Source organism: Salvelinus alpinus, chromosome 30 (assembly GCF_045679555.1).
Source record: "Salvelinus alpinus chromosome 30, SLU_Salpinus.1, whole genome shotgun sequence".
NCBI lineage: Eukaryota > Metazoa > Chordata > Actinopteri > Salmoniformes > Salmonidae > Salvelinus > Salvelinus alpinus.
This window is the reverse complement of record NC_092115.1, coordinates 39,734,491-39,805,910: the sequence shown is the minus strand read 5'-3', so window position 1 is coordinate 39,805,910 and position 71,420 is coordinate 39,734,491. Positions and strand designations below refer to the sequence as shown.

The 71,420-nt window shown below is 42.9% G+C and overlaps 2 protein-coding genes and 1 long non-coding RNA gene across 4 annotated transcripts; 1 reads left to right on the top strand and 2 right to left on the bottom strand.

Moving 5' to 3' along the window:
• Positions 1-14,503: 14,503 nt before the first annotated feature.
• LOC139559835 (BTB/POZ domain-containing protein 2-like) lies at positions 14,504-19,374 on the top strand. The gene is made up of 9 exons (XM_071376206.1): positions 14,504-15,057; positions 15,212-15,331; positions 15,556-15,712; positions 15,952-16,057; positions 16,281-16,478; positions 16,631-16,823; positions 16,935-17,022; positions 17,345-17,491; positions 17,705-19,374. The coding sequence occupies exons 1-9, from the start codon at positions 14,534-14,536 to the stop codon at positions 17,864-17,866; spliced, it is 1,695 nt and encodes a 564-aa protein (XP_071232307.1). The 5' UTR covers positions 14,504-14,533; the 3' UTR covers positions 17,867-19,374.
• Positions 19,375-22,127: 2,753 nt separating this feature from the next.
• LOC139559832 (elongation factor 2b-like) lies at positions 22,128-55,988 on the bottom strand. Of its 2 annotated transcripts, none has more exons than XM_071376204.1 (14): positions 55,857-55,988; positions 38,714-38,928; positions 36,439-36,620; positions 34,328-34,539; positions 33,923-34,101; positions 31,323-31,428; positions 30,930-31,182; positions 30,602-30,797; positions 30,375-30,498; positions 29,925-30,167; positions 25,648-26,001; positions 25,245-25,427; positions 24,966-25,098; positions 22,128-22,704 (listed from the first exon to the last, which is right to left on the bottom strand). In XM_071376204.1, exons 1-14 carry the CDS (start codon positions 55,857-55,859, stop codon positions 22,511-22,513), a joined length of 2,577 nt encoding a protein of 858 aa, XP_071232305.1. In that variant the 5' UTR covers positions 55,860-55,988; the 3' UTR covers positions 22,128-22,510. The 2 variants fall into 2 exon arrangements, with proteins under 2 accessions (XP_071232305.1, XP_071232306.1); XM_071376205.1 differs by lacking the exon at positions 55,857-55,988 and adding an exon at positions 53,984-54,154.
• LOC139559834 (uncharacterized) lies at positions 44,207-44,564 on the bottom strand. Its single transcript, XR_011671832.1, has 2 exons — positions 44,425-44,564; positions 44,207-44,297 (listed from the first exon to the last, which is right to left on the bottom strand). It is a non-coding gene; the product is annotated as an uncharacterized lncRNA (long non-coding RNA).
• Positions 55,989-71,420: the final 15,432 nt, after the last annotated feature.

Sequence of the window (71,420 nt, the reverse complement as noted above, 5' to 3'; positions counted from 1 at the left end):
ACTGTCTCTCAGTGTTGGTTTTCATGGCTATAAGAGATGCCTCTTGGGCTGATATTGCATTATTAGAGTGCTATCTGAAAGCCACTAATATTACCATTCACTGTGTTCCTTTCACTAGTCTCCATGTCTGTTTCCTTCAACTAGGACTCTCAAGACTTCCCAATCACTACTGCTAACACACACGGATCACTCTCAAACAATGTTCTGCTTTCACCCCTATTGCAAGGTTTTTAAACACACACAAAAAAAAAACTTTCTCCGTATTGGAAGGTATTGTTTTCCTTTTAGTCTACCCTAACAATGTTACTCTTAATACTTATTACCAATTTCTGTTGGATATTCACTTTCTACTTCAAATTGAAATGTCTGTTTTAAGATTAACATGCAATGCACTGCATTTATAAAATACATAGGCCAATTCAGAAGGGAAGAGAAACTTTGAAGGGTGCTTCCGTTTTTAAGGTGGCTCTCGAGACTAGTCTCTTTCTGGGATCAACTTTCACTATAACTTGGCTGGCACTGTCTACCAGTCCCTATAAATGGCGTGCTCTGTCCATACGAAGTCTCTACCTAGCAAGTTAAACTCTAGTAACCCATTATACATTAATTTCTCTAAATACTTTTTACACCACTTACGGTACATCTACGTGTCGGTGTGCAAGTTGTATATTATTGTTTTCCTTAATCAGATCTCTAGTAACCCATTATATTCTTCATATGTTACTTTATTTCTAGTAACCCATTATACTCTTCATATGTTACTTTATCTCTAGTAACCCATTATACTCTTCATATGTTACTTTATTTCTAGTAACCCATTATATTATGCATATGTTACTTTATCTCTAGTAACCCATTATACTCTTCATATGTTACTTTATTTCTAGTAACCCATTATACTCTTCATATGTTACTTTATCTCTAGTAACCCATTATACTCTTCATATGTTACTTTATCTCTAGTAACCCATTATACTCTTCATATGTTACTTTATCTCTAGTAACCCATTATATTCTTCATATGTTACTTTATCTCTAGTAACAGACCGTCGATATTATTATATTATATTTCACTGGATTGGCATCCCGCAGCAGGTGGCACCGGTCCCAGACGAGCGCCAAAAAATCTGTAACAGGTCCCGGTTTAGGACTAAGTCAGCAGATAATAGTATCCTGTAAAACAGGAGCAATGATGAGACTGGAAATAAGGTGTCTGATTCATGGACAGCTTCGCTAAGAATTTATTAAACATATTTTAAAAATATCTCTTTTGTATTTTCCTTTTGGTATCAAAAATAATAATTTCATCACAAAAACGTGGAAATTTATTTGAACCAAAATCCTATCTAACTCATTCACACTCACATGCACACTGGCCTATTCACAGCTTAAAACTATTAATTTAACTAGCACACATAGCTAGAAATACAGCGCAATGCATTCACTAAACCTCACTGAGCTGATCTTCCACTTCAAATGAACCACCACCAGCGCCACGAGGTTACTGAACTTACAGAAACAAACGCTAGAAAACGTTTCTAAAATCCAAACAATATCAAAAAACGTATTACATATATACACCTACTCATTCAAGAATTTTTCTTAATTTTTCCTGTTTTCTACATTGTAGAATAATAGTGAAGACTATGAAATAACACATATGGAATCATGTAGTAACCAAAAAAGTGTTCAATAAATCTAAATAGTTGTTATATGAGATTCTTCAAAGTAGCCACCCTTTGCCTTGATGACAGCTTTGCTCTTGGCATTCTCTCAACCAGCTTCAAGAGGTAGTCACCTGGAATGCATTTCAATTAACAGGTGCGCCTTGTTAAAGTTAATTTATGGAATTTCTTTCCTTCTTAATGCGTTTCAGCCATTCAGTTGTGTTGGGCTAGAATGCAGAAGATAGTCCTATTTGGACCAAGTCCATATTATGGCAAGAACAGCTCAAATAAGCAAAGAGAAACGACAGTCCATCATTACTTTAAGACATGAAGGTCAGTCAATATGGAAAATCTCAAGAACTTTGAAAGTTTCTTCAAGTGCAGTCCTAAAAACCATCATGCCCTATGATGAAACTGGCTCTCATGAGGACCACCACAGGAAAGGAAGACGCAGAGTTACCTCTGCTGCAGAGGATAAGTTCATTAGAGTTAACTGCACCTCAGTACCCGCAAAACACCAATCTCAACATCAACAGTGAAGAGGCAACTCCGGGATGCTAGCCTTCTAGGCAGAGTTGGAAAGAAGCCATCTCTCAGACTGGCCAATAAAAATAAAAGATTAAGATGGGCAAAGGAACAAAGACACTGGACAGAGGAACTCAGCCTAGAAGGCCAGTATCCCGGAGTCGCCTCTTCACTGTTGACATTGAGACTGGTGATTTGCGGGTACTATTTAATGAAGCTGCCAGTTGAGGACTTTTGAGGCGTCTGTTTCTCAAGCTAGACACTCTAATGTACTTGTCCTCTTGCTCGGTTGTGCACCGGGGCCTCCCACTCCTCTTTCTATTCTGGTTAGAGCCAGTTTGCGCTGTTCTGTGAAGAGAGTTGTACACAGCGTTGTACGAGATCTTCAGTTTCTAGGCAATTTCTCGCATGAAATAGCCTTAAATTATCAGAACAAGAATAGACTGACAAGTTTCAGAAGAAAGTTCTTTGATTCTGGCCATTTTGAGCCTGTAATCGAACCCACAAATGCTGATGCTCCAGATACTCAACTAGTCTAAAGAAGGACAGTTTAATTGGTTCTTTAATCAGCACAACAGTTTTCAGCTGTGCTAACATAATTGCAAAAGGGTTTTCTAATGATCAATTAGCCTTTTAAAATTATAAACTTGGATTAGCTAACACAATGTGCCGTTGGAAAACAGGAGTGACGGTTGCTGATAATTGGCCTCTGTTCGCTTACGTAGATATTCCATAAAACATCTGCTGTTTTCAGCTACAATAGTCATTTACAACATTAACAATGTCTACACTGTATTTCTGATCAAGGATGTTATTTTAAAGGACAAAAAATTTGCTTTTCTTTCAAAAACAAGGAAATTACTAAGTGGGGTCACTTAGAAATTTACTATATATATATAAACAGTTGAAGTAGGAAGTTTACATACACTTAGGTTAGAGTCATTAAAACTCATTTTTCAACCACTCCACAAATTTCTTGTTAACAAACTATAGTTTTGGCAAGTCGGTAAGGACATCTACTTTATGCATGACACAAGTAATTTTTAGAACAATTGTTTACAGACAGATTATTTCACTTATAAATCACTGTATCACTATTCCAGTGGGTCAGAAGTTTGCATACACTAAGTTGACTGTGCCTTTAAACAGCTTGGAAAATTCCAGAAAATTATGTCATGGCTTTAGAAGCTTCTGATAGGCTAATTGACATCATCTGAGTCAATTGGAGGTGTACCTGTGGATGTATTTCAAGGCCTACCTTCAAACGCAGTGCCTCTTTGCTTGACATCTTGGGAAAATCAAAAGAAATCAGCCAAGACTTCAGGAAAAAATGTGTAGACCTCCGCAAGTCTGGTTCATCCTTGGGAGCAATTTCCAAACACCTGAAGGCACCACGTTCATCTGTACAAACAATAGTACACAAGTATAAACACCATGGGACCAGGCAGCCGTCATACCTCTCAGGAAGGAGAGGCGTTCTGTCTCCTAGGGATGAACGTACTTTGGTGCGAAAAGTGCAAATCAATCCCAGAACAACAGCAAAGGACCTTGTGAAGATGCTGGAGGAAACAGGTATAAAAGTATCTATATCCACAGTAAAACGAGTCATATATCGACATAACCTGAAAAGCCACTCAGCAAGGACAAAGCCACTGCTCCAAAACTACCATAAAAAAGCCAGACTACGGTTTGCAACTGCACATGGGGACAAAGATCATACTTTTTTGAGAAATGTCCTCTGGTCTGATGAAACAAAAATAGAACTGTTTGGCCATAATGACCATCGTTATGTTTGGAGGAAAAAGGGAGAGGCTTGCAAGCCAAAGAACACCATCCCAACCGTGAAGCACGGGGTGGCAGCATCATGTTGTGGGGGACCTTTGCTGCAGGAGGAACTGGTGCACTTCACAAAATAGATGGCTTCATGAGAGAGGAAAATTATGTGGATATATTGAAGCAACATCTCAATACATCAGTCAGGAAGTTAAAGCTTAATTGCAAATGGGTCTTCCAAATGGACAACGACCCCAAGAATACTTCCAAAGTTGTGGCAAAATGGCTTAAGGACAACAAAGTCAAGGTATTGGAGTGGCCATCTCAAAACCCTGACCTCAATCCCATAGAATTTTTTTGGGCAGAACTGAAAAAGCGTGTGCAAGCAAGGAGGCCTACAAACCTGACTCAGTTACACCAGCTCTGTCAGGAGGAATGGGCCAAAATTCCCCCAACTTATTGTGGGAAGCTTTTGACCAAAGTTAAACAATTTAAAGGCAATGCTACCAAATACTAATTGAGTATATGTAAACTTCTGACCCACTGAGAATGTGATGAAAGAAATAAAAGCTGAAATAACTAATCCTCTCTACTATTATTCTGACATTTCACATTCTTAAAATAAAATGGTGATCTTAACTGACCTAAGAGAGTGCATTTTTACTAGGATTAAATGTCAGGAATTGTGAAAAACTGAGTTAAATGTATTTGGCTAAGGTGTATGTAAACTTCCGACTTCAACTGTATATATGGGGGATTGGAAATGATGCAGACAATTACATTGATGGAAGCAACAATCAGCAATATTAAAGCTGATCCACCATTAAATTACATTTAAAAAATGCTAGGTTAAAACTTCACTATTTTCACTTCCGGATGAAAAGCGTGCCCAAAGTAAACTGCCTGCTACTCAGGCCCAGAAGCTAGGATATGCATATAATTGGTTGGATAGAAAACACTCTAAAGTTTCCAAAACTGTTAAAATAATGTCTGTGAGTATAACAGTGTGGTTCTGGGATTTTTGCTCACCGTTCTTGTGATCATTTTGACCCCACGGGGTGAGATCTTGCGTGGAGCCCCAGATCGAGGGAGTTTATCAGTGGTCTTGTATGTCTTCCATTTCCTAATAATTGCTCCCACAGTTGATTTCTTCAAACCAAGCTGCTTACCTATTGCAGATTCAGTCTTCCCAGCCTGGTGCAGGTCTACAATTTTGTTTCTGGTGTCCTTTGACAGCTCTTTGGTCTTGGCCATAGTGGAATTTGGAGTGTGACTGTTTGAGGTTGTGGACAGGTGTCTTTTATACTGATAACAAGTTCAAACAGGTGCCATTAATACAGGTAACGAGTGGAGGACAGAGGAGCCTCTTAAAGAAGAAGTTACAGGTCTGTGAGAGCCAGAAATCTTGCTTGTTTGTAGGTGACCAAATACTTATTTTCCACCATAATTTGCAAATAAATTCATAAAAAATCTTACAATGTGATTTTCTGGATTTATTTTTCTCATTTTGTCTGTCATAGTTGAAGTGTACCTATGATGAAAATTACAGGCCTCTCTCGTCTTTGTAAGTGGGAGAACTTGCACAATTGGTGGCTGACGAAATACTTTTTTGCCCCACTGTACATCATGTCAGAGAATGTACAAGAATATATATTTTTTTAAATAGCACTTTGAAACAAAGCCCTATTGTCTAAATACTGTGTGTATTATTTCACAAGATAAGATTTCATAAAATAGGATTGATTATTAGAATTTATTTATATTATTTCATGAACCAAACAGTCCAAACATCAGACTAAAGCATCAGTTGAAATTGATGTACACACTTGGAATTGGAGAAAAAACAAAGCAGTGCATGTGACACTGTCTGTCTTAAGTGGTATTAACACAGATCTGTGTTAATAGCACTTAAGGCAGAGGTAATCGGTAGATATTCACATTCACTGACACACTTTGACTATCTTAGGTGACAGCACACACCCACACCATGCTGTTTTGCCATACAATACTGGTCTACATTTGTGTCGAATTAAAACATTGTTACACAGAACAAGTGTAAAATATTACATTTGAAGGTCACTATACTAAGGACATGGACTAATGACTCAATCACAATCCCCAAAATGTAACATTTGTATTTAAAATAAATTGTTGCAATAGAATGAAAATGTACCAGAACACACTTCAGTAGTTAAACTAAAGGCAAATGAGATACATACTGTACTGTAGGCAAAAGACAGGCACAAATGCAATTTAACAGCTATAAATAGTGCCTTAAGAGCATATTAGCAATGGAATGAGAACCTCGTGGCTCATCCATCCATTGATCTTTTAATTCACAGGAACACTTGCTTCCTCCGGTCCCTTCTCACACTACATACAAGAGCAGATACTTATCCACTATGTTCAGTGGAAAAAAGACATGCTCGCAACAGTCTTACTGCAGGAGATACTGTATCTGGCAGCTGATACACCGTGGTCTATAGGAATTCCCATGCTGGGGCAAAGTGGGAAAGTTGATATCAAACACATAATAAGACTTGAAGCACACATCCTGTGACCCAAGCAGTCTACCTTGCTCCAATGCCGGTCTTCTAATGACTGTAAACATCCATGAGCAGTCCCGAAGAACCAACACAAATGGGTAGGGTCTGGTCACCTCCACCTGGTGCAGGTACTCAACCATTTTTTCCCTTCACTTTATTTAACCAGGTAGGCCAGTTGAGAACAAGTTCTCATTTACAACTGCGACCTGGCCAAGATAAAGCAAAGCAGTGCGACAAAAACAACAACACAGAGTTACACATGGGATAAGCAAACGTACAGTCAATAACACAATAGAAAAATCTATGTACAATGTGTGCAAATGTAGTAAGATTAGGGAGGTAAGGCAATAAATAGGCCATGGTGGCAAAATAATTACAATTTAGCATTAACCCTGGAGTGATAGATGTGCAGATGATGATGTGCAAGTAGAGATACTGGGGTGCAAAAGAGCAAAAAATAAATAACAATATGGGGATGAGGTAGTTGGGTGTGCTATTTACAGATGGGCTGTGTTCAGGTACAGTGATCGGTAAGCTGCTCTGACAGCTGATGCTTAAAGTTAGTGAGGGAGATATAAGTTTCCAGCTTCAGTGATTTTTGCAATTCGCTCCAGTCATTGGCAGCAGAGAAGTGGAAGGAGAGGCGGCCAAAAGAGGTATTGGCTTTGGGGATGACCAGTGAAATATACCTGCTGGAGCGCGTGCTACGGGTGGGTGTTGCTATGCTGACCAGTGAGCTGAGATAAGGCGGGACTTTACCGAGCAAAGACTTATAGATGACCTGGAGCAAGTGGATTTGGCGACAAATATGTAACGACGGACAGCCAAGGAGAGCATACAGGTCGCAGTGGTGGGTAGTATATGGGGCTTTGGTGACAAAACGGATGACACTGTGATAGACTGCATCCAGTTTGCTGAGTAGAGTGTTAGAGGCTATTTTGTAAATGACATCGCCGAAGTCAAGGTTCGATAGGATAGTCAGTTTTACGAGTGTATGTTTGGCAGCATGAGTGAATGATGCTTTGTTGTGAAATAGGAAGCCAATTCTAGATTAAATTTTGGATTGGAGATGCTTAATGTGAGTCTGGAAGGAGAGTTTACAGTCTAACCAGACACCTAGGTATTTGTAGTTCTCCACATATTCTAAGTCAGAACCGTCAAGAGTAGTGATGCTAGTCGGGTATGTGGGTGCAGGCAGCAATCAGTTGAAGAGCATGCATTTAGTTTTACTAGTATTTAAAAGCAGTTGGAGGCCACGGAAGGAGTGTTGTATGGCATTGAAGCTCGTTTGGAGGTTTGTTAACACAGTGTCCAAAGAAGGGCCAGATGTATACAGAATGGTGTCGTCTGCGGAGAGGTGGATCAGAGAATCACCAGCAGCAAGAGCGACATCATTGATATATAAAGAGAAAAGAGTCGGCCCAAGAACTGAACCCTGTGGCATCCCCATAGAGACTGTCAGAGGTCTGGAAAACAGGCCCTCCGATTTGACACACTGAACTCTATCTGAGAAGTAGTTTGTGAACCAGGCGAGGCAGTCATTTGAGAAACCAAGGCTATTGAGTCTGCCGATAAGAATGTGGTGATTGACCGAGTCGAAAGCCTTGGCCAGGTCGATGAAGACGGCTGCACAGTACTGTCTTTTATCGATGGCGGTTATGATATCGTTTAGGACCTTGAGCGTGGATGAGGTGCACCCATGACCAGCTCGGAAACCAGATTGCATAGTGGAGAAGGTTCGGTGGGATTCGAAATGGTCGGTGGTCTGTTTGTTAACTTGGCTTTCGAAGATTTTAGAAAGGCAGGGCAGGATGGATATACAGTTGAAGTCGGAAGTTTACATAGACTTAGGTTGGAGTCATTAAAACTCGTTTTTCAACCACTCCACAAATGTCTTGTTAACAGACTATAGTTTTGGCAAGTCGGTTATGACATCTACTTTGTGCATGACACAAGTCATTTTTTCCAACAATTGTTTGCAGACAGATTATTTCACTTATAATTCACTGTATCACTATTCCAGTGGGTCAGAAGTTTACATACACTAAGTTGACTGTGCCTTTAAACAGCTTGGAAAATTCCAGAAAATTATGTCATGGCTGTTGAAGCTTCTGTTAGGATAATTGACATCATCTGAGTCAATTGGAGGTGTACCTGTCGATGCATTTCAAGGCCTACCTTCAAACTCTGTGCCTCTCTGCTTGACATCATGGGAAAATCAAAAGAAATCAGCTAAGACCTCAGAAAAACAATTGTAGACCTCCACAAGTCTAGTTAATCCTTGGGAGCAATTTCCAAATGCCTGAAGGTACCACCTTCATCTGTACAAACAATGGAATGCAAGTATAAACACCATGGGACTACGCAACCGTCATACCGCTCAGGAAGGAGACACGTTCTGTCTCCTAGAGATGAACGTACTTTGGTGCGAAAAGGGCAAATCAATCCCAGAACAACAGCAAAGGAGCTTGTGAAGATGCTGGAGGAAACAGGTACAAAAGTATCTATATCCACAGTAAAACGAGTCCTATATCGACATAACCTGAAAGGCCGCCCAGCAAGGAAGAAGCCACTGCTCCAAAACCGCCATAAAAAAAGCCAGACTACGGTTTGCAACTGCACATGGGGACAAAGATCATACTTTTTGGAGAAATGTCCTCTGAATGATGAAACAAAAATAGAACTGCCAGGTCGATGAAAACGGCTGCACAGTAGTCTTTTATCTATGGCTGTTATGATATAGTTTAGGACCTTGAGCGTGGCTGAGGTGCACCCATGCCCAGCTCGGAAACCAGATTGCATAGTGGAAAAGGTAAGGTGGGATTCGAAATGGTCGGTGATCTGTTTGTTAACTTGGCTTTCGAAGACTTTAGATAGGCAAGGCAGGATGGATATAGGTCTATAACAGTTTGGGTGTAGAGTGTCTCCCCCCTTTGAAGAGGGGGATGACCGTGGCAGCTTTCCAATCTTTAGGGATCTCAGACGATATGAAAGAGAGGTTGAACATGCTAGGGGTTGCAACAATTTCAGCAGATAATTTTAGAAAGAGAGGGTCCAGATTAACTAGCCCAGCTGATTTGTACTGATCCAGGTTTTTCAGCTCTTTCAGAACATCAGCTATCTGGATTTGGGAGTAAAGGAGAAGCGGGGGGGCTTGGGAAAGTTGCTGGGGGGGGTGCAGAGCTGTTGGCCGGGGTAGGGGTAGCCGTAGAAAAATGCTTATTGAAATTCTCGATTATCGTATATTTATTGGTGGTGACAGTGTTTCCTAGCCTCAGTGCAGTGGGCAGGTGCTCGTATTCTCCATGGACTTTATGGTGTCCCAAAACTTTTTGGAATAAGTGCTACAGGATGCACATTTCTGTCTGTTTGAAAAAGCTAGCCTTAGCTTTCCTATGACTGTGTATACTGGTTCCTGACTTCCCTGAAAAGCTGCATATCACGGGGGCTATTCGATGCTAATGCAGTACGCCACAGGATGTTTTTGTGCTGGTCAAGGGCAGTCAAGTCTGGAGTGAACCAAGGGCTATATCTGTTCTTAGTTCTCCATTTTTTGAATGGGGCATGCTTATTTAAGATGGTGAGGAAAGCACTTTTAAAGAACAACCAGGCATCCTCTACTAACGGGATGAGGTCATTATCCTTCCAGGATACCTGGGCCAGGTTGATTAGAAAGGCCTGCTCGCTGAAGTGTTTTAGGGAGCGTTTGACAGTGGTCGTTTGACCGTGGGCCCATTACGGACGCAGGCAATGAGGCAGTGATCGCTGAGATCCTGGTTGAAGACAGCAGAGGTGTATTTAGAGGGCAAGTTGGTCAGGATGATATCTATGAGGGTGCCCATATTTGCGGATTTAGGGCTGTTCCTGGTAGGTTCCTTGATAATTTGTGTGAGATTGAAGGCATCTATCTTAGATTGTAGGACGGCCGGGGTGCTAAGCATATCCCAGGTCACCTAACAGTACGAACTCTGAAGATGAATGGGGGGCAATCCATTCCCATATGGTGTCCAGGGCACAGCTGGGGGCTGAGGGGGGTCTATAACAAGTGGCAACAGTGAGAGACTTATTTCTGGAAAGGTGGATATTTAAAAGTAGAAGTTCGAACTGTTTGGGCACAGACCTGGATAGTATGACAGAACTCTGCAGGCTAACTACGCCCCCTTTGGCAGTTCTATCTTGACAGAAAATGTTGTAGTTGGGGATGGAAATTTCAGAATTTTTGGTGGCCTTCCTAAGCCAGGATTCAGACACGGCTAGGACATCAGTGTTGGTGGAGTGTGCTAAAGCAGTGAATAAACTCAAATTTAGGGAGGAGGCTTCTGATGTTAACATGCATGAAACCAAGGCTTTTACAGTTACAGAAGTTAACAAATGAGAGAGCCTGGGGAATAGCTGTCAGGCTGGGGGCTACAGGGCCTGGGTTAACCTCTACATCACCAGAGGAACAGAGGAGGAGTAGGATAAGGGTACGGCTGAAGGCTATAAGAACTGGTCGTCTAGTGCGTTGGGAACAGAGAATAGAAGGAGCAGATTTCTGGGCGTGGTAGAATAGATTCAGGGCATAATGTACAGACAAGGGTATGGTAGGATTTGAGTACAGTGGGGGTAAACCTAGGCATTGAGTGACGATGAGAGAGCTTGCATCTCTGGAGACACCAGTTAAGTCAGGTGAGGTCTCACCATGTGTGGAGTGTGTGACAAAAGAGCTATCTAAGGCATGTTGAGCTGGACTAGGGGCTCTACAGTGAAATAAAACAGTAATAACTAACCGAAACAGCAGAAGACAAGGCATATTGACAGGCATGTGTAGCCAAGTGATCATATAGCGTCCAATTAGCAGCAATAGGTGTGTCAGGGAGCCGTTCGGTAGTCGCTACTATGCTAGGCGAGCGGGAGGTACGGCGTTCGGGAAAGCTATCGGGCCGGAGCTAGCAGATGAAACCTGTTGAAACCACATCAGACGATTACGTCGGCAGACCAGTCGTGATGGATCGGCGGGGCTCCGTGTCGGTAATAAAGGGTCCAGGCCAATTGGCAAAAGAGGTATTGTAGCCCCGCGAATTAGCGGGTATACCTCTTCGGCTAGCCGCGAGATGGGCCTAGCTCGAGGCTAGCTCAATGCTAACTTGTGCTTGCTTCGGGACAGAGGCGTTAGCCAGCAGTAGCAGCTAGCTAGCTGCGATGATCCGGTGTAATGGCCCAGAGCTTGCGGCAGGAATCCGGTGACGTGGTGGAGAAAAGCAGTCCGATATGCTCTGGGTTGATATCGCACTGTGCAGACTGGCAGGTATTGACCAAGCTAAAGGTGAAGACCGCTAGCCGTGGCTAACAGTAACTACTAGCTAGTAGCTAGTTAGCTGGGTAGCTTCTGTTGGAGGTTCCAGTTATAACGTATAGAAATAGCAGATCCGTACCACATTGGGTGAGGCATTTTGCAGGAAAGTATATTTAGATCGTAGGTGAAAAGTGACATTAAAAATAAATATGAAAAAAACCCAGACGAAAACGACTATTTACTTGGGACAAGACTGGACAAGACAAACACACGTCCGACTGCTACGCCATCTTGGCGAAGTAGTTTACTTTACTATTTATATTTTTGACAACTTTTACTCCACTACATTCATAAAGAAAATAATGTACTTTCTACTCCATACATTTTCCCTGACACCCAAAAGTACTAGTTACATTTTGAATGCTTAGCAGGACAGGAAAATGGTCTAATTCACACATTTAAAGAAAAAATCCCTGGTCATCCCTACTGCATCTAATCTGGCGGACTCACTAAACACAAATGCTTTGTTTGTAAATTATGTCTGAGTGTTGGTGTGTGCCCCTGGCTATCCGTAAATGTTTTTTAAAATCGTGCTGTTTGTTAAGAAATGTGAAATTATTTATACTTTTACTTTTGATACTTAACTATACTTTAGCAATTACATTTACTTTTGATACTTAAGTAACCAAATACTTTTTTTGACTTTTACTCAAGTAGAATTTTACTAGGTGACTTTCACTTTTACTTGAGTCATTTTCCATGAAGGAATCTTTACTTTTACTTAAGTATGACAGTTGGGCACTTTTCCACCACTGGTTCATTTACACTAACCACGTTCCCATCCAACCATTTCATGCAGATGAATTACCTGACGCATGAAAAAAGTCACGATCAGGTTGATGGAAACATGAAATGGCGGTACAATTTTATAAATCCCTACAGACAATTTGTTTAAATGAATTATGCAACACAAATGTAATTAGTTACGCGAGAAATTGCGGTGGAAACTCCTTAATGCGCAAATATTGATATAGTAACTATCATGTCAAAGTAAACTTGGAGTCACGCGATGATGTGTTGTGTTGTCCTCCCTCTAGGACTCGGGAAAGCATGCAGTTTATTAGGCTACAGATTAAATAAATGATGATGAACTTCACAGGATGGTGAGTTTGATACTCTTTTCCAATAAATACTGAGGGTCTTATTCTGGTGACATGATGATCGATGCTTGGCTGCCGTTTGACAAATAGAAATATCACTCTTATCCATAATAATTGCATAATGTAGATAGCCAAACCCCACTGTATGTGCGAGCTGTTGGCTAGAGCGCATGTGCCAAAACAGTTAGTGACAAAACCATCAGTAGAGCTGAAAATGCGATGGAGTCCCATGAAATATTTTTTCAGTACATGGTAACGGCAAAAGTAGTTTTTATATGCACTACGTCATCACACACAGCCTTTTATGCGCAAAAAGTAAGTTTTCTCTAAACATCTCTGGTGCGAAAATGCGCATATTGTTTTATGCAGATTTGAGAATATTTGCATGAAAATCTGTCGCAAATTGGATGGAAACGTACCTAATGTCTTGGGTGTGTGTATATTTTGGAATGCTGTTCCTTTCATTCAAGGTTTATAAAATGCCATCATATAATTTCCCCATCAATCTCCCTATGCCTATCCACTATTTAAACTTACAGGCTGCAAGTCAATTATGAACTTTCTGGTCTCGGGTCAAGACAAACCTGTGCTGGCTCCTCGTCAGGTGCTAGTGGCTGGGGTAACGGAGGTGCTTGTTGTTATGTTACACTCGTGCTGCTGGTGCTAACCATGGCTCGTCTTGGTCTAGTTGCATTTGCTAGGCTTTTCAACCTCAGTTGTCATGCTAGCAGGCTTCTCGGTGAGCTCGGCATCAGTCTCGACATGGTGGTCCTCCGTTTTTCTGGTCTTGGCAGTTCCCAGCCATTTTCGGATGTCCATGCTGATCAAAGTTTAGCCATCTAACGTTAACTATAATTATTCAGTGTACCACTACCAAAACGAAATTAGCTGTCTGCAAATCTGAGAATTTTTGAATTTCCTAAACAAGGTAATTTAATGAAGACGGTACCGTATGACATTGGGATTTTAACTACCAAATATGACATTATTACATCCCCTCCATCCTTCCTTCCTCAGTATATAGCTCTGTCCCGGCCTTCGCTACTGGCAGGCACAGCGGGGCTACATTGGCAAAACCTGTCAATGAAGGAATGCTGTTGTGGATAATGCCAGATAATGGTTCATCTAGGGTCAGTTTTTTGTTCACCCCTTTATATATGTTCATTCCTTATATTAAGCAAACCAGATGGCACCATTTTCTTGTTTTAAAAATGTACGGAAAGCAAGGGGCACACTCCAACATTGACTTAATTTACAAACAAAGCATGTGTGTTTAGTGAGCCCGTCAGATCAGAGGCATTATGGATGGCAAGAGATGTTCTGTTGATAAGTGCGTGAATTTGACTATTTCCCTGTCCTGCTAAGCATTCAAAATGTAACGAGTACTTTTGGGTGTCAAGTAAAATGTATAGAGTAAAAAGTACATCATTACTCCCTTTAGGAATGTAACATAAGTGAAGTAAAAGTTGTCAAAAATATAAATAGTAACGTTTTTTTTTTTTACTATACTTTACACCACTGGGTAAGAGTTATGACCGTTTTGTTTATGTCTACGTCACGCAACTCCCACAATCTATCAGATTCAAGATGGCTGCTGGGGATAACAGCGGCAGGCCTCCCTGCCTAAATTTATCCGGCCCAGGGCCTTTGGGAAATGGTCAGCCCAGCAACAGTGCTTATTCAATGCCTATGTCCAACGGCGGGCCTGCTGGTGTGACCGGAGGGGCTCAGGGGGCTGCAAGGCGCCCCAACCCGCAGTCGGGGCCTGGCGGAGGTGAAAGCGCCGGTGTTGTTGCTGGAACTCCACCGACTGCACATAACGCGATTCAGCAAGCGCTAGCTCAAAGCGCCTCGGCAAGAGCGATGGAGTCCTCCGCTACGAACATGACGTCGAATGCATCGGCTGCGAGTGTACCAACGACCCATTCCTCGTTATTGTCAGCACCAGCGGCCGCTGCTGTTTTGGTTTACCGGGAACCCGTGTACAATTGGCAGGCGACGAAAAGTACTGTTAAGGAACGGTTTGCTTTCCTGTTCAATAACGAGGTTCTGAGTGACGTCCATTTTCTGGTGGGGAAAGGTATGGGAGTGCAGCGAATACCCGCACACCGGTAAGAGCGAACGTGTCTTTCCCTTTATAACTATATAGTTTGTCAGCAAAGTATGGTTAGTGGAACGTTCAGAAATTCGTCTTGTGTGTGTTAATCCAAGCGACATTGGTGTATAGTGGTGAAAGGCATTGTTTTATCTTTTCGCTTTGGTTAGATTCGTTCTTGCTGTGGGCAGCGCAGTCTTCGATGCCATGTTCAACGGGGGTATGGCGACCACCTCAACGGAAATCGAACTACCAGATGTCGAACCTGCAGCCTTTCTGGCATTACTGAAGTAAGAAATGGCTTCTAGTTTAGAAATGATCCTATCATAATAGGCAAAATACACTCGCATCCTAAGTATTTTACACAAAAAGTGGTATTGGCATTATATAGTATGCAGAATATAGCCTTACACTGGCCTGGTATTGAACCCAGGTCGTTTGTGCCGCTCAGACTGTTAGTCCATTGAGTGTATAGGTCCCCTGCTATAAGTCAACGAATCTTGTCCCCCTCCAGGTTCCTGTACTCTGATGAGGTTCAGATAGGACCTGAGACGGTGATGACCACTCTGTACACGGCTAAGAAGTATGCAGTGCCAGCCTTGGAGGCCCACTGTGTGGAGTTCCTCAAGAAGAACCTGCGGGCAGACAATGCCTTCATGCTGCTCACTCAGGTCAGCTACTACTGTAATGTCTGACTGGGATGCAGTGTCTAAACAAGTCACTCACCAGTGTCTGATTGTGTGGCTTGACCCAGCATCAAAACAGCTCCACTACAATCTGTCTATTTGTCTCAAAACAATAGCACCCGTCAGTCCCAAAGCAGCATTCGCATAGATTATTGGTCAGTTCATATAAGTAAACTACTGTTGACTGTGTGTCTCTGATCAATGTACAACCGCGTGTGTTTCAGGCTCGACTGTTCGATGAGCCCCAGCTTGCCAGCCTGTGTCTAGAGAACATCGATAAGAACACTGGAGATGCACTCGCCGCTGAGGGCTTCACGGACATAGATCTGGGTATTGTAGTTCACTCTAGATTTTGTAGTTCACTCTTCATATTGAAAGGCAATGTTTCTGTGTATCATGACGACTTCTCTTTTCCTCCATTTCACTCTCTCCCCTTCTATCTTTGTCATCCCTTCTTTGCTTCTCTTCTCCCCCTCTGTCTTCTTATCCTCTTCTCTCGTTCCCTCTTTGTCCATCTTGTTCACTCTCTCCATCTTTCTACCTCCTCTTTCAGATACATTGGTGGCTGTGCTGGAGAGGGACACTCTGGGGGTGAGGGAGGTGCGTCTTTTTGTGGCGGCGGTGCGCTGGGCAGAGGCAGAGGCCCACCGACAGCAGCTACAGCCCACTCCAGAGAACAAACGCAGGGTCCTGGGCAAGGCCCTCGCCCTGATCCGCTTCCCACTCATGACTATTGAGGAGTTCGCTGCAGGTAACACACACACTTAGTAATTTTTGCACTATTAGAATACAGAACCTTTACCATCTCCTGCAGGGGTTATGTCTCTTTCTTACTATCTCTCTCACACGAACACACACTCACGCTGACGTGTTCTCCTTTCCCCGCTGTGTGTCTCCAACCAGGGCCGGCCCAGTCTAGTATCCTGACAGACAGGGAGGTGGTGAGTCTGTTCCTTCACTTCACAGTGAACCCAAAGCCCCACGTAGAGTTCATCGACCGGCCTCGCTGTTGCCTCCGGGGGAAGGAGTGCAGCATCACACGCTTCGGACAGGTGGAGAGCCGCTGGGGCTACAGCGGAACCAGTGACCGCATACGGTGAGAACACACAGACCCAAATTAACAATGACACACACACAAAGATACTAATTTCAAATAGAAAAATATTGCTTCTGGACATCATTTATCCATCCTATCCTCCTCTCCCAGATTTTCAGTGAACAGGAGGATCTTCGTGGTGGGCTTTGGCCTCTACGGCTCCATACACGGCCCCACAGACTACCAAGTCAACATCCAGGTAATTTCCACCTCAACTAACCAAATCAGTCAATCACATTTTAATTTGTATAGACAAAATACATTGGAACGAATAGACTCCCTTCCCTCTCAGATATTTGTCTCTCCTAAATCATTGATGACAGTATATATATGTTCCTGTGTATACATGTATATCAACTGTGTGTCGGGGCAGAATGTGTGACATCTGTGTCCCAAATGGCAACCTGATCTCTTTATAATGCACTGCTTTTGACCAGGGCCCATATTAGTGCACAATAAAGAGAATTGGGTGCCATTTGGAACTCATGATGTTTCTATAATGTGTTCCTCTCTCGTCCCAGATCATTCATACAGACAGTAACACAGTGCTGGGTCAGAACGACACAGGCTTCAGCTGCGACGGCTCGTCCAACACCTTCAGAGTCATGTTCAAGGAGCCGGTGGAGATCCTGCCCAACGTCAACTACACAGCCTGCGCCACACTCAAGGTACAGGCTTTACTGTACATGTTTGTTTAGGTTTTGATTATGTTATTTCCTCACTGGATAGCTGTGGTCCTGTTCTGGCTATGTGAGTAACCATAGTGATGCTCTCGTTATCCCTCTCTTTATTCCCTCTTCCTTCAATCTCTCCTCTTCCTATCTCCATCCATCCCTCGTTCCCCTCTTTCTCATTTCCCACACCCTCCCTTTCTCTCTCAGGGTCCTGACTCTCACTACGGGACCAAGGGCATGCGTAAGGTGACCCACGAGTCGTCCTCAACCGGCACCAAGACCTGCTTCACCTTCTGCTACGCCGCGGGCAACAACAACGGCACCTCGGTAGAGGACGGACAGATCCCCGAGGTCATCTTTTACACATAGTCCCCTCTGACCTTATGACCTCAGGGGGCTCGGGGATCACAGGACTGCTGAGACTCTGGCCCTGTTTGAATATGTATCAAATGCCTATCTTCACCCTGTGGACCTTCCTTGGTGATGTACAGTATCTCTGATCGTAGGTGATTGTTAAATGTACAGGGAAACATTGCTTTCACGCACTCAGACCTGTCGGAGGGAGGGGGCGAGAAGGCATTTGTCAACTATTCAAACATGGTATTTTTCTTTCTCTCAACTCCCCCCTTCCATTACCTACCGAACGTGGAGAGGAGTCTGTTTGATGTTGAGGGGGAGTTAATTCTGAGTCGGCTTGTTTTTACTGTTACTATGACATACGTCTTGTCTGCTGAGGGAGAGAAAGGGAGGACTGTGCTTCCAGAGTCCTGGGGTTAAGCCCCAGAATGGACTGGTGGAAGAGTCTTAAACTTGTCAGAAGTATTTACATGGGAAAAGGAGGAAAGCTTGACATGCATTTAAGTACCAACCTCTGTCTGCCTGTATCCTAAAGCATGCGAAAGATTGAGATGTATCCAGGGGCTCTAATGTATGTACAGACTGTTACACTACCACTCAGAAGGGTTTGTTCAAATAGGCTCCAGCTCTGATCAGTGACCCACCATACTTCAGACTACTCCAGTCGCTATTCCTTTGCTCTAGCTCTTCAGGGAGTACAAATATGAATGGACTGGATAAATGTGTGGAAGTTTACTCAGCCTATTGAAGGGCTGGTGGGGGCAATCACAAGCTTATACTTTTCCTATCTCTTCAGATCTGTACCACGGAAGGAAATAAGAGACTGGAATGGGATTGGGCCTTTTTGTCCATTCCACACTGGAGTTGTGATGGAAAGAACCCAGTCTCTCCCTGCTTCAATTGGGAGTCACAGCACAGGGCCATGTGACAGTCTGGAGTTACACCATAGACTAGTGGCCAAAAAGCTGTATTAACATGGGCAGTGCCATTGAGGGCTTCCACAATTTTAATGTAGTCAACTGGGTTGGACTTCCAACTTCATTGGCTGATCCCTCCTGGTGACTATGTTGGAGTCATGTCCAACTGGATCATCAGGAGGGATCAGCCAATTGTGAAGAGTAATATTGACTACTTCAAAAGGGAGATAGCATGGGCAGCGCCATTGAGGCTATAATGGCACAGATAAAGATGAGTACTCTCTCTGAGTTACACTTAACGAAACTTGGGGAAATATCTGCCCTCCACTACCTAATATTTTATTAAGACAGCATTTCAACCATCAGATCGAAATGTCTTCTCCCAGGATATTCAGCACTAAATCAGAGCTTTTGGATTTGTTTGTTCTGCCTGTTTAAACATGAATAAGAGCTAGTGTAAATCCATTTTAACAGCCTTGTCTTGAAATGTCCAGCTGGAAAAATTATTTCCTTTCACAAAATAAGTTTGTGGGTTGTATATTATACTGGCATTTAACATTAATGTAGTTTGAATTCACAATGGATTAAAATGTTAGTTTGTGGGATTGTCCCTTTAATTATTCCTATGTTAATTCAGTTTGTATCAGGTGGAAGACAAGGCTACAGGATGTTCAGCGCTTGGTAAGGCTTTGTAACAACTCTAGCCATTAAATTATTTTTGCGTTAACCTAGGGCTAGATTCGATCAGATCCGCACTAGCCGACATCCGCGAGCATTGGAAAATAAATGTACTTACTGACTACACCACTCGTGTCGCAAAATACATTTAGACATGTTATTCAATTATTCACTCTGTGTTGCCAAGTGATAAAATAGAAGTCAGTTCTATTTGTGAGCTGATTGCGTCCTGCCTCTCCCATCTCATTGGTTTATAGAAGCAGATACCCACGTGGTTGTAACACTTATGCAAGTTAGTTGCCAATCGCAATATAAAGTCCAAAGAAGAAAAAGCCTGGAAGGAGAAGAGATGACTAGAAACGATTCGGTTGACCGTTTTATGTTTGGATTAATTGTCGAAGTAGAGGACCTTGTGCATTTGAGGTAAAATAAAACGTTTATATCCCTAGCTAAATTGACAAATGTTTAATAATTTTCGACCTGTCCCCAAATTAATATAACTGGTTTAGAGTTTGTTTTGAATATTGCAACGTGCGCATGCGCGCAGCCGGTTTGGGTATGGTGTATTCAATATAACTTTGTTCCAAATTAATATAACTGGTTTAGAGTTTGTTTTGAATATTGCAACGTGCGCACGCGCGCAGCCGGTTTGGGTATGGTGTATTCAATATAACTTTGTTCCATTTGTGATGCGCTGCAAGTCCCGCCTCTCCCATCATTGGTTTTTAAGAGCATAAACCCACGTGTGTGATTGAAAGATGAACTGAGGTCCACACTCCAGTCGGTGGCGGTAATGCACCTTAGTTGGTTGCCAACCGCCACGTGAAGACAATATTTGGAACTAAATCTGCCCATTAATCGGTGGATTAATTGTCGGAGTAGAGGACGTTGTACATATCAGGTAAAATAACCCAATGTTTATCCCAGGACAAATTAGCTAGCAACAAATGAATATAGTTGGTTCAGAGTTCGTTGTGATATTTCAACCAGTTTGTCCTGGTGTGGATGGACAAAATCAACATGCGTGGATGGCGCGCCCAGGTCTAGACAGCAAGTTACCTATCGCACACTCATCAGATGCAACGAATCCACACCAGACTGCATATCCTATGCAGCCGCGTTACAAGTTCAAACACTCGAATGCGTGAAGGTTCTATTGTAACACCTCAGACTGAGGCTATAAATCTCCCCATTCAAATGAAGTCTTTCTCTTGTCATTATTTCTATATCTGCCATTTTGTACTTTAGCGCGGTAGAGCGTCATTCAAATCGGTTAGTGATATCTGGAATCCTTAGGACGTCCATACCCTCAATTTAACCCTTTCAACGTTTTAAAATTTCATACTGTAAGAAATGCTGTCTTCATTGACCTTAACACATAGCTATAATACTGTTATAATGCCTTCCTTATTACAGCAGACTTTGTTGCAAATATCTTGCTACACCCCCACATTTAAACACCATCTGCCCGTAACAGATACAAACCTCACTCCCCCACGCAGGGGAGGATGGCTGACTCAGACCTTTTATTACCACTGATAAGGGAGGCATGCCATTATACAAGCACGCACACACACACCCTTGCTTTAGGCTGGGTTTCCAGGAACAAAGAACAGTGCCAGGAACCAATGAGGCATGGGCACCAGCGTGGAGGGAACGGGCCTCCACTTACAGCGACCAGTCAGGAGCACGAACTACAAGAATCTACCTACGTCATTTACTGTATAACTTGAACTGCGCAATATGTTTCGGGTCTCTTCTTCCGATAGTTCCCTAAGAACTAGACGAACGGGGCCGTGCAGCACGCTTTGCTCAGATATCTTTACATCCGAATAAACTGTCTTACTATATACCGATCCACCCTGTCCAGCGTCTTGACTTGGTCTCATTTCTCTAGTAACGAATCATCAACAATACGCGGTAGGGACGTCCCAAGGTAGCCCACATAGCACGGACCCTATTTAAGACCTAGCATTGAAGATGTGCTTTATAACGCGATTGACAATTAAAGGCAATGTTCTTTTGGTCGCGGAGACCGCGTTCAGTTAATGCTGCATATGGCGGCTCAATCTGAAATTAACATTTTAGTGCGGCTCTAACACGATACTGATTGAATCCAGACCTTAACCTAGTTAAAGCTTCAATCAGCAGTAGAAACAAGACGTTTTGTGCTGGTTTCAGTAAAAAGCATAGGGATGGGGCTGAAGAAATGTAACCACTCATTCATAGACCGCTATGGATGCAAGGACTGACCATCCAGGATACGAAAACTAAAGTTAAACTATATAACCTCAACATGGTTGTTTACATGAACTTTTTACAACCATTGGGAGTAAACAAACTTGTGGTTCTGATGGGGTACAGCAGTTGAACTAAGCTCACGAGGCATTTATAAGTTTAGCTTGAAGAATATGGGTACAGAAATGGATGTAGCAACTGCGGGCTGTCCCTTTTAATCCTTTTTGGTCCCGAAACAGTACCAAAGCTGTCAACACAATCTGTCTTGGGCTGCTTTCTTTATCATGCGTTCAAAATTATACAATTTATGCTAGCATTTAACTTAATCTCTCGCTGTCCTGATCCACCATCTGAGAATCACTGTTCTACAAGTCAAATCAACTGACCAGTAATATTTTTTATTAAAATTCAACCGCATATGAACAGAAGTCCACCCCAAGTACAATTTCTATTCATCTTTATTATGATTTACACATTTGTATCCTTGGTTTGGTTTCACCAGGTTTCCATTTAGGCAAGCGCCACTGCGCACTGTACAGTCCCATCCCTCACTCGTACAGTGGAGGAATAGAAGGAATGGGGGGAGGAATGGTCAGACATCCACTAAATTCCAAACCAAACCCTAGTCCATTCCTTTAGGCACTGTAGATCTAAAAGGGTCGGATAGGTATACCATAAGCAATATACTTATAGATCCACATTACCCTCTGATAGGCTAGGTGAAATCTTCCCCATATTGCTTACGCCTAGCCAACAACTTAAATTGTAGTGCCTAGAGGGGGTTGTAGTGTCTAGGGGTCCATTTGGGATTCAGAACTAGCATTTACAATTTGTCCAGGTAGTTGTCTAAGGCGGGGATGCCCTCTTTGAGCCCCTTGCGTTTCCTGGTCTCTGCCACCACAACGGCAGTCTTGGTGGTAGGGTCCTGGGGGTCCCCCTGGAGGATCTGCCAGTGGTCAAACACACACTGGGGGAAGGCCTGGCCGCCCGTGTTGGAGCGCAGGTCAGCTGTGAAACCTGGGGGAGGAGAGAGAGGGGGGGGGTGAAGATGATATTAACAGAACATGCAAGTCGAGGATGTAGCAATGTGCGGTCCTGCTTACCGAATTCTGATGTGCACTTTGAACACGTTAGTAAATGTGTAGTTATTCTATCTCAGCCAACAAGACACAAACTAAAATCAGTAGCCTATGTCAATCTACTATAGTAGAAACATGTAGGCTACCTATTCTATTGGTCAGCTTGTCAAGAATGAAATAGCCTATTCCAAAACAGACTCTGGGACAGTTGTGGGATGATGGATCCCAAATTCATACAACCAGTAGGCCATCACATTATCACAGACTGGGAGATGTACTGCGCTACAGACACGCTCCCTTTATGAGTCACAAGTGTGCACCTGGCACTGAAGGAGGCAGTGTTATGTTGAGCTCGTAACCAAAATACAACTGGGAAAAGTCCAACTGGTAATTACTAGTGGGAAACTTGTCTATCATCCTGAGCACCCACTTCTCCCACATGGTGACCTCTGTCACCTACTAAGGAAATGGCCTCCAACAGCATTTTCGGCAGTTAAAATGCAACAAAACATTATTTATAAAAAGCAATCTATTAAATGTGGTTTTTGAACTGATTTGTTTACAAGCATGATAGCTGTACTTTTAGTTTATGGTTGACAGTTTGTTGGCCATTAGCCAATCAGCGTTTCTCAACGAGTTCAAATCACATCCAACTGGTATTTACCACTCCATAACTAGTAAATTTCCACCTCCCAAATGTATTTTAAACCTTTAACTAGGCAAGTCAGTTAAGAACAAATTCTTATTTTCAATGGCGGCCTAAGAACAGTAGGTTAACTGCCTTGTTCAGGGGCAGAACGACAGATTTTTACCTTGTCAGCTCAGGGATTCGATCTTGCAACCGTTCGGTTACAAGTCCAACGCTCTAACCACTAGGCTACAAACATAGCATCAGAGTGGAAACTTGAGGCCCAACATAACAATCCTGCCCCAAGTAGGCACCTGACCTGAGCCATAAGGGAAACTAGGGATCTACCACTATCAGATTAGGGGTGACAACATAGCCTATGTTTTGTCCCCACCCACTTTGGTTCTGAAATCACTGTCGCCCACTAATCAACTTGTAATTTTGCAGATTTGAGCAAGTAATGTATCAATATTTGTTTACAAATGAGCGATGACATAGCCAATTAATACATAGCACAACTAGGCAACTAATATACTGTGGGGTTGTTCATCATGCAAAATGACTTGTAGATCAATGACTGTCACAGTTGACTGGGTCCGCCGACCGATGCTTTGAATCGGGGACCGACGCCTATCCGTGAGTCATTGCATCCCTAGTACTCGCTTATGGTTATAACTAGGTATGACTGTGTTCAAAATTAGAATTACCTTTAGATATATGAATAAGTTGCAGTCAAAACAGCTCATAAGTTTGTCAGTGGTATGAACACTTGGTAAAACTAAAGAAACCAGCTACCCTCTGAATGTAAAGAATAGTGCTGTATTGGTGTGCATTCTCCCAAAACAATACTGTAAATGTTAAATAAAATACCAGAATTCATATCCAATATTCTTTGTGTAGCTTAGGATATTTTGGGTGCTATACCATTTGGTGTAAAGTAACTAACTAACGCATATCAATTTTGGGCATGCTGCCATAGCCGTACGGCTAACGTTGTTTCACTAACAGCAATAATGCAATTTGTTGTTTCTCAGGATCACTTTTTGTAAATCAAATTAAGTATATTTCAAAATGTTGGTGTACTGTCCCTTTAAATGGCAGTCATTTTTACCACATACATATTCTGAAAACTAAATGATAGTATATTCAGATGTTAAATTTAGTTTAGTACTAATGTGGATTGTACTTTGGAAAAGAAGCCACACAGAAGTTTTACAGAATATACAAAAACAAAATGCTAAAATAATATTTTGGCCTTTTCTTCACTCTGATGACATGTTTAAGGATGTTTTGATAAGAAAGTTATGTTGCTGTGATTCCAATAGTTTCTTGGGGTCAAAATTACCCCAGTTGGTAATTGTTGTATGTAAAATAAGTTGGTAGCTTGAGAGTTAAAACAGTGAAATGTTCAGAAGGTTGTGTCAAGGCAATGGGTCATCTCTATACATCACCCATCAAATAAGAATAAATGTTCTACACTGGGTTGGGGTCAGTTCCATTTAAATTCCGGCAAGTACACTGAAATTCAAATTTTCCCTGGTAAGCCCTGGATAAAGTTAACTCTCACTCACCGAATGACTCGTTGACAGGAAGGTAGGCCTTGACGATGAACATGGGCGTGCCAATCACCTGGGACTCCTCAAACACGTGACCTCGCTTCCTGTTCAGCACGCCGTAGATCCCGCCCACTACCTGCTCTGGGCACTGCAGAGACAGGAAACGCATGACTCCGTCATGTCACACTTGATTCCAAATAGCCCCCAATAGCCTAGCATACAATTCAATGTAAGACAGTGGTCGAGTTCAAGTGTCAAAGTAGTCGCACACCACCCGCATGCACACACACACACCTGGATCTCGACCAGGTAGACAGGCTCCATGAGTCTTGGCTGTGCAGTGAGCTGGCAGGCGTACAGCACTCTGCGGGCGGTAGGGATGATCTGTCCGCCACCGCGGTGAATGGCGTCTGTGTGCAGGGTCACATCGTGGATGTCAAAGCGGATCGCACGCATGTTCTCCTCACACAGCACACCCTGTAGGAGGGAAGAAGGAACACCACTTCACAACTCAGGATAGAGAAAAGACTAAGAAAACTTGGTACCTGTAGCATGGCCTAAACGGCAGATTCAAGTCTACTTACGCACGGAAGTCATGAATGCAGATTTGAACTGCAATGCTTCAATAAGCTTTAGCAAGGAAAATTGACTGTGCCTTAGTTGGTTGTCAAGCTTAACTAACTAAAAGTAAACCCACCTCCTTAACGGCCCACTGGAAGCCGGCCACCACGCTGTCCTTGATCTCGTTCAGGTACTGGACTCCCTTGGTCACGTCCATCAGCAGGTTGGGCCCAGTGCCGTCGGGACCAAAGCACCAGATCTTACGGGCCTCCGACACGTCCCACTCGTACTTGTCAGCCAGGAAGCGGGCGCGGATCTTGAGCTCCTGCCGGGGGCTGACGTCGCCCTTCTCGATGTCCTCGGCCAGGCCGTCGGGGAATGGTTTGGCCCGCATGTACAGACGGTTGTGCTTGTTGGGGGACTTGGACAGGCACATCACTTCAGACTCCTCAGACACAGTCTCCCTGTAGGACACCACCGGGTCTGATTTCTGTTAGGGGGAAGCGAGAGAGAGTTGTCAGGTTAGGACTAGGGATGGGCATTTTAAATAACTTCACTCATGAAATGTTTTGGGATACCTGGATAGTCTAAATACGTGATTTAAAAAAAAAAATGACAACTTGGGAACTGGCTTGCTGCGCGACTTGGGAGAAGTCCCGCTTTGCTTGCTTGCAGAAGTGCGGGGAATGGGCAGTGGATGGTGAGTTTGATATGGGAGAGAGTAGTCGTACAGATAGGTTATCATCCCATCTGGTAGTGCCTGTCTTGACTGCATCAAATCAATTTAAAGAAGCTAGCCAGCTACTGTGCCTTCGGAAAGTATTCAGACCTCTTGACTTTTTCCACAGTTACTTTACAGCCTTATACTAAAATTGACTTAAAAAGATAAACTCAATCTACACACAATACCTCATAATGACAAAGATAACAGATTAGAGATGTGCAAAATACAAAAAACTAAAATATCACATTTACATAAGTATTCAGATTCTTTACAGTACTTTGTTGAAACACCTTTGGCAGTGATTACAGCATCGAGTCTTCTTGGGTATGACGCTACAAGCTTGGCACTAGTGATGCACCGATATGACCTTTTTGGATGATACTTTCCTTGCCAAAAAACCCCCGATACCGATATTTAAAATTTTAGCGGCCTTTTAAGCATTCTAGTACAGTTAACACAAACACACACACAGCAGTCTAAGGCACTGCATCTTAGTGCAAGAGACGTCACTACAGTCCCTGATTCGAATCCAGGCTGCATCACATCCGGTCGTGATTGGGAGTCCCATAGGGCAGTGCACAATTGGCCCAGCGTGGTCCGGGCCGTCATTGTAAATAATGTGTTCTTAACAGACTTGCCTAATTATTATTATTTTTTAAAAGGTACACACACCAAAAAGTTATTTTGATGGCATGTACGCATGTCCCCATTACCAGTAAAACAATCAAAAGCTATTTATTTCACTTACTTGCTGTTTTGTTTCATTGTTCAGTCGTTTTATTCTCAACCAGGATTTCTATGGAACGCCGTTTGGGTCTTTGCGTGTCAAAAAAGATACGCCTGAAACACTATTTGACCAATCAGGACCGCACTTCACATAATTTAACGCGTTCATACATTTTTTTAACGTAGTTATTACACATTGATTACACTATCACTCGTATTTCATATGTCAACGATTCATCGGTACGTATGCTATGATGCTGTTAAAGTTGTCTGGCGCACCTACAGTGCTGGTCATAAAAAAAGCTACCTAGCTCATGGATGCAAAACGACGTAATCTAGATGTCATCTAAAATAACCATAATTTATAAAAAAGTCCTTATTTGATTAATGGTGGTCGGACCCAGCTATGTGAAGCTAGCCACAATAAGGATTAGCCACAATAGTGGACTTGGCGGTTAGCCTTAAATAAAAGTATGGCATAATTCTACTATTTGTATTCATTTGCGCCACTGCAAACCGCAGAGTCCACTATTGTGCCTAATCCGTATAGGGCTAGCTTCACAACACATAACCAGGTCCGGTCGAGCCTCACTAGCCAGATGAAGCTAGCTGGCTGCTTATAACGTTAGCTTAGGGCAACAGGGTTAAGTAGCTGGCTAGCTATTTACTTTCATGAACTGAAGTTCAATTGCAATCGGAGAACAACAAATGGCAACCTAGCTAATACTTACTCACAAGGATTCATAAATCATTGGTAAGAATAATGAAAATGACTGCAGTTTCTACTGGTCATTGCTTTCAGGCTGGTTGTATTGGTGCTAGCTAGGTACCAAGCTAAAGCTAGCTACCCCAGAAGTTGTGGTCGAACAAATTCTTTATTACCAACGCGGTATTGCAAACACATCGTTCGTGGTCGGTGTTTACAGACTTTTTTGTACAGCTTTGACAGTGCTACTGTATATTTTTTGACACGCAAAGACCCAAACGGTGTTCCATAGTATGTATGTCGTGAAGCTAATAGAAGTTACGCTATTATTGTGTAACTCCGGTAGGGCAACATCTGAAAAATAGCGCACTTGGTAGTGTGTACCGGTGCTCGACCAGTCGGCGAAAACCAACACCACCCGCGACAGAACGGTTGATTGTCAAGGGCAATGAATTCCATCATCTTGGCTTTTAAAAAGGATTTCGCCTTTGAGCTGTCTCGCTGAAATTGTCTTAATCTTTCAAATGACTGCTTAATCCACACAGCAGACATTGTGTGCTAGGTTAGGAATGCTGTGTTGCACGTGTAGCGCAAAATGTTACGTGTACCTACGTTATATTAGATTTGCACGGTAGCTTTGACATTTTTTTAATGTCGCTGTTAAACTAGACAGGCCGATACCGATGTTGGCATTTTTAGCTATATTGGACAATTCCGATATCGTGCATCCCTACTTGGCACACCTGTATTTGTGGAGTTTCTCCCATTCTTCTCTGCAGATCATCTCAAGCTGTCGTCAGGTTGGAAGGGGAGCGTTGCTGAACAGCTATTTTTAGGTCTCCAGGGATGTTTGATCGGGTTTAAGTCCAGGCACCTGCTGGGCCACTCAAGGACATTCAGACTTGTCTCAAAGCCACTCCTGCGTTGTCTTGGCTGTGTGCTTCGGTTTGTTGTCCTGTTGGAAGGTGAACCTTCGCCCCAGTCTGAGGTCCGGAGCAGGTTTTCAACAAAGATCTCTGTACTTTGCGCTGTTCATCTTTACCTCGATCCAGACTAGTCTCCCAGTCCCTGAAAAACATCCCCACAGCATGATGCTGCCACCACGCTTCACCGTAGGGATGGTGCCAGGTTTTCTCCAGATGTGACACTTGGTATTCAGGCCAGAGAATCTTGCTTCTCATGGTCCTTTAGGTGCCTTTTGGCAAACTCCAGGTGGGGTATCATGTGCCTTTTACTGAAGAGTGGCTTCCTTCTGGCCACTCTACCATTAAGACCTGATTGGTGGAGTGCTGCAGAGATGGTTGTCCTTCTGGAAGGTTCTCCCATCTCCACAGAGCTCTGTCATGACCAAGATCCTTCTCCCCTGATTGCTTAGTTTGGCCGGGCGGCCAGCTCTAGGAAGAGTCTTGGTGGTTTCAAACTTCTTCCATTTAAGAATGAAAGCCACTGTGTTCTTGGGGACCTTCAATGCTGCAGAAATGTTGTGGTACCCTTCCACAGAACTGTGCCGACACAATCCTGTCTCGGAGCTCTACGGACAATTCCTTCGACTTCATTCCTTGGTCTCGTGGGACCTTATATAGACAGGTGTGCGCCTTTCCAAATCATGTCATGGCCAATCAATTGAATTTACCACAGGTGGACTCAGGATGATCAACTGAAACAGGATGCACCAGAGCTTAATTTCGAGTCTTATAGCAAAGGGTCTGAATACTTATGTAAATAAGGTGTCTATTTGTAATATGTTTGCAAAAAATGTAATATGTTTTTGCTTTGTCATTATGGGGTAGTGTGTGAAATCCGAGGCTACGGTATGGACGTCAAACTACATTCAAACGCTTATTTTATTGAATTAAGAATTTCAAATGTCATGGTATATCCTTGTGTGTAGCAATGTCACACTTTTATTTAGACAAAGCCTTTTTATTGTTAAAATAGGCCTATGATTTCCCCCCTCCCAAATAAAAGAACACTCTCACAAGTATTCGAATACTAACGTCCGTTCGGATATTTGAATTACTATGCCCATACCTAGTTAAGACGGTGCGTTCGTCTACACATACATATTTCCTTGACGGCAGTCTTGCCACGTCCTGTAATGTCTACAGAGTAAAGACACCCACTCCCTATGGCAGATTCTCTTTGTTAGGCAGTGGAAAACAAAATCCCCTTCTCTGTAGTGTACCATTTGTACTGTACTTGGAGAAAGCGCATTCAACCCCATCTCATATGTAGCCTGTTCCTCCCCCTCCCTCACCTTCAGTGGAATGCCAGCGTGGTCCTCCTCCAGATCCTTGAGACAGATCTCCAGATGGAGCTCTCCGGCCCCGGCGATGATGTGCTCGCCAGACTCCTCGATGATGCACTGCACCATGGGGTCAGACTTGGCCAGCCGCTTCAGGCCCTCCACCAGCTTGGGCAGGTCAGCAGGATTCTTGGCCTCCACAGCCACTCTCACCACGGGGCTAACGCTGAACTTCATCACACGCATGTTGTGGGCCTGTTGGACGAGCATATAAGACGGGAGAAATATTCATCTAGTGTTCATCCAAAATGGCACCCTATTCCCTACATAGTGCACTACCTTTGACCAGAGCAAAAGCCTAGGAGTGGAAAATAAATTGAATGGAAAATCCTTCTTTGTCATTAAAAGTCAATGTGGCCTTCAGTTTTCCTATAGTATAATGTGATGAGATGTACAAGCTACCTGTTCAAAGGTGGTGATGGTCCCTGTCTTAATCAGATACTGGTCTACTCCAACCAGACCAACAATGTTCCCACATGGTACATCCTCAATGGGCTCTACATAGCGCCCCATCATCAGAATGGTCCTATGGAGGGAGGACGAGAGAAGAGATTGAGGGGAGAGAATATACAATATTTAAAAGTTCACGTCACACACGTATCTGGCGCTCTAAATGGTACCACACACACCTCTGGATGGGTTTGACGTAGAGGTCTTCCTTCTTCCCGGGGGTGAAGTTTGGTCCCATGATGCGCACCTTCAGACCGGTGGACACGCAGCCAGAGAAGACACGGCCGAAGGCGTAGAAGCGACCTTTATCTGTTGTGGGCACCATCTTAGAGATGTACATCATCAGAGGTGCCTTGGGGTCGCAGTTCTTGATACCTGAGAGAAGAGGAAAGGGGGGTGTCTAAGTATATGAGACTTTATATTAATTAGGACAGGCAGTGTACTTTTCTCTGCCTCCAGTCAGTTGTTTGGGGGTGCATGTGTCTCGGTGTGCGTGCCTGTCCTCACCCATGGCGGCCTCGTCGTCTCCTGGTCCCTCGTAGAGCAGCTCACAGCGGTACTTCTGGGCGGTGACGGGGGAGGGCAGGTGGATGGTGATCATCTGGAGTAGAGCCTCTCCGGCCGGCAGCCAGCGACGCATCACAGCCTTCAACAGGGGCTTACCCTCCTTCTCCTTGTCCTCCGTGTCCAGCTTGATGTCCAGCTTCTCTATCAGCTTGGCCGTCTCCTCTTTCTTGAAGTTCATGACGGCATCGAATACCTGGAGGGAGGGAGAACGGGTGAGGGTTAGACAGTTGATTTTCATCCTTTCAAAAGAAAATATTGATACATTAATACTGGTCAATGCATTGCATAAATGAATCAATGAAAACACTTTAGGGGCGTCATGGCCGGTCTCACCTTGAAGATTGGATCCAACACGAGTTGAGAGAAGGTGCGGGGCAGCTTTTTACCATCGGGGCCAGTGGCAGTCTTACTGAACTTCCCAGTGGCTGGGTCAAAAAACCTGCCGGATGGATATACACACAAAATATTTTCATTGACATTTCAGTCAATTAGCAGACACTCTTATCCAGAGCAAAGCACATTTCAACAAAACGCGCATTCAACAAGTTGCAAGCTTGGTTGAGGTCCATTCCAATTGAAGTCTCTCTATTCAGGAAGTTAAATGGAAAACCAGTGCTATTAAGAGTCAAGGAAAAAAGACACGTTCAACAGTTAACTACATTTCATGTCACTACGACAGCCAGGAACTCGCAAGCATTTACATTCAGTACGATACAATCAGCTGTGACAAGTCACCAGCCAAAGACAGGACATTTTTGCAACACGTCAGATTGTTTGCCAGCATAAGAGAAGAGTGCGCACCTGCGATTTAGGCTCCCAAATGGGTTTACTTTGTCTTCAACAGGTCTCCATACAGAGAGAAACCCTGTACATATAGATGGCTGCCCGTGTCACGTCACAAACCCGCAAACACTTTTCAATATTGCCACGCCCTCACCTGTGTGCGTGTGATTGAGAAAGCGAGAGAGAACAGGGACACTTAATTTAATAAGTCTGAAATGCCGGGGTAGGCGTCGTCGTCCCCTTTGAAACCATTTCATTGGTCCTAAGGTACAAGCTATACCTACCCAGCATGATAGGCCTTCTAAATCAAGTGCGCCCAGAGAGAGATGGAGAATGTGCATTCCAGATACAAATTCTCAGTGCAGCTCTGTAGAAATTATAGGATCACTCCACATTCGTGTGATTCCTGAGATGTTACACTTCAAGACATTGTGTAGATCTTACAATCTGCACAGGCCGCAGAGAATGTCTATCTGGAACGCAATCCGAGTGTGTACCTGTCTACATTGTCTCCCACCCTTCTTTCACCTCTGCGTGTACCTCTTGCCCCACTATTCTGTCAGATGCATAGAGCCTACTGTCCACAGATTCTTCCTCAAGTCCTCTCTTATTACACTTCTGTGTGTTTACACATGTACAGGATGTGTGTCCATGTACAGTGTTTGTCAAGTTGACACCTACTCGTTTCTTTATTATCATTTTTTTATTTTTTTACATGTTAGAATGGTGAAGACCTCAAAACTATGAAATAACACGGAATCATGTAGTAACCAAATAAAAGTGTTAAAAAATATTTTAGACTCTTCAAAGTAGCCACCCTTGGCCTTGATGACAACTTTGTAACTCTTGGCATGCTCTCAACCAGCTTCATGAGGTAGTCACCTGGAATGCATTCCAGTTAAGTTAACAGGTGTGGCTTGTAAAGTTAATTTGGGGAATTTCTTTCCTTCTTAATTCATTTGAGCCAATCAGTTGTGTTGTGACAAAGTAGGGGTGCTATACAGAAGATAGCCCTATAAAATACCAAATTCATATTATGGCAAGAACAGTGCAAATAAACAAAGAGAAACGACAGTCTATCATTAGTTTAAGACATGGTCAGTCAATCCGGAAAATTAAGAACTTTGAAAGTGCAGTCGCAAAAACCATCAGAAACCAGCACAATGATGAAACTGGCTCTCATGAGGACCGCCAAAGGACGACCCAGAGTTACCTCTGCTGCAGAGGATAAGTTCATTAGAGTCACCAGCCTGAAATCAGGTCTTCATGGTCGATTTGCTGCAAAGAAACCACTACTAAAGGACTCCAATAAAATTTGACTTGCTTGGGCCAAGAAACACGAGCAATGGACATTAGACCAGTGGAAATCTGTCCTTTGGTCTGATGAGTCTAAATTTGAGATTTTACGCTTCCAACCGCCGGTGTCTTTGTGAGACGCAGAGTAGGTGAACGGATGATCTCCGCATGTGTGGTTCCCGCCGTGAAGCATGGTGGCACTGTCAGTGATTTATTTAGAATTCAAAGCACACTAAACCAGCATGGCTACCACAGCATTCTGCAACGATACACCATCCAATCTGGTTTGAGCTTAGTGGCACTATAATTTGTTTTTCAACAGGACAATGACCCAACACACCTCCAGGCTGTGGAAAGGTTATTTGACCAAGAAGGAGAGTGATGGAGTGCTGCATCAGATGACCTGGCCTCCACAATTACCCGACCTAAACCCAATTGAGATGGTTTGGGATGAGTTGGACCGCAGAGTGAAGGAAAAGCAGCCAACAAGTGCTCAGCATATGTGGGAACTCCTTCAAGACTGTTGAAAAGGCATTCCAGGTGAAGCTGGTTGAGAGAATGCCAAGAGTGTGCAAAGCCGTCATCAAGGCAAAGGGTGGCTACTTTGAAGGATCTAAAATATATTTTGATTTGTTTAATACTTTTTGGGTTACTACATGATTCCATGAGTGTTATTTCATAGTTTAATGTCTTCACTATTATTCTACAATGTAAAACCCTTGAATAAGTAGGTGTCCAAAGTTGACTCGTACAGTGTGTGTGCGATTACGTACGCAAGTACATACAGTGTGTGTGTGTGTAAAGTGTGTGTATGCATGTACAGTTTGTGTGTAGTGGTATATGTGTGTGTGTACCTCTCTCCCCACAGCTTCTTCATCATGTCCTCCACCTTCTTACATCTCTCTGCTGGTCCCAACTGGGTGTCTTTGCCAGCAGAAAACTTGGCCACGTACATCTCAGCAAACTGCTTGAGGGTGAAGGCCCAGCCGTGGAGGCCAGACCCAAACCCTACGGTACCGATCACGGGGTCAATCTGAGGGACGACAAGAGGACCATGTCGTTGTCTTAGGCCAAACATGTTTCCCTTTGATCACGTCAGAGTTTGGAGACAAGTCCCATTTAAATCTGTCAGTTGAACTGGACATGAATTTTCTCCATAGCGGTGCAACTCCACTCCTAAATTGGCGGGAATTTACAAGGAATTCAATCCAACTGATCACTACTTAGATGTATTCTTGTCAGGTGTGTGTCCCTCTCACCATAATGGCGCCCATTGGTCCTGCTTCATCCTCTCCATAGGTGGCGATGATGACGTTGACGTTCTCCACGATGCGCTGGAAGGTCTGGAACAGGTCCTCAGGCTCCAGCTGCAGCTCCAGCAGGGCCCGGTCCATCTTGTTCATCATCAGCACCGGCTTGATGCGCTCAGCAATGGCCTGCCTCAACACAGTCTCCGTCTGCACACACACACCTGAACAGGGGATGGAGAATGAGGGTGTTATATGAAACTTCCCTGAGAGAAAGGAGACCGGAACAATGAGAGAGAGGAAGCGAGAGAAAGGACATTGAGAAAGGCCTGAGCGAGAGAAAGAAGGACAATGGGCAAAAGGTCTGTCCTCCACCCTCTCCTCCCTGACCCGCAAACTGAAAGATAAGTGGTCGAGGAGAAATAAATTTGTTAGTAGGCGAACAGAAGGGTCCTCCCCTCCTCGATAGCCACCTTTCATCAAGGATAGCCATGTGTATCCTAGTGCCATATCAAATAAGCTTAATTTCCCCCAAATCCCGTTCAGTTTTGTCTTAACGGGTTTCTGTCATTCAGTTTTGCATTTCTATTATATTAAGACAACATTTATGTCCACAATGCTTAATAAACCACATCAGACCACTTTTGAGGTCTGGGAAAATCTTTTTAATAATTTTTTATGGATTTTGGGGTGTAGTTACACTAAGTCAACTGTGCACCAGCCTATTTTTGGGGGGCGTTAGCGATGTTTCTGTAGCGCTCATGTGATTGCAAAGTACGCAAAACTAATGGCCACTGGATTGATGTAAATGATCATGATATCATTCCGCAAGGCAGGCATAAGCTACTTTGTAGTTAACAGCTAATTGAGAACGTTTTGGGGAACCTCTCCATCTACCAGAAGACGGTCGTCGTTACATTAGCATCGTCGCTAACAGCTACAAAGTGGTAGACAAATGCACGCACACAGACAGGTGCATTCCTGTGCCGTTGCCTATTCAGAAAGTTGAAGGAAAATATGAATCGCTGATGCATTTTGATAATCTTGGGAAAAAGAATGTATATTCTAAAATTCAACATAAGTTGATTTCTTTACTAATAAGTGAAATAAAAAAAATTATATTGTTGAATTCCGTTTTAATGTCTGGATTCAGTGATTCCATCCGCGATCTACTTAACGCAGATTTTATAGGGCCATAATATCCTACCAGAGTCCTTCGCGGAAGAGTTTTGCAATCTGCCACACCCACTTTGAATCAGCTTTAGTTTTGTCGGAGAAGTAAAGCATGCATGTTAAAAAACAATGAGCTACTCATCTTTTTATCTATGAAATGTCTTGAAAATTAATGTAGTTAGTTGTGCATCACTTTACACATTTATTTTGGGATCCACCCCTGTAAACGTAATTTGCATGATGATGCACGAGTGGGGAAGGAGATTAATTTCATACAAGCGCATTTTTTGTCCACACCCTCTCCTCGCCGCCTCAATTTTTATTTAACTAGGCAAGTCGGTTAAGAATTTGTTCTTATTTACAATGACGGCCTACCCCGGCCAAATCCTAACCCGGACGACGCTTGGCCAATTGTGCGCCACCCTATGGGACTCCCAATCACAGCCGGTTGTGATACAACCTGGATTCGAACCAGGGTGTCTGTAGAGACGCCTCTAGCACTTAGATGCAGTGCCTTAGAACGCTGCCCCTCTCAGGAGCCTTTGACTTTTTTTTCTCTCCAAAAGGAGGCGAGAGCACACAGGAGTTGAGCAAATACAATATAGAAAAGGAAAATTAGTTAGTAGGCGAACGGAAGTGTCCTCGCCTCCTCCCGTCAAGGAAGCACAAAAATATCCTACCAGTCCTTCGCGGAAGAGTTTTGAAATCCGCAACACCCCCTTTGAAATCAGATGTTTACTCAGAGGAGAAAAGTATGCACATATTTAAAAATGACATGCTACTTATCCGTTTATCTATAAAATGTTGCACAACTAGCTAAGTCTTTTTACTACTTTACACATTTAATTTGGAATTCCACCTCTGTAAACGTCATTTGCAATTGAGAATCTCCCAGTGAGAAAGGAGAGAGCAAGAGAAACAAAGACAGTGAGTAAGAAAGGAGAGTCTACCTGAGACACAGTCGACCACCACCAGCGCTCCGTCTGTGACCCTGAGAGCGGCTGTGACCTCAGAGGAGAAGTCCACGTGGCCCGGGGAGTCGATCAGGTTGATGAGGAAGCCAAGCCCATCCTTAGTCTGCTTGATGAAGGCCATGTCATTTTCCCCCAGCTCGTAGTACATAGAGATGGCCCTGAGAAGAGTGAGGGAGGTGAATGGTAGATGTTTCAACATTAAATTATATATTTTTTAAATTATTATATAGGTGTCTAAAACCAAGTGTCCCCGTCAGCTGTGGGATGCAGACTAACAGGGATAGTAGTCAAGTTGATGTGTGCAGGGGGAACGACAGAACAGCACTGAACAAGCTGCACTGTAACTTATCCTGCTTTGCTGTTTGTCATCTGGGTAAAGCCAAAGACGAATCTCCAAAGCATGGTAAATCAGTGTTTTCTACCTCTAATCTGGCATTTTCAGTTCAGGCGTAAGTACAGGCAGTGTTGTTTTCAGCCATACATACATACAGTGCCTTCAGAAAGTAGTCATACCCCTTGACAGCCTGAATTCACACCCCTGAGTCAATACATGCTAGAAATCACCTTTGGCAGCATTTACAGCTGTGAGTCTTTCTGGGTAAGTCTAAGAGCTTTGCACACCTGGATTTTACAATATTTGCACATTATTCTTTTTAAAATTCACCAAGATCTGTCAAGTTGGTTGTTGATCATTGCTAGACAGCATTTAAGTCTGGCCATAGATTTAATCCGATTTTATTCAAAACTAGGAGACTTATTCAATGCAACACTATTGTAGATATATGGCCTTGTGTTTTAGGTTATTGTCCTGCTGAAAGGTGAATTTTCTCCCAGTGTCTGAAAACCAGGTTTTCCTCTAGGATTTTTCCTGTGCTTAGCTCTATTCCGTTTCATCACAAAAAGAGCTGAGTAGTATTTCTGTCTGTAATAAAGCCCTTGTGGGAATAAATAAAAAAATATCATTCTGATTGGGTGGCCCCGACTGCCAAGTGGGTGGGGCCCCGACTGCCAAGTCATGTGAAATCCAGAGATTAGGGCCTAATGAATTTCTTTCAATAGACTGATGTCCTTATATGAACTGTAACTCAGTAAAATCTTTGAAATTGTTGCGTTTATATTTTTTGTTCAGTATACAATGTTGTTGATCCATTGGTTATATCCTATCACAGCCATTAAACTCGAACAGTTTTAAGTCACCACTGGCATCATGGTGAAATCCCTGAGCGGTTTACTTCCTCGCCAGCAACAGAGTTAGGAAGGACGCCTGTATCTTTGTAGTGACTGGGTGTATTGATACACCATCCAAAGCGTAAATAATAACTTCACCGTGCTCAATGGGATATTCTGTCTTTTTATTTTACCCATCTACCAATAGGTGCCCTTTTTTGCTAGGCATTGGAAAACCTCCCTGTTTTTTTGTGGTTGAATCCGTTTGAAATTCACTGTTCGACTGAGGGATGTTACAGATATCTCTGTACCCCACACACAGAATTGAGGTAGTCATTAAAAATATATATATAATTAAATGTTAAACACTAGTGCACAGAGTCCACGCTACTTACCTAGCAAATTTTTACTCCTGAACTCATTTAGGCTTACCATAAAGGGTTGAATACTTGATTCAAGACATTTCAGCTTTTCATTTGTAAAAATTTCTAAAAACATAATTCCATTATGGGGTATTGTGTGTAGGCCAGTGACAATCTCAATTTAATCCATTTTAAATGCAGGTGTAACAAAATGTGTCAAAAGTCAAGGGGTTTGAATACTTTCTGAAGGCACTATGTTAGATAAGCCCATACGAAAGTGTGCATTTTACAACACACTGTCCTCCGTACAGCACTGTTCATACGACAGCAATATACAACCGTGGGAAAAGACAGTGATCAGAAAACAACCTGTAGTCTATAGAAGATCACATGAGGGTGGTGAAGATACAGATCTCGCTCTTCAAGTTTGAGAAATTACTTTGTAATAATTTACATTTATTCAGATGAAGGCCAACAAGTCGTGACGTCAATAATTTCAAAAAACTCAAGCAGCATACAATCTACCAATTCCTGTACTATAGATGTAGTATCCAAACACACGCACTCCTGGGTTCTATTCACTATGAATGAAACCGAGGCAAACGGGCCAAAACTGGGACGGACGACATGAACTTGTCCTATAAGAAACCCTTGTTTTCGGTTTTAGTTGCAAAACGTTTTGCAACAGTGTGCACTAATGAATATGACCCTGTACTACTTACGTGGACTTGATGGTAATACACCGCTCCTGCTCGTCTTTGCGCGTGTCTGTGAAGCGAGTCTCTCCGGCGCGAGACCCCGCGATGATCCCGGCTTTAGACACCAGGGAGTCCGTCAGCGTGGACTTGCCGTGGTCCACGTGAGCGATCACAGACATGTTACGGATGTTGGACTTCTTGTCCATGATCGCACGGATCTGGTCCACTGTAAAGTTCACCTGAAGAGCACAGATCAATCAAGACATTATTGTAAAAAAAATATGCTCTCGTCTTGATGACTAGCCTGGCTAAATTAAAGGGTTAATTCATTCATTTGGGGGCGAACCCTAACTCACGTATGTCAAATGCTCACGTAGTCGCTCAATGACATACATGACTATGGGACTCTTTACACTACTTTGACGACACAAACTAGGTCCAAGAGAGATAATTGCATAGTGTAAAGAGATCTAGATTCAAATCTCTTTAAGAGATGCCTCCCAAACTACCTCCGGAGGTAATGTGGGAGACATCTTCACTACATACCCTCTGAGGAGTACAGTGTAAAGATAATGGCTCTCCCACATCACATCTCCCTGGAAGAATTACCTTAATGACATTAAATGACAATAGAATGAGTAAAAATTCATCCAAGGCTGAAAAACTGCCAAAGGAACTTTGGCTGAGCTGGAACACTAGCGCGAGGCCATAGCAAATGAGTTGAAATGAACTGTCACTGAGCCTTTTCTGAGTGGATTAAAGCTTAGAATTCAATCATCCCTAAATGGCACCAAACAAATGCAACATGTAAGTGTTGGTCCCTTGTTTCATGAGCTGAAATCCCAGAAATGTTCCATATGAACAAAAAGCTTGTTTCTCTCATTTTGTGCACACATTTGTTTATATCCCTGTTAGTGAGCATCCTTTCTCCTCTCCATTTCTCCTCCACCTGACAGGTGTGGGATATCAAGAAGTTGATTAAAGAGCATGGTCATTACACAGGTGCACCTTGTGCTGGGGACAATAAAAGGCCACTAAAATGTGCAGTTGTGTCACAACACAATAGCACAGATGTCTCAAGTTAAGGGAGCATGCAATTGGCATGCTGACTGCAGAAATGTCCACCAGAGCGGTTGCCAGAGAATGTAATGTTAGTTTCAATACCATAAGCTGCCTCCAACGTCGTTTTAGAGAACTTGGTAGTACGTCCAACCGGCCTCAACTGTAGCTTATAACTGATGCCTCGTGGCCTTATGCTGCCATCTATTGGAAATATTTAGCAATTAAAAGCTATTAATTTACAGCAGACCGTAAAGACACTGGAGGCAACTTAGAAATAAAGTATATTTGTCATATTATTTGAGATCAGTCTCAAACCTGCCCCACTTATCCTTTATTTTTATTGACTTTACCCCCTTTTTTGATCTTTTGTCATCACTACAACTCCCCAACTGGCTCAGGAGAGGCGAAGGTCTGGTCCTTCGTCCTCCAAAACATGACCTGCCAAACCGCGCGTCTTAACACCCGCCCGCTTAACCCGGAAGCCAGCTGCACCAATGTGTCGGAGGAAACACTGTTCAACTGACTACCGAAGTCAGCCTGCAGGCACCCGGCCCGCCACAAAGAGTCGCTAGAGCACAATGAGCCAAGTAAAGCCCCCCCCGGCCAAACCCTCCCCTAACCCGGACGACGCTGGGCCAATTGTGCTCCGCCCTATGGGACTTCCGTTCACGGCCGGTTGTGTCACAGCCTGGGATTGAACCTGGGTCTGTACTGATGCGCCCCTCGGAAGGCCCCTGCCCCACCTATCCTACGCCAATTGCTGGAGTTTCATCGAGGTTACTTGGTCACACCCAGTTCAAACCACATAAAAAATAAAAAATGTGGCTCGTTTATCAACTGTTTTCACTTGCAATAATAAATACCATACAATAACAAATCACTTAAAAAAGCTAATACTTATAGGTTGATAAAATAACATTTACTACTGGTACTTCTTAGGGATAGACCCCTTTTCCCCCCCAATTTTCGCCTAAATGACATACCCAAATCCAACTGCCTGTAGCTCAGGCCTTGAAGCAAGGATATGCATATTCTTGGTACCATTTGAAAGGAAACACTTTGAAGTTTGTGGAAATGTGAATTGAATGTAGGAGAATTACACAATAGATCTGGTAGAAGAAAATAAAAAATAAATTCTACCACCATCTTTGAAATGCAAGAGAAATGTCCCAGTTCTAGCCATCACTGGTCGTAATTCCGATAGTGTCCACAAGATGGCAGCAGTGTATGTGCAAAGTTTCAGATTGATAACTTGAAAAATTTGTGAACAAGAACACTTTTAGTGAGAAGTCCCCAAGTACATTTGGGCAAATCGTGAAGGGGACATTCGCATTCATATTCAATTTTTCTGCAAGAATTTCATCAAATCTGTATACTTGGACTTGGTTTAGCTTTCCAAGTATTAGTATCCATATTTTAAGTTCAACATTTGCAAAACAACCAGTTTTCATAACTCTGAATATTCTTCTACGTTGTGTCCAAAAGGAAAAGGCATGCTGTCGCAAAAGGTTAGCACCTACATTTTGCGACCGAGACAGGGTTTCCAGATACTCCCATAAAACCCAGCTCATTGGCTATCTAGCTAGCTTTGTTTGACCCCGATTGGTGCTTATTTGACAAAGATACAGTCCTTCAAGTGATGACCGCCCGCGTCATCGGCGTGCCATGAAGGCGTTGCTCTCGGACCAAATATGGTGTCCTATAGGATATACTACACCCCTAATGAAATAGTGAAGTCTTGTTACCTTCTAGGATCTCTGAGGAATAGAGATGAACGTGATTTGACTCGTTGAAACAATGTTTAGGGTGAGATTTTCACAGAGTCCTTGCAAATTGAACGAGTGGAAATACAAAATCGATCGTGCTTGCTATATGGACCTTTTTAGGATATGAAAAAGGATTTTATCTAACAAAACGACACTTCATGTTATCTCTGGGACCCTTTGGATGATAAATCAGAGCAAGATTTCAGAATGTAAATACATATTTCACCTTCAGAGGTGAAGTTATCAAACCTATCGCATTGGGGAAAAAGTGTTTCGTCGTTAGGAGCTCCTCAAACAATTGCATGGAATTTTTTCACCATGATAGCTACTGTAAATTGTACAGTGCAGTTATATTAACAAGAATTTAAGCTTCCAGCCAATGTAAGACACATCTATACTGACATTTGTGGTTTCTCTCAAATCTGCATAACGCGGTGCATGATTTATAACTGTCCAATTAACAGGACACCTATCCCTATTAACTAGCATAATATTATTACTAAACCCTAGACTTATGGTTACGGCTAGGGTTAAGTTCTTCCGGCAAACAGTATGGTTTATAGCTCTTGCTACTCCCTGTGGTCATTTGCGGGTAGTACATACCTCATTCGCAACACTCACTGGGCTCAAAATCTGAGGTAGAAAGTGCATCAGATCTACAAATCAATGAGCTAGACCCATCCATTTGGTTTGCAACTCAGTGAACATGCGCAGCATACGCTCAAGTTGATGCCTATGAACATACAGATTGACGCATATCAAATTACAGAGCAGCCATTTAGAAACAACAAATATCAAAAAAAGTTTTTTTTAATTATTTCTTCATAAAAACAAATCTGGCAGTTTAAAAATCGGCCACATCTTGAAAAAGACAGGGACACCCGTTTTGTTAAGGTTTTACAAAAATATGGTTAATCATGACCAGAAAATGTTTCACTTTTGATGGATAGGCGCCAGCCATCTCTACCACCATGAGTCACCACAATGTGATATCACTCACCAAGTAGCCGTGAACATGTTAATACTGAAGTAGAACTGACAGTGTTTTAGCAACATTTTAATTAAAATCTGTTCATATACACCCACAGGAACGCGAGCACCCAAGAACACAGTGGCCTCCATAATTCTTAAATGGAAGAAGTTTGGAACTACCAAGACTCTTCGTAGAGCTGGCCGCCCAGCCAAACAGAGCAATCGGGAGAGAAGGGCTTTGGTCAGGGAAGTGACCAAGAACCTGATGGTCACTGACAGAGCTCCAGAGTTCCTCTGTGGAGATGGGAGAAACTTCCAGAAGGACAACCATCTCTGCAGCACTCCACCAATCAGGCATTTATGGTAGAGACGGAATCCACTCAGTAAAAAGCACATGAGAGCCCGCTTGTAGTTTACCAAAAGTTCCTAAAGACTCTCAGACCATGAGAAAGAAGATTCTCTGGTCTGATGAAACCAAGATTGAACTCTTTGGCCTGAATGCCAAGCGTCATGTCTGGAAGAAACCTGGCACCATCCCTATGGTGAAGCATGGTGGTGACAGCATCATGCTGTGGGGATATTTTTCAGGGTCTGGGATCAAGGGAAAGATGAACAGAGCAAAGTACAAAGAGATCCTTGATGAAAACCTGCTCCAGAGCGCTCAGGACCTCAGACTGGGGCGAAGGTTCACTATCCAACAGGACAACGACCCTAAGCACACAGCCAAGACAACACAGGAGTGGCTTTGGGACAAGTCTCCGAATGTCCTTGAGTGGCCCAGCCAGATCCCGGACTTGTACCTGATCGAACATCTCTGGAGAGACCTGAGAATAGCTGTGCAGTGACACTCCCCATCCAACCTGACAGAGCTTGAGGATCTGCAGAGAAGAATGGGAGAAACTGACCAACTACAGGTGTGCCAAGCTTGTCGCATCATACCCAAGAAGACTCGAGGCTGTAATCACTGATAAAGGTGCTTCAACATAGTACTGAGTAAAAGGTCTGAATACTTACGTAAATGTGCTATAAATATATTTTTTTTATAAATTTGCAAACATAATTTTTTTTTTTTTTTTTGCTTTGTCTTTATGGGGTATTGTGTGAAGATTGATGGGGGGGGGAAACAATTGAATACATTTTAGAATAAGGCTGTAATGTAACAATGTGGAAAAAGTAAAGGGGTCTGAATACTTTCCAAATGCACTGTAGATTTGATCCTTCACATTTTCATAAATTCATAGAATTTGGGGGACTTACATATAGTAAGGCATCTGTAAAAATTCTATAGCAATATAACGCGGGAAAGCAGCCGCGCTTTTGGACAAATAGACACGGCAGTAAATAAAAACATTGTCCAGGACCGGAGTCTACGGAGACGCGCTACAGCCAATCAGAGCTACAGTAGGCCTATATGTAAATGATCCATTTACCACACAGGCCTGCCATCATTCACTTTGAACTGAACGTTTACAGGCAGTAGCCACAGCTCAAATGTAGATCCTTAGAACACATCTGCCAACAGCCACAACAGACACCTGAAAAGATTTGTGCAAATATGTAAATGCCAAGGGAGTCCTCTAACATTTGGGAACGTCACAGTCCTATTGATCAAATTAACATGAACAAAAAAAGGTAGACTCCCACACTTTCTTATGCACATGTAGCGTGGTTCATTCTGCGTTGTGTATTTTTAATTAGGACGCTGCCACAACTGATGGTCTGCTCGTTGAAATCTTTTTATTTGCCCTGCACACGAAGAGACAACACACACGTTACCCTTGGTGCAGTCACAGCTCTCCGGCACCTTGCTAGCCGAGGGTCAGGCAAAAGAGCGCCAAAAGGAATTAACAGGTGCTGCGTGCACACACTCGCTGCACAACAGCATATACAAGTAAAACTATACAGAACATAATTCTGACAAAATAAAAGACATACCTGCACACGAAGAGACAACACACACGTTACCCTTGGTGCAGTCACAGCTCTCCGGCACCTGCGCGAGCACATGGACACTCACTCAACCACTGTCACAAGTACTCAGAAGTTACAACAGATACCCCAGTCAGTGAGCTCTGTGAAACTTGTTAACATAAATTCCTACACTGTCCACACTATAACAAACGTATGGTTGCAAAACAGTACATTGTATAACCTTATGACGGTTTTATATTAAACAGTTTCGGAGCCAAGGACAACATACCTTGCTAGCCGAGGGTCAGGCAAAAGAGAACGATAAAGTGGTATGGGAATACAGATAACCCGCGATGGGCCAAACCAAAATATACAAAACTTTTACAATCACTTGTATGTACAATATTGGTATGAAAAAGTGTTTGTACACCAAATAAAAACATTAGCTATGCAGCTGTAATTAAATAAAAAAATACACTGAATTATTATTATTATTATCAAATTATTAACATCCCCTCTTGACCTGGCCTATTTGAATTGGTCCTTGTGTGCAATTTGGTGCGTAATCTAGGGGAACAACATCACACTGCTACATTCACCCCCACTGTTTTACACTAGATTATAGGCCCAAAACAAAACACATTACCTCAAAGGTAACAAAGCAAAGAAAGAAAAAAAATTCACACCCACAGGGCGACAGAGTAACCCAGTGTAGTCCCTTAATTCTAGACCCACAAATGGTCGATCAGCTGAAAAGCTATCCCGCGAAGGATTAGGAAAAATAAGGGGTGGCTAATCCCTTATTCAACCGTATACGAAAAATGCCATATACATTTTATGCCGATGGACTACACACAAAGTTACATGAATTGTCAAATATATTAGACAAACCCACAAATCATTCTAAGACATGCTTAGATTCCTACATTCCTACAAAAGAAAAGGTAGGCAATATCCTACCGTCACTGAGAAACCAAGAACTGTTTCATTTCCTGTGTAGACATAGTTTGGATTAGCCTATCCACTGGCTTAATAAGTCTACCTAGTCTAGTCCGAACACCCTCACCCACAAACCTAGCAGGAATGTCACAGACAGCACTAACCCTGCTCAGAGGTCTAACCTCAGGATGGGGAGTACTACAGATCCGCATCTCCGGAGCCAGCACACTTTCAGTTACCGACTCAACACTAGTAGTGTCAGACGACTGATCAGAATCCTGGTAGATTGTCACAGACCACACTGACGAAGCATCTTCAACCAAGGTAACATCATCCACACTGAATGGAGTTTCGCAATCAGAACTCTTGTAGGCTTCGGGGATATCTCTCTGGTCCACTTCTGCTGAGCACACTTCACTTAAGGGGACTTCATACGGTTGTTCCACCTCACTTTCATCAGCCGGGACTTCCCCATCCTCTTGGAGTATCCTCCCAGAAGACTCAGGAAGGCCTGCTACCCAGTGGACAGTCCTGGCATCACTCCCATCCATTTGGCTGGACTTTGCAGACATCTCAGAGATCACGTCACCACTCGATAGAGATTCGTGACCCTCAGGTTCCTCCCACGAAGGTAAAGGCAGAAAGTTGACTGGCATAATCAGGTTCCTATGCACAGTTTTGATGCGTCCAGTGGTAGGGTGTTGGATACGATATGTGTTCAGTGAGCTGTTCTTTGCAACCACTATGTACACCACACTCTCCCAGCGATCAGCCAGTTTCTTCTTGCCCCTCTCCCCCTTGTTAGCAAGTAGAACTCTATCTCCCTTCTGCACCGAGTGACCCTTAGACCGTCTGTTGTAGACCTCGGCTTGTCTCTTTTGTTGCTTACTGGCATGCTGCTGGGCCAATGTCATGGCCTCTCTCAGATCCTCACCCAGAGACTGGACATACTTATCCACATCTACTGTGTCCCCATCCAACAGCACACTTTCAAACATAACATCTACCGGCAACCTAGGGGTGCGTCCGAACATCAAGAAGAAGGGTGGAAACCCAGTAGTCTCATGAACAGTGCAGTTATAGGAGAATGTCAATGTGTTCAACATCTGAGGCCATTTAGCCTTAGACCTAGCTGGCAGAGCTCTAATCATCCCACCCAGTGTGCGATTCAGACGTTCTGCTTGACCGTTACCCATGGGATGATAAGGTGTGGTGTGGGACTTTAACACCAGATAACTGAAGTAATTCTGCAATAAGTAAACTCTCAAAGTTAGCACCCCTGTCAGAATGGATGCAATCAGCGAACCCATAAATGCAGAAGAAATTATTCCAGAGAACACGAGCAACAGTCTTAGCAGACTGGTTTGGACATGGATACGCACAGGCCAGCTTAGTAAAGTGATCAGTCACTACTAACACATCAATAGACTTGTTGTTTGAATCTTCTGCAGTCCAGAAATCAATACACACAAGTTCTAAAGGTGCCGTTGTCACAATGGAGACAAGTGGAGCTCTTGCTTCAGGCTCAGGTGCTTTACTCAACACACATCTCTTACAGTGGGCCACGTATTCCTTGACATCCTTCTCCATAGATTCCCAGTAAAACCGCTGTCTCGTGAGCCACAATGTGCGCTGCTGACCCTGATGACCAGCATCATCATGAACTCCCTTCAACACAAGGCCTCTCAAAGACACAGGTACGACATACTGAAATATTTTCTTCTTACTCACTGGGTGTTTTGAGACACGATACAGAATCCCTAACCGCGTGGTGAGTTTCCCCCACTGTCTTAGAGTATAAACTGTTTCTTTAGCTTCAAAGACTCGCTCTCTCCTAGATGGGCGCCGGCCTCTATCTACAAAGAACATTACTCTGCTGATGATAGGATCCAGTGACTGGTTATCATACAGCTCCTTGTGTGTAAGGACAGGTAAAGGGCTCTGACCCATGGACATCAACTTCTCAAGGTGCTGCACATGTGAAACGGCCCTCACTGTGGCACCATCATCCCATCGGCGTTGGGCCTGGAGGACAGCAGACACCTCTTCACAGGAAACCAACCCACTGACATCGTCTCCAGCTCTACTCAACTCACTCCCAGGAGCCATAGACGTTCCACAGCCAGCCTCGGGCTGCTCACAGGAGAGACGGAACATGTCTTGTACATCATCCAGTCGAAGACCTCTGGCTTCCTCCAGCAGGACATCATATGGAATTCTTGTCAGTCGGTGCAGAACTTTGGAGCGGACAAATGGCTCTCTGCTCAAAGCATCAGCAACGACATTCTTGGGCCCTGGTATGTACTGGATATCAAAATCAAAAGGTGCCAGCTTTGCAACCCATCTCTGCTCACATGCATCAAGTCTCGGCTTTGTAAGAATATATTTGAGTGGATTGTTGTCGGTCCACACCGTAAACTTATGCCCTCGCAGCCAATGGCTGAACTTATCATGAATGGCCCATTTCATGGCTAGAAATTCCAGCCGGTGAGCAGGATACTTGGATTGTGCATGATTAAGAGATTTACTAGCAAAAGCTATTGGCCTGGCTATGGCCTTCCCATCTTGCACTTGGGATAGTACAGCTCCCAAACCACTAGTAGATGCATCAACAGAAAGCAAAAATGGCTGAGAAAAATCTGGATGAGCCAGCAGTGCCTGGTCAACTAGTGCTGCTTTCAAAGCTTCAAAAGCGAGTTGACATTCAGCAGTCCAGTCTGCAGCAGTGAGCCTGCGAGAGGGACCAGGCCTCTTTCTGCCCTTGCCTCTCCTAGGCTTCTTCTGACCTGTAGTCAGCTGAAACAATGGCCTAGCAACCATGGAACAATTCTCAATGTAGTGTTGATAGTATACTACCATACCAAGGAAAGAACGGATTTTGCTAGGAGACGGAGTGACACCATCAGCTTCCATCATCTCACTCTGTCACATTCAAAATGGTTTGAACCTTAGCAGGATCAGTGGCTACGCCCTCCTGAGAAATGATGTGGCCCAAAAACTTAACAGACCTCCTCAAAAACTTGCACTTAGACGGAGACAGTTTAAGATTGTGCTCCTGCAACCGCTGGAAAACCATCTCAAGTCTCTGCAGACTCTCTTCCTCCGTCTTAGCAAAAACCATCAGATCATCCAAATAGCAAAGGAGACTTAGAAAGTTTTGGTCCCCAAAGATGGTCAGCATCATTCTCATAAAAGTAGCTGGGCTGTTGCAAAGGCCCTGAGGCAAACGATTGTACTCGTGCAGACCTAAAGGAGAGGAAAAGGCTGTGTATTTCTTATCCTCTTCATGCAGTGGCACATTGTAGTACCCAGATGTCAAGTCCATTGTGCTGAAGAAGGCATTACCTCCCAGCGCCGCCAGTACATCAGCCTGATGAGGCAGGGGATGAGCATCCTTCACTGTGCGGGCGTTTAACCACCTAAAGTCAGTACATAGACGCAAGTCCCCATTCTTTTTCCATACCAGCACCAATGGTGAGGCATACTCGCTGCTGGATTTTCTGACGATTTCCTTTTCCTCCATATCATCCAGTGTTTCCCTGAGTTTTTGGTAATCAGCTGGAGAAAGCCTACGATAAGGTAATCGAAATGGGCGGTCATCAGTCAGCCGTATGCGATGGCAGAACTCTTTTGCCTCTCCACAATCCAGGCTATGTCTAGAGAACACCGTGTCATACTTCTCAATTAAACCGACAAGTTTGTCTTTCCAGAACTGTGAAACTGGACACTCCTCAACAGACAGGCCTTGAAGTCCAAGATTGCTCAGTGTACTGTTGTCATTAACTACACTGCCACCAACTGAACTCTTAGCTGTAAGACTGCCATGTGAGCTGTCACATTGTACTTTTGCCACGTTCTGGTAAGCAGCTTGCTGCTTGACATCATCAAAATCCTCCAATGCAATACAAGGGTACACATCTGCCACTTTAGCATTTCGTCTCAGGGTAACTGGCGAAGTTGTTGGATTCACAATCTTCACAGGGAGCCATCCATCCCCCCACAGAGGCGTAACTACTCTCCCTACTAGTATGTGTCGATTCACACAACGAGACGTGCTAGGCTCGACAACAACAGTACTGCCCACAGAGAGTTTTGTCTTTGGAGGTAAGCGGCCCCACACCAGATGCTCACTCATGGGTTGGAGCGTTACTGCCCTCTTCAACTTAATGGTGCCCACTTTATCTGGGATGGAGTCTCCTCTCCATCTCTCCAGATTTGATAGGAGACGCAGGAACTGGCTGTCCTCACACTGGCCAGAAGGACCTGGCGTACCCACCACCCGCCAGTAGCTGTCATTTGATTTGAACTGTCTAATCAGAGACTTCAACACGTTAGTGCCAACAATGAGTTCATCAACCTGCCCATCTACAATAAGCACTGGGACTACATAACTGAAGCCATAAAGCTGTAGTTTCAAGTCACACATGCCCACTGGGCTAGTTTGCGTCCCACCACAACCCACCAGTATGATGTCTGAAGGAGCTAGAAAGTTCCCCTCTACCACTCCTGCCTCCCTCAACCGAGGTACAATATCTGCACGCAGAGTAGTAGCCATGGACCCACTATCTAACATCCCCTTCAGCTCAACTTTATCCTGTACTAGCACGGTGGTGTAAAACAAACTGTCATTCTGAGGAATTCTCATTGTGTTCTGAAAAATTACTGTGTTGTTCTTGGGTACTGACTCACATAAATAAGAATAAACAGATTGGATATCATCATCATCAGTGGAGAAAAAATTTGCCTGCCCCACATTGCCCTCAGAATGGAGGCTTTCTAGTTTTCCAGACCTGCCAGTCTGTCCACATCCAGGGCTCTTTCGCTTCCCAGTCTCACTACAGTCAAAGCTCATGTGGCCAGGAAAGAAGCACTTGAAACACAGCTGGTGCATCTGACAGTGAGCTTTGGTCCAGTGATTAGTGCTTCCACAGACAGCGCACTCACGCTCACGTTTGGGGAACTGTTTACGGGGCCCTCTGTTCACAGACTGAGTATTGCTGACAAGAGCCTTCTCTAGCATACTCAAAACTTTCTCTAATGTCCCACCCTCAGATACAGATTGGGCCTGTTCTGGTTCACGGCCACATCGAGAAAAAGATGACACATTAGGTCTGCTCTCAGGATCCACTTCCTCCTGGGGGGAGTCGAAGACAGCAGCCCCCTGCTGTGAAAGTTGTATTCTACATGCTTTACGCTCCCTTAACAGTTCATCCAAACGATCCTGTACCTCACTGGCTGTCCAGTCACGAAGGGGTTTGCATTTGAACACTTGGGCCAACTCTTTATCAGGACAGTTGCGTACAAACATGACTGCCAACTCTGAGCGCTGATTGGGCAAAGTTCTACCCTCACCTACAAGATACTGTTCAGCTGCATCTGCAGCTTTGTTAAGCCTAATCCAGAAATCTAGTGGACCCTCATTAGCATATGGTTTCATTGAATAGAATGACAGCTAATGGCATACCTGAGTAGACAGTATCCCCAAAGTGTTGCTTGAGAACACTGAACACTGCCTTAACATCTGTGACAACAGGGTTGTTACGCATCCAGACTTTGGTCACATCCCGTGCCCTCCCCATGAGCCTAGACATCACCTCCCCAACATTCTCAGACCCAGTGTAACCCCTCTTCTCTAGGTAGACTCCCATTAGCTCCTCCCACTCCAGGACAGAGTACTCATCTGCGCCATCACCCCTGAAGAAAGGTGGAGCACTAACCTCTGACTTCACAACCAGATTCAGCTTGGACGCATCAATAAAAGTTGACCCACATTGTTCAGGCAGGGGAAACTGCTGGGATTGGTCAGGGGAATGGGCAGGAGAAAGACTTGAAGCCCCAGGCTGCAGTAAACTCGCCCTGATAGATTCTCCTATCTCTGAACCAATCTGCTTTATAAGGTCACTAAGCTGACTCGGTGTCCCATTATTACTGAGGACTGGGGACGATGGTACATCAAGAGACAGAGGTGGGATACCCTGGTCAGGTGGAGTAAACAGCCTACCCCTCCCAGTGCTTGTAAACTCAGGACTAGCAAAACACCCCAGGAGCTGACTGTACAAATGGTGTAAATGCATGGACACCCCTCCCTCTACCCACACTAACCACACCAAAATCCCCAGCATAACTCATCTTATGGACTTGAGAGTCTTCCATGGCTCAATAGAGAACTAAGCTACAATGTAATTTACTGCATACAAATACAAAAAAAAATGCAATAAACAAATTCCCTCAAAACATACAAATAAACACCAATTATCTACAATTATCTAGTGAATATGCTACATTCACCTTCACTATTTACAGTATACATTCACTTATAGCAAACCATCAACAAGTGCGCATGCGCGGATCGCGCATCTCCTCCACATGCACAGCTCCGGTGGTCAGCTTGAGCTAACCAGTCGGCAGGTCGCGGCACCAGTTTGTAGCGTGGTTCATTCTGCGTTGTGTATTTTTAATTAGGACGCTGCCACAACTGATGGTCTGCTCGTTGAAATCTTTTTATTTGCCCTGCACACGAAGAGACAACACACACGTTACCCTTGGTGCAGTCACAGCTCTCCGGCACCTTGCTAGCCGAGGGTCAGGCAAAAGAGCGCCAAAAGGAATTAACAGGTGCTGCGTGCACACACTCGCTGCACAACAGCATATACAAGTAAAACTATACAGAACATAATTCTGACAAAATAAAAGACATACCTGCACACGAAGAGACAACACACACGTTACCCTTGGTGCAGTCACAGCTCTCCGGCACCTGCGCGAGCACATGGACACTCACTCAACCACTGTCACAAGTACTCAGAAGTTACAACAGATACCCCAGTCAGTGAGCTCTGTGAAACTTGTTAACATAAATTCCTACACTGTCCACACTATAACAAACGTATGGTTGCAAAACAGTACATTGTATAACCTTATGACGGTTTTATATTAAACAGTTTCGGAGCCAAGGACAACATACCTTGCTAGCCGAGGGTCAGGCAAAAGAGAACGATAAAGTGGTATGGGAATACAGATAACCCGCGATGGGCCAAACCAAAATATACAAAACTTTTACAATCACTTGTATGTACAATATTGGTATGAAAAAGTGTTTGTACACCAAATAAAAACATTAGCTATGCAGCTGTAATTAAATAAAAAAATACACTGAATTATTATTATTATTATCAAATTATTAACATCCCCTCTTGACCTGGCCTATTTGAATTGGTCCTTGTGTGCAATTTGGTGCGTAATCTAGGGGAACAACATCACACTGCTACACACATCAACAACTAATGCTAGCCAGAGGAGCTAAAAATCTTACGAGGGAACATTAGATGAACCCTCTCAAACTTTCAGCTAGTTGCTGTCAAAATTGCACTGATAAACGATGGGAAATAGTAGCCTGCTCGTCCTTCTGCAGCTTGCCCCAGCCCACATTTTTAACAACTGAATGGGAACATTCGCACGGGCCATATTGAAAAAAATAAAAAAAACACCTAATGAATTCACGGGCCATCGTTTTATTTGAAAAAAATATAGCCCTTTATAATGTCCACTTATGTACATAGGATGCTAAATACAGCATTTTAACATTAAAAAACAAATAAATAATATTTGTCCAGCCTTTGGTGCTATGCTTGCAGATGTGCATAATATGTAACCCTAATCAAAAAGTATTTAACGCCAAAAAACAAAGCTATAGGTTGTAACATTTAACCTAATGTTATACATAATGTTATACACTAATTGTAGTCTCATCCATTAATTTCTAATGACCGGTCATTTTTGACCAGGAACGCCACAGGTGTACAAAAGTTAAATAAAACCGCCAAAATGTTATGAAAATCATCAAAATATATTTTGTGTGTTCAGATTCCCTGTGTTGACAAAGTCACGGAACCTTATGACAATCAGATTAAATGAATTACATTTTTCAGAGAATCGGTCCAATTCGACTAGAACACAGCAGGAGGGTTAAACATGTTCTTCATTGTTTATGCACTACATGGATCGCTGTCTGGTTGAATGCAGCATCGCTGGATGGTAGCCAATCTAGGATACTGCTCAAATGTTGCAATAATAGGCTTGCTTGTTTCTAATTGGCATGTTGTTCTGTTGCAAGTTGTCTTTTGGTTATTCATTGTCAAGCTTTAAAAACTGAAGCCAGACTGCAACATTTTAGTAGCCTAGCTAGAACCGTGGCATGTGTCTGTACACTTTCCCACTGCTGCGCGCTGTAAACGGGACACATCAAAGCAGCGCAATTGAAGTTGAATTCACCAATGCGAGCGCATCCGGCTGTAATTAGTAGATGACAACTAATTTACACTCGCTTGTGTGTCCTAGTCAGCCCACAGGCCTTGTGCATGCTGAATGGGTGAAGGCAGCAAACAATGTACAGGCCAGCTGTGATTTACAACCCGATAGCAATATTTTTGGGAATAGCAAGAAATGTATTGAACTGCATCCATCTTTTCTGCCAACAACAACTTACTGTATGTCATGGGATTTTGAGTCAAATAGAACTAAACTAGTTTAAAACCTCTTATAAAGTTGGTTTTGAAGCATAAACCAGGAATGTGATATTTCTGACTGATATGATTATTTTCATATCTGCAAAGTAGTTTAAACACTCAGTTCCACTTTAACTTACCTGAGGTAAGCATTTGTCATGTGTCCCCAGATCCTCAAAAAGTTATACAGTTGCCCCACCCTGACCGGTTGCATCACCGTCTGGTATGGCAACTGTTCGGCATCTGACCGCAAGGCGCTACAGTACATCACTGGGGCCAGGTTTCCTGCCATCCAGGACCTATATACCACACTAGGCGGTGTCATAGGAAGGCTCAAAAATGGTCAAAGACTCCAGTCACCCAAGTCATAGACATTCTCTCTGCTACCGCACGGCAAGCGGTACCGGAACGCCAAGTCTAGGTCCAAAAGGATCCTTAACAGCTTCTACCCCCAAGCCATAAGACTGCTGAACAATTAATAAAAATGTCCACCCGGACTATTTACATTGTTTTTACGCTGCTGCTACTCACTGCTTATTATCTATGCATAGTCACTTTACAGGTACAAATTACCTTGACTAACCTGTACCCCCTCACATTGACTTGGTACCAGTACCCCCTGTATATAGCCTTGTTATTGTATTACTTTTTAACTTTCCTTTATTTAGTAAATATTTTCTTAACTATTTCTTGAACTGCATTGTTGGTTATGGGCTTGTAAGTAAGCATTTAAGAGTAAGGTCTACACTGGTTGTATTCAGCACATGTGAAAAATAAAATTAGATTTGAAGCCTAAACCCTACAAGGCAGTGGAGGCTGCTGAGGGGAGGACGGCTCATAATGGCTGGAAAGGAGCGAATGGAATCAAACACATCGAACCCATTTCTTTAATGTATTTGATACCGTTCCACATATTGCGCTCCAGCCATTACCACGAGCCATTCCTCCCCAATTAAGGTGCAACCAACCTCCTGTGTTACAAGGTTTACGCCGGTAGATGTCATTGCGAAGCTGGCATTGTGACGCAGGACAATGGGATGGGAATAGAACGTTCCGGAGGCGAGTTGGTGCCACCGTGTTAATACGAGATGGGAGGGTGAGAAATTCACTACAATTAGGTCTGTTTTTTTCGCGAATACTTCAAAACTACGGCAAGCAGCTGGGACATACGGTATTATTATTAAACCGGGCTCCATGGCGGAAGCAATAAACTAATTTTAATCAGAGAACGTAAACATTGAATGTGTCCAGCCTACTATAATAGAAAACGATGACGCACTACAGGGAATTGCCCATTGTGCACAACTGCATCACGCTGCACTTGCAGGCTTACATTTTTGCGATTACAGCACATACCCGTAGCTAGCCAATTTATCTCAAACAAAGTAATGCCATACATGCCCCCTTTGACCAAATAACTGACGTTTTACTGTTAGGTGGCAAATTTAGAAAACTTGAACATTATGTACTAACTAATGTACGTCATACCTTTACAATTAGACACCGGACACTGTTACCATTACCAACTGTTTAGAATACCGATGCAATGACACGTGTGAACAGTTAAAGTTACTGTGGTCAATAACACCGCAAAGTCCTGTCCTCCCAAAAGCAAAGCGGGTGATAGTTACTCTATGTAGGGGCCCAGTTATACAACAGACAGACAACCTCTAAAGATGGCTAACTAGATAATAAAAACCAACATGACAGCTGCGTAGATTCAGACATCCCTCATATTCCTCAAACGAAATTATTCAGAGGAATTGGAAACTTTCAAATCAGTATCTCAAATTGAGGTTTATTTGGCGTTGTCCGCCGCGGTTTTCTAAACATCGTCATGCCGTTCGAACAGATTGAGCATCCATCTTCGGTTCGGAGGCTGCTTCACCCCGCCCGGTTAATTTCAACCGGTCACCGATGAAGGACATAAGCCAACTCTTTAACCACTGACAACACAGAATTTCCGGTTCACCTTTATCATAGAACACATAAAACACTTCAAACTCGACTTACCATTTTGTCTGATGTTCGTAGATGAACTTGTTGGTAAAAGGAACACTGCGAATACACCGCCTTCCTCGTCCAAGGATAGGCAGGAAAGAGAACGCTTATGACAGCCTACGCTGCATTGTATCACGTTTATTTGATAAGCTCGGTGTAGTAGCCCCTCGCTATGGAACGGGGCGGGGTTAGTTATGGGCGGGTTCTGCCCGGGCCGACCCGATCCCCCAAACGTTTTCATTTGCGGAGGCTTTCCAGACAGACAAAGAGCGGCGCTCATATATTTCGGTTGGGCAGGTTCAGTACAAAAATGTTTTGGAACATTGGTAGAATTTGCATTCATTATTCTGACATGATTCCTTAGAATCAGATAGGCATGTTTGTTCACATTCTATATTTATATCTGAACGTTAGGCAATGTTGTCTGCGTCAGCTCCCGTTGAACGCGGCCCTAGTACCCGCGTGTCCCTACTTATGTGAAGCTAGCCACAATAACGATTACCAACAATAGGGAAATTGGAGGTCGATCCTTCAAAATAGAAGTCCCTCATTGAAAGCGACGCAAACGTATACAAATAGTGTAATTGTGCCATATTTTAACAAGATAATGCTAAACAAGGTTGGAATGTTGTTACATAATTTAAAACGAAATACAATAATTCATTAGTTTGACAATAAATATAAATCCCATTGTGGATGTATTAGACTGCATAATTGCATTGGGGGCATACTTACCCTAAAACTTTAATTAACTGCTGTCTCAAAAGCCGCCTGTCCCTTTCAGCTGGGCAATGACACACATTGCAGCAAATAAAGGCCTGTTTCAAATAAATAGCAGGTCAAATAAAATCACATTTTATTTATCACATGCACCAAATAAAACTGGTGTAGACTTTACTGCTTACAAACCTTTCCCAACAGAGTTAAAAATATATATATAATATACAAAATAAAAAAGTAACTAACACAAGGAATAAAATCAAATGCACAATAATTTAGCTATACAGAGTGAAAAGTCTATTGCTTGGGTGTCTGGAGTCTTTGGCAATTTCTTGGGCCTTCCTATGAAACCGCCTGATATAGAGGTCCTGAATGGCAGGGAGGTCGACCCCAGTTATGTTCTTGGCTGTCGGCATCACCCTTTGTAGCGCTTTGCGGTCAAGGACAGTGTAATTGCTATACCAAGTGGTGATGCAGCCAATCAAGATGCTCTCAATGGTGCAGCTGTAGAACTTTTTGAGGATCTGAGGGCCCATTCCAAATCTTTTCAGCCTCCTGAGTCTAAATGAATTGTTTACGATGTTAACATGAATTACCATTAATTGTTTCCGATGTTTAATGTTTGATTTGTTACATTAAATAATTCAGTAATGACTCAACAAAAATGATGGCAATCATCCGTTTTTATCGCCAGTAAGAAACTGCTAGCCATTTGCTGCTAACAGCTGGGAACTGCTAGCTAACTGACAAGTACAAAAACAGTCAACAACTTCGGGAGTACAGACCCACAGAAATCGGCCGTTGTCCTCTAGTGGCGAAAGTAAGAACTGCCATAAATGCACAGCCAAAGAGGAGAATAATTATTCTGTCAAGTATTTTTTATTTATTTTTATTTTGATTTAAAATAGAGGTATACCAAGACAAAATAAACGGGGCACAGTGTGTAAATGATAACACATTAGTGCAGGGAATTAGGAAATTGATTAAAATGCTGTAAATTAATGCTGGAATTAAACAATTAACTATGCAAATGAGCAGAAACTGTGTGCATTAAGGAAATAGACACCTGGCTCAAATAGAAGCCTGTCTCTAATAAGCGCCTGTTGTATTCAGTGATTTAATCAAATAAACGCCTGTGCTATTAATTGAAGTTTAAAATATGTGGCTCATTTCAAAGTGCTTTCAGAGTCCTGCAGTAAAAGCTATGACGCTAATATTTGTGTAAACTCTGCATAGTTGGGTTCTGTGGGTGTCACTGAGTAGGCTGATACCCCATTTTATGGGTGCACAATCCATAGAGTTCAATATGAATGTTAACTACACACAATAGACTGACTGGGATGGTGATGCAACTTTGCAGTCTAATGGAATTTCAACAGTTATTTTCTGTTTCTTGTCAAACTAATTAATTCTTATATATGACTTTAAATTATGCAACAACATTCCAACCTTGTTTTAATAATAAAATAGTTCACAAATGGAACGATTGCACTATTTGTATTCGTTTGCGTCACTTTTAATGTGGGACTTTTATTCTGAAACCGCACCGCAAATTCCACACATGGAGAATGACAGCAACCGGTGACCATAGCCCAGAGGAGTAAACAAACATTTTCGACGTGTGAAAAGTGAATGCTATAACACCATCATGCATAAAACGTATTTACAGTCATCAGAAATTAATAACCCCCCAAATTGATAAGAAAACAAAGATTTGTATTCTTAGCTAGAGTGGAAAATAACACAGTTACATGATGCAGTGACTGCTAAAGTATCACTACGTTGTGTCGGCTGGAATGCGAATGCACCTCAACCAATGAAAACCTGTGGTGGGCGGGCCGGCTCAGGCCGCTTCCGCCCATAGCGGACACAGCCATGTTCAGTGTGCTGCAGTGAGGGGTACTTTGAGCGGTGCGACGTGCTATGACCAGGCTATGACATACAGGCACGAATCCACACGGAGGCAATATTAGTCAAAAAATATTTTGTCAATCCACAAAGTTTCCAGTTAATAAATGGAACACAATCTGTCTCACTCCAAAATAATATGTTGCATGGTAGATTGTAAAATTGGTCTACCCTCCATAATCTTTATAAAGATTGGCACACACAGAAACAGGCAAAGTGTAAATACAGGAATAAGATTTAATCCTACTACACCGGCTCTGACGCTCGTAGGATGTGGCAGGGTTAGCAAACTATTACGGGCTACAAAGCAAAGCCCAGCCGCAAGCTGACCAGTGACACAAAGGAGGTGATCGTGGACTACAGGAAAAGGAGGGCCGAGCACGCCCCCATTCTCATCGATGAAGCTGTAGTGAAGCAGGTTGAGAGCTTCAAGTTCCTTGGTGTCCACATCACCAACAAACTATCATGGCTCAAACAAACCAAGACAGTCGTGAAGAGGGCACGACAACTTCTATTCCCCCTCAGGAGACTGAACAGATTTGGCATGGGTCCTCAGATCCTCAAAAGGTTCTACAGCTACACCATCGAAAGCATCCAGACTGGTTGCATCATCGCCTGGTATGGCAACTGCTTGGTCGTTGACCGCAAGGAGCTATAGAGGGTAGCTCTGTACATCACTGGGGCCAAGCTACCTGCCATCCAGGTCCTCTATACCAGGCGGTGTCAGAGGAAGGCCTTAAAAATTGCCAAAGACTCCAGCCACCCTAGTCATAGACTGTTCTCTCTGCTACCACACAGCAGGCGGTACCGGAGTGCTAAGTCTAAGTTCAAAAGGCATCTGAACAGCTTCTACCCCCAAGCCATAAGACTGCTGAACATCTAATCAAATGGCTACCTCAATTACCTCGACTAACCTGTACCCCCGCACATTGACTCAGTCCTAGCCTCGTCATTGTTATTTTATTTTTTACTTTAATTTAATTAGTAAATATTTTTTCTTAACTCTTATTGTTCTTAAAACTCAATTGTTGGTTAAGGGCTTGTAAGTAAGCATGTAAAAAATACAAATTGTTTTGATTTGATTTGAGAAACATAAAAGGATTTGATAGGATACGTATTATGGTAGCTTCTTGCCCTCTGATAGGGATGGTAAGACTCTATATCATTATTATTTATTTATTTAACCTTTATTTTAACAGGGAAGAGATATTGAGACCTAGGTCTCTTTTTCAAATGTGCCCTGCATGAATATAAATATACATAAATATACACATTATACACACACACATTTTTTTTAAACATAAAAAAATTATATATATATACACACAGTACCAAATCAAATCTAATTTTATTTGTCACATACACATGGTTAGCAAATGTTAATGCGAGTGTAGCGAAAAGCTTGTGCTTCTATTTCCGACCATGAAGAAATATCTAACAAGTAATCTAAAAGTTAAAAGTTTCCACACGCCAACTCATTCAAGTTTTTTAATAAAAAAAAAACTATTTTCTACATTGTGGAATAATAGTGAAGACATCAAAATTATGACAAAACACACATGGAATCATGTAGTAAGCAATAAGGTGTTAAACAAATCAAAATATATTTTATTTTTGAGATTCTTCAAAGTAGCCACCCTTTGCCTTGATGACAGCTTTGCACACTCTTGGCATTCTCTCAACCAGCGTCACCTGGAATGCTTTTTTCAAGTATTGGGTAGCCTTCCACAAGCTTTCCACAATAAGTTGGGTGAATTTTGGCCCCTTCCTCCTGACAGAGCTGGTGTAACTGAGTCAGTTTTGTAGGCCTCCTTGCTCGCACACGCTTTTTCAGTTCTGCCCACACATTTTCTATAGGATTGAGGTCAGGGCTTTGTGATGGCCTCTCCAATACCTTGACTTTTTGTCCTTAAGCCATTTTGCCACAACTTTGGAATTATGCTTGGGGTCATTGTCCAGTTGGAAGACCCATTTGCGACCAAGCTTGAACTTCCTGTCTGATATCTTGAGATGATGCTTCAATATATCCACATACATTTCCTGCCTCATGATGCCATCTATTTTGTGAAGTGCACCAGTCCCTCCTGTAGCAAAGCACCCCCACAACATGATGCTGCAGCCCCCGTTCTTCACGGTTGGGATGGTGTTCTTCGGCTTGCAAGCCTCCCCCTTTTTCCTCCAAACATAACGATGGTCATTATGGCCAAACAGTTCTATTTTTGTTTCATCAGACCAGAAGACATTTCTCCAAAAAGTATGATCTTTGTCCCCATGTGCAGTTGCAAACCATAGCCTGGTTTTTTTATGGTAGTTTTGGAACAGTGGCTTCTTCCTTGCTGAGCGGCCTTTCAGGTATTGTCGATATAGGACTTGTTTTACTGTGGATACAGATACCTTTGTACCTGTTTCCCCCAGCATCTTCACAAGGTCCTTTGCTGTTGTTCTGGGATTGATTTGAACTTTTCGCACTAAAGTACGTTCATCTCTAGGAGACAGAGCGCGTCTCCTTCCTGAGCGGTATGACGGCTGCGTGGTCCCATGGTGTTTATACTTGTGTACTATTGTTTGTACAGATGAACGTGGTACCTTCAGGCGTTTGGAAATTGCTCCCAAGGATGAACCAGACTTGTGGAGGTCTACAATTTTTTTCCCCTGAGGTCTTGGCTGATTTCTTTTGATTTTCCCATGATGACAAGCAAAGAGGCACTGAGTTTGAAGGTAGACCTTGAAATACATCCACAGGTACACCTCCAATTGATTCAAATGATGTCAATTAGCCTATCAAAAGCTTCTAAAGCCATGACAGAATTTTCCAGAATTTTCCAAGCTGTTTAAAGGCACAGTCAACTTAGTGTATGTAAACTTCTGACCCACTGGAATTGTGATACAGTGAATTATAAGTGAAATAATCTGTCTGTAAACAATTGTTTCTCTTATCAGTCAGCAGGTTTCCCCTATCAGCATCCGGCCCAATATCATTGTGAATTGGCATGGAAGTTATTTCAAAGAGATAAAATGCTGATTAAGTGTATCAATGATTGAATTTTTCCCCGTTATGAGGCCAGTGTCTGAATTAATTTGTTGTGGCAGAGAGGAGGAAGTAGAAACCTTTAGGGACTTAACAGTTTTCCAGAATTTTGCCGGGTTCCCATTACAATCCGAAAGAGCGGTTACATAATAATCAGATATAGCCTTTCTGATTTGTCTTACACAATGAATCTCCAATTGCTTAAAAACATGCCAGTCCGTTCCTAAGCCTGTTTCCTGGCCTTGACCTAATCTCTTTTATGAATGACTGAGTGTACCAGGCATTCAATATACCTTTAACCTTTAGTTTTGGAAGGGAGCATGATTATCCACAATATCATCGAAGACATCTGAAAAAAGGCTTGGACAATCAAACCTCCAGAACAGAAGTGCCTGGAGGGAAGTGCTAGGAGCTAGGGCCTATAGGGGTTGTTTCTGGACTGGGACGCACACACACAAAAACACAGGCACAGACACACACAGTCTCTCACAGACACAAACACACACACACACACACACACACACACACACACACACACACACACACACACACACACACACACACACACACACACACACACACACACACACACACACACACACACACACACACACACACACACACACACACACTCTCTCTCTCTCTCTAACACACTCTTACACACACACATATACACATATACACACACACACACACACACACACACACACACACACACACACACACACACACACACACACACACACACACACACACACACACACACACACACACACACACACACACACACACACACACACACACACACACACACACACACACACACACACACACACACACACACACACACACGTGCATCCAAATAAAATCATAAAAATATCAAGTCATGTCGCTGTAATAGTTGCATATAGTAAAGAATTGCTTGGAGCGCTATAAAGTTTGAACTGTGACCATTGACTCATTATCATCCACTATCACTTTCATTTATTTCCCCTGAAATGCATATAGCAAGTCATTCCTTCCATCACATCCAGAATGTTATACAGTTGAAGTCGGAAGTTTACATACGCTTAGGTTGGAGTCATTAAAACTTGTTTTTCAACCACTCCACAAATTTCTTGTTAACAAACTATAGTTTTGGCAAGTCGGTTAGGACAACTCCTTTGTGCATAACACAAGTAATTTTTCCAACAATTGTTAACAGACAGATTATTTCACTTATAAGTCACTGTATCACAATTCCAGTGGGTCAGAAGTTCACATACACTAAGTTGACTGTGCCTTTAAACAGCTTGGAAAATACCAGAAAATGATGTCATGGCTTTAGAAGCTTCTGATAGGCTAAGTGACATAATTTGAGTCAATTGGAAGTGTACCTGTGGATGTATTTCGAGGCCTACCTTCAAACTCAGTGCCTCTTTGCTTGACATCATGGGAAAATCAGCCAAGACCTCAGAAATAAATTGTACACCTCCACAATTCTGGTTCATCCTTGGGAGCAATTTCCAAACGCCTGAAGGTGCCACGTTCATCTGTACAAACAATAATACGCAAGTATAAACACCTTGGGACCACGCAGCCGTCATACCGCTCAGGAAGGAGACGCGTTCTGTCTCCTAGAGATGAACGTACTTTGGTGCGAAAAGTGCAAATCAATCCAAGAACAACAGCAAATGGCCTTGTGAAGATGCTGGAGGAAACAGGTACAAAAGTATCTATATCCACAGGTAAACAAGTTCTATATCAACATAACCTGAAAGGCCGCTCAGCAAGGAAGAAGCCACTGTTCCAAAACTACCATAAAAAAGCCAGACTATGGTTTGCAACTGCACATGGGGACAAATATCATACTTTTTGGAGAAATGTCCTCTGGTCTGATGAAACAAAAATAGAACTCTTTGGCCAGAATGACCATCGCTATGTTTGGAGGAAAAAAGGGGAGGCTTGCAAGCCGAAGAACACCATCCTAACCATGAAGCACGGGGGTGGTAGCATCATGTTGTGGGGGTGCTTTGCTGCAGGAGGGACTGGTGCAATTCACAAAATAGATGGCATCATGAGGGAGGAAAATGATGTGGATATATTGAAGCAACATCTCAAGACATCAGTCAGGAAGTTAAAGCTTGGTCGCAAATGGGTCTTCCAAATGGACAATGATCCCAAGCATACTTCCAAAGTTGTGGCAACATGGCTTAAGGACAACAAAGTCAAGGTATTGGAGAGGCCATCACAAAGCCCTGACCTCAATCCTATAGAAAATGTGTGGGCAGATCTGAAAAGGCGTGTGCGAGCCTGGAGGCCTACAAACCTGACTCAGTTACACAAGCTCTGTCAGGAGGAATGGGCCAAAATTCACCCCTTATTGTGGGAAGCTTGTGGAAGGCTACCCGAAATGTTTGACCCAAGTTAAACAATTTAAAGGCAATGCTACCAAATACTAATTGAGTGTATGTAAACTTCTGACCCACTGGGAATGTGATGAAAGAAATAAAAGCTGAAATAAATAATTATCTCTACTATTATTCTGACATTTCACATTCTTAAAATAAAGTGGTGATCTTAACTGACCTAAGACAGGGAATTTTTACTAGAATTTAATGTCAGGAATTGTGAAAAACTGAGTTTAAATGTATTTGGCTAAGGTGTATGTAAACTTCCGACTTCAACTGTACTTATCACAGAAGACTGAAGATAAGACCCAGCTCTTTGAGTGTATAGTGTAATGATAAAGTGGGATGCTTAGGAACACACATACATATGGCCGCGTATCAATAGTCTGAAGCAGGGGTACTCAAATACTATTTGAGAAGGTCCGGTGACACGAAGGTTCAGATAGATGTTTTCATTCATCGGCGTGGTAACAAACCCCCACCTCGTGACCAACGCGACCCCAAACTGTTTAAACTGTTCACACTCCTCTTCTTGGTGGAGAGACAATAATTTCCTGCAATTCTACACATTTTGCCATGGGGCGGAGAGAAAATCTTGCCCTTCCAAGCTAATTTCCTGAAATTCGACATGTTTTGCCATGTCTTTTGTGCGTTCACATGATACCTGATTGACTCAGCAAAATCAACTGAGGCCCCCTGGGAGTTGAGGCAGCTGGTCACATGACCTGGCGACGATAACTACAGGATTTAGATGGTTAGCCTAATTTACCTAGCTTGCTAACATGGGCTAGTTGTTCAAATGGAATTTGACATGTTATAAATAGCTCTCTAAGGTCTGCCAGTGAATGTGATAACAAGACGAAAACTGCCCATGAACTACTACATTTAGAAATTGTGCATTGTACTATGACAACTCTCAACAGCAGAAGGTTGAAAGCCCGACTGAATCAACCCCCCTTTTTGGTTGGGATCCACGGCCCATATGGATCCCGTCCTGGGTCCGGACCCGGTCCGCAATCCATCTATGAAATATTGCTGGTCCTAAAGTTACATCCTGTCCTTGTCTCCTCTCCTTCATCTTTACTGATCTGACAACACAGCACAGGTTAAAATAATATGGTGATTGCCCAGCAGGTGGGATTTTCCCACCTATCCAGTTATTTAATATCAGTGTAGATAGAAGAGTCGGGGAGAAGAAGCTACTAACGATTGAGATACACCCATAAAATGGCACATAGGCTACACGTGTATTTACAGCACCACTACATGATAGGAAGAGAACCTGTGATGTCATGGCTTAGTTCAGCTGGTGACGACAATACAGAACAGCAAGGCAGTAATGGTTATGCCTGTTTGAGTCCTGTAGTGTCGGCATCAAAACGCTTCCTGTAAAGTCATTCTGAACTGGATCTAAATACTAATACAGGTATTAGTACATTGGTGATGTATTCTAACCCTCATATACTGTACACGAATAGGGTGGAAATACATGTATAGCTACTATTTATTGCTCTGACCTGGTTGCGCAATATATATATGTGTACTTTGGATCTCTAAACTTCCCAGATAGAACAACAATAAAGATACAAGATTTCAGCTAGCATACTGTTACAAATACAGATAATTCTGTGTCCCATTTCATAGATAAGTGTGCTTTAATGGAGCAACAAATACACTTTGAGAAAGAGTGAGAGAAATGTTATACGGTAAATAGTTATTGTTGTTGATTACACAGAACCCTTATAGGACAATCCTGAAACTCCATGGGCCCTAAGAGCTCCACGTTGTGCCTGTGAGGCACTGGTTGTGGTTTCACGTACACCAGGACCCGTATTCATAAAGCATCTCAGAGTAGGAGTGCTGATCTAGGATACATTTTTCCTTTTAGATTAACAATGAACGGACAGGGGGAACTGATCCTGCATTGATGTAGTCTTCCAAATTGTATCTCTGGGGTCAGATTTGTTTTTCACAGAGTCCCAGTGGGTGTTTGAGAGGAGGATGAAAACCACTGCAGTGGTGGACGGCACTATTAAAGAAGGAAGCCTGAAAACAGAGAGACTTCATCTAAACACACTGTGCAATTCTAACTGTGAAGTGCTTGGGTAGTTCGGTGTGCTAGAAGGCCCTTGGATAAGGAGTACGACTCATCCAATTGATTCTCAGGCCTTGCCATAGCCACTTGAGAGGAATAGAAAGTGACGTGTAAACCATTTGAAGAGCTGGCTTTAGAGACCTACGTACTTGACAGACATTGACTTTATACTCTTGAGATGTTAGCAGGACAGTTTACTCAGTGGTGTCAATCATACGGTATAAAAATGTAACCTTCCTGACCTGCAAACCACTCCATTATAGGTGAATGTCTGTTGACTGTGTTCGCCAGCAAGGTAGCCACTTTTTTGGTTACTACATGATTCCATATGTGAAATTTCATAGTTTTGATGTCTTCAATATTATTGTACAATGTAGAACATAGTAAACAATAAAGACAAAGCCTGGAATTGAGTAAGTGTGTCCAAACTTTTGACTGGTACTGTATATACAGTGCATTCGGAAAGTATTCAGACCCCTTGACTTTTTCCACTTTTTTGTTACATTACAGCCTTATTTGAAAATTGATTAAATTGTCCCCCCCCCCCCCCCCCATCAATCTACACAGAATACCCCATAATGACAATGCAAAAACATTTATAATTTATCACATTTACATAAGTATTCAGACCCTTTACTCAGTACATTTGGCAGCGATTACAGCCTTGAGTCTTCTTGGGTATGACGCTACAAGCTTGGCACACCTGTATTTGGGGAGTTTCTCCCATTCTTCTCTGCAGATTCTCTCAAGCTCTGTCAGGTTGGAAGGTAAGCATTGCTGCACAGCTATTTTCAGGTCTCTCCAGAGATGTTCAATCGGGTTCAAGTCTGGGCTGTGGCTGGGTCATTCAAGGACATTCAGAGACTTGTCCCGAAGCCACTCCAGTGTTGTCTTGGCTGTGTGCTTAGGGTCGTTGTTCTGTTGGAAGGAGAACCTTCACCCCAGTCTGAGTTCCTGAGTGCTCTGGAGCAGGTTTCCATCAAGGATCTCTCTTTACTTTGCTCTGTTCATCTTTCCCTTGATCCTGACTAGTCTCCCACTCCCTGCCACTGAAAAACATCCCCACAGCATGTTGCTGCCACCACCATTCTTCACCGTAAAGATGGTGCCAGGTTGTGACGCTTTGCATTCAGACCAGAGAATCTTTTTTTTTATATATATATTTTTTATTAACCCCTCCACCTCCGTACCCCTCTTCGGAGGACAAATATCTTAGTTTTTTTACAGCTTTTTTTCTACATATGAACTCAGCAAAAAAAGAAACGCCCTTTTTCAGGACCCTGTCTTTCAAAGATAATTCGTAAAAATCCAAATAACTTCAAAGATCTTCATTGTAAAGGGTTTAAACACTGTTTCCCACGCTTGTTCGATGAACCATAAACAATTAATAAACAAGCACCTGTGGAACGGTCGTTAAGACACTAACAGCTTTATGACGGTAGGCAATTAAGGTCACAGTTATGAAAACTTAGGATACTAAAGAGGCCTTTATACTGACTCTGAAAAACACCAAAAGAAAGATGCCCAGGGTCCCTGCTCATCTGCGTGAACGTGCCTTAGGCATGCTGCAAGGAGGCATGAGGACTGCAGATAAATTACAATGTCCATACTGTGAGACGCCTAAGACAGTGCTACAGGGAGACAGGACGGACAGCAGATCGTCCTCGCAGTGGCAACCACGTGTAACAACGCCTGCACAGGATCGGTACATCCGAACATCACACCTGAGGAACAGGCACAGGATGGCAACAGCAACTGCCCGAGTTACACCAGGAACGCACAATCCCTCCATCAGTGCTCAGACTGTCTGCAATAGGCTGAGAGAGGCTGGACTGAGGGCTTGTAGGTCTGTTGTAAGGCAGGTCCTCACCAGACATCACCGGCAACAACGTCGCCTATGGGCACAAACCCACCGTCGCTGGACCAGACAGGACTGGCAAAAAGTGCTCTTCACTGACGAGTCGCGGTTTTGTCTCACCAGGGGTGATGGTTGGATTCGAGTTTATCGTCGAAGGAATGAGCGTTACACCGAGGCCTGTACTCTGGAACGGGATCGATTTTGAGGTGGAGGGTTCGTCATGGTCTGGGGCGGTGTGTCACAGCATCATCGGACTGAGATTGTTGTCATTGCAGGCAATCTCAACGCTGTGTGTTACAGGGAAGACATCCTCCTCCCTCATGTGGTACCCTTCCTGCAGGCTCATCCTGACATGACCCTCCAGCATGACAATGCCACCAGCCATTATGCTCATCCTGTGCGTGATTTCCTGCAAGACAGGAATGTCAGTGTTCTGCCATGGCCAGCAAAGAGCCCGGATCTCAATCCCATTGAGCACGTCTGGGACCTGTTGGATCGGAGGGTGAGGGCCTGGGCCATTCCCCCCAGAAATGTCCGGGAACTTGCAGGTGCCTTGGTGGAAGTGTGGGTTAACATCTCACAGCAAGAACTGGCAAATCTGGTGTAGTCCATGAGGAGGAGATGCAATGCTGTACTTCATGCAGCTGGTGGCCACACCAGATACTGACTGTTAATTTGATTTTGACCCCCCCTTTTGTTCAGGGACACATTATTCAATTTCTGTTAGTCACATGTCTGTGGAACTTGTTCAGTTTATGTCTCAGTTGTTGAATCTTGTTATGTTCATACAAATATTTACAGACGTTAAGTTTGCTGAAAACAAACGCAGTTGACAGTGAGAGGACGTTTATTTTTTTGCTGAGTTTACATACATTTTCCATACACATTTTGCATACACATACATGGTACTTTTATATAAAGCAGTCACATAACAATAATACATTTCCAAACATAAGCTCTTTAACCCCAATCCTCAGCCACTCTCGGCCCATCCCACCTATCACCATAGAACACCTTCGTTTGGTTCCCATGTGTCATATATTTTTCAATTGTGCTGTGATGTTTTACGATTTTTTTTAAACCTTTCTAATCGTATATTATCCACAGATACCTTTCCTATGAGTATTATTATATTATTTATTGACTGACTATGGCTTTCCAAATCGCCCAACATTGCTATTTGTAAGGTTCATTTGAAGTGCATGTAGTGATTTCTTAACCATTCCTGAACCTGTGACCAGAAACAAGCTACCAAAAATACCAAAATAAATGATCCATTGATTATGTCTCTTCACAGAAAAATCTACAGAGCTGAGATTGTTGTATGCCCCATATATATAGAATTATGTTGGTGGCAAGAATTTTATAAAATAATTTAAATTGAAAAAGTGTTGAATCAAGTGTAGTTTTTTGTACCAGTTCATAAACCATATGCCATGGGATTGGTACATTGAAAATCTCTTGACATTTATTTTGCAACCTGTATGGCGCAGCTGTCAACATTTTTGTCCTCAAATGAAACTGGTATATTTTTCTATTTATGCCAGTTCCTTTCAGCTAATTTGTATCTTTAATGTATGGCAGGCAAACAAGTTCCCTACCTTCTCCCTTTTCCACTTTCCTCCTCCATTTTTGTGGTAGTGCTGCAATCAGTTGGTTGTAAATTAGGATTGAGCAGATATTCCCATATATTTTTGATAGCTGCATATGTGACATAACTCCTCCGTTTCTATTCATAATATCATTAATAAATATAATAGCTTTTTTTTTTTTTTACATGTCCATAAAGAATGTTTTTTATTAATCAGTATATTTGAGTTTAACCATAACATTTGTTGTAATACTTGTTCAATCTTTTCTGGAGGATAAAACTTAAATTGTAACCAGCTTTATATGGCTTGTTTAAGAAAGGGCGATACTTTAAACAACATTTCATTTTCAGTTAGTCGGAAATGAGAAGTTGTAATCTGTAAAAAGGCAATTTTTTAACAAAGAATTAGCCTTTCTTAATAATCTACTGGAGAACAATTATGGGTTTAAGTATAACTTATGTATGAGTGAAGCTTTTAGTGAGAGTTTTAAAGCTTTAATATTTAATAATTTTAGCCCCACATACTCATATTCATTATATAAATAGGCATGTTTAATTTGCCTGGCTTAACATTCCAAATAAAAAATATTTCTTGCGCATATGATTTAAAAAAAACGAGTCATCTGGAGTAGGCAGTGCCATTAGTAAGTAAACTGCGATAGGACCAAAGAGTTAATCAATGTGATTTTTCCATAAATAGACAAGTATTTACCTCTCCATGGTTGCAGAATCTTATACATTTTTGCTAACTTTATTTTAAAATAAATGTTGTTTCTCATGGTCTGAGAGTGCTTTATGTGACTTTTGGCAAACCCCAGGCGGGCTGTCATGTGCCTTTTACATCTGGCCACTCTACCATAAAAGCCTGATTGGTGAAGTGCTGCAGAGATGGTTGTCCTTCTGGAAGGTTCTCCCATCTCCACAGAGGAACTTTGGAGCTCTGTCAGAGTGACCATCGGGTTCTTGGTCACCTCCCTAACCAAGGCCCTCTTCCCCGATTGCTCAGTTTGGATGGGCGACCAGCTCTAGGAAGAGTCTTGGTGGTTCCAAACTTCTTCCATTTAAGAATGATGGAGGCCACTGTGTTCTTGGGTACCTTCAATACTGCAGAAATATTTTGGTACCCTTCCCCAGATCTGTGCCTGGACACAATCCTGTATCGGTGCTCTACGGACAATATCCCTCGACCTCATGGCTTTTATAGACAGGTGTGTGCCTTTCCAAATCATGTCCAATCAATTGCATTTACCACAGGTGAACTCCAATCAAGTTGTAGAAACATCTCCAGGATGATCAAATGGAAACAGGATGCACCTGAGCTCAATTTAGAGTCTCATAGCAAAGGGTCTGAATACTTATGTAAATAAGGTATTTCTGAATTTTATTTGTAATAAATGTGCAAAAATGTCTAAAAACCTGTTTTCACTTCGTCAATATGGGGTATTGTGTGTAGATCGATGGGGAAACGTGTATTAAATCCATTTTTGAAAAAGGTTGAAATGTAACAAAATGTGGAAAAAGTCAAGAGGTCCGAGTACTTTCTGAATGCACTGTATATCATAAAAAAAACAAAGTGTCCTGACTCCTGGCATTAATATCTTCATCATAGTACTGTTGAATATTGCCTCTGGACAACACCCACCTGCAAAAGTCATATTACAGGCAAATATAACAATATAAACTACTCTCTTGGTTGTTAATTCTGATGTTATGTTGTGGTCAGATATCTCTGATACACTCCCCCACAATTTTCATATCCGTGGGAATTTGTGTAAAACAATCGCATGGAAACGTCCAGCTACCGTCATTTGGAAACCATGTTCTGTAAGGTACACCTCTTTTGTCTTTGACATTGTTATGATTTACAACACTGCAATGATAAAACATTATTAGAGGACATGCCATAATGTTCTTTATGGTAGGTGTAATTCTTAGACACAAGCACATTGGCAGGCAGACGCCCTCATATATAGAGATAAGAGCAAG

What these genes read in the sequence shown, in the direction of transcription:
- LOC139559835 (XM_071376206.1), top strand. Translation starts at nt 14,534, where the DNA reads ATGGCTGCTGGGGATAACAGCGGCAGGCCTCCCTGCCTAAATTTATCC. An exon ending in CTTCACGGACATAGATCTGG is followed by an intron (nt 16,058 to 16,280) that starts GTATTGTAGTTC and finishes CTCCTCTTTCAG; the next exon opens with ATACATTGGTGGCTGTGCTG. An exon ending in ACTACCAAGTCAACATCCAG is followed by an intron (nt 17,023 to 17,344) that starts GTAATTTCCACC and finishes CTCTCGTCCCAG; the next exon opens with ATCATTCATACAGACAGTAA.
- LOC139559832 (XM_071376204.1), bottom strand. An exon ending in TGTTGGATCCAATCTTCAAG is followed by an intron (nt 31,183 to 31,322) that starts GTGAGACCGGCC and finishes CCCTCCCTCCAG; the next exon opens with GTATTCGATGCCGTCATGAA. An exon ending in TCCTGTCAACGAGTCATTCG is followed by an intron (nt 22,705 to 24,965) that starts GTGAGTGAGAGT and finishes CTCCTCCCCCAG; the next exon opens with GTTTCACAGCTGACCTGCGC.